Source organism: Pediculus humanus, genomic scaffold (genome assembly GCF_000006295.1).
Source record: "Pediculus humanus corporis 1103172108260 genomic scaffold, whole genome shotgun sequence".
NCBI lineage: Eukaryota > Metazoa > Arthropoda > Insecta > Psocodea > Pediculidae > Pediculus > Pediculus humanus.
This window is the reverse complement of record NW_002987829.1, coordinates 697352-769440: the sequence shown is the minus strand read 5'-3', so window position 1 is coordinate 769440 and position 72089 is coordinate 697352. Positions and strand designations below refer to the sequence as shown.

The 72089-nt window shown below is 30.0% G+C and overlaps 6 protein-coding genes across 6 annotated transcripts; 1 reads left to right on the top strand and 5 right to left on the bottom strand.

Annotated features, from left to right (window-relative positions):
* Positions 1–30833: 30833 nt before the first annotated feature.
* On the bottom strand, positions 30834–31655 carry Phum_PHUM492400 (uncharacterized protein; the record flags this gene model as incomplete). Its single annotated transcript, XM_002430604.1, has 5 exons — positions 30834–30917; positions 30996–31046; positions 31126–31313; positions 31400–31499; positions 31569–31655. The coding sequence occupies 5 exons, from the start codon at positions 31653–31655 to the stop codon at positions 30834–30836; spliced, it is 510 nt and encodes a 169-aa protein (XP_002430649.1).
* Positions 31656–32328: 673 nt separating this feature from the next.
* On the top strand, positions 32329–34786 carry Phum_PHUM492390 (uncharacterized protein; the record flags this gene model as incomplete). The annotated part of the gene is made up of 6 exons (XM_002430603.1): positions 32329–32430; positions 32882–33469; positions 33533–33968; positions 34039–34434; positions 34509–34623; positions 34705–34786. 6 exons carry the CDS (start codon positions 32329–32331, stop codon positions 34784–34786), a joined length of 1719 nt encoding a protein of 572 aa, XP_002430648.1.
* An 876-nt stretch (positions 34787–35662) lies between these two features.
* Positions 35663–44672, bottom strand: Phum_PHUM492380 (uncharacterized protein; the record flags this gene model as incomplete). The annotated part of the gene is made up of 23 exons (XM_002430602.1): positions 35663–35808; positions 36337–37394; positions 37479–37583; positions 37857–37948; positions 38350–38477; positions 39157–39877; positions 39945–40177; positions 40335–40479; positions 40578–40882; positions 40974–41248; positions 41324–41500; positions 41572–41696; positions 41777–41935; positions 42012–42231; positions 42311–42559; positions 42639–42754; positions 42846–43019; positions 43092–43285; positions 43366–43502; positions 43615–43778; positions 43874–44101; positions 44167–44381; positions 44540–44672. The coding sequence occupies 23 exons, from the start codon at positions 44670–44672 to the stop codon at positions 35663–35665; spliced, it is 5499 nt and encodes a 1832-aa protein (XP_002430647.1).
* Positions 44673–46053: 1381 nt separating this feature from the next.
* Positions 46054–48671, bottom strand: Phum_PHUM492370 (uncharacterized protein; the record flags this gene model as incomplete). Its single annotated transcript, XM_002430601.1, has 8 exons — positions 46054–46291; positions 46387–46643; positions 46733–46948; positions 47047–47233; positions 47402–47672; positions 47746–47905; positions 47988–48498; positions 48577–48671. The coding sequence occupies 8 exons, from the start codon at positions 48669–48671 to the stop codon at positions 46054–46056; spliced, it is 1935 nt and encodes a 644-aa protein (XP_002430646.1).
* Positions 48672–50055: 1384 nt separating this feature from the next.
* Phum_PHUM492360 (uncharacterized protein) lies at positions 50056–56907 on the bottom strand (the record flags this gene model as incomplete). Its single annotated transcript, XM_002430600.1, has 13 exons — positions 50056–50065; positions 51079–51321; positions 51391–51580; positions 51666–51876; positions 51956–52333; positions 52435–52527; positions 52675–52854; positions 53658–53907; positions 53996–54121; positions 54236–54648; positions 54853–54907; positions 56591–56751; positions 56866–56907. The coding sequence occupies 13 exons, from the start codon at positions 56905–56907 to the stop codon at positions 50056–50058; spliced, it is 2352 nt and encodes a 783-aa protein (XP_002430645.1).
* Positions 56908–57810: 903 nt separating this feature from the next.
* Positions 57811–60523, bottom strand: Phum_PHUM492350 (uncharacterized protein; the record flags this gene model as incomplete). Its single annotated transcript, XM_002430599.1, has 7 exons — positions 57811–57829; positions 58196–58268; positions 58368–58424; positions 58507–58665; positions 58744–59106; positions 59186–60215; positions 60299–60523. 7 exons carry the CDS (start codon positions 60521–60523, stop codon positions 57811–57813), a joined length of 1926 nt encoding a protein of 641 aa, XP_002430644.1.
* Positions 60524–72089: the final 11566 nt, after the last annotated feature.

Genomic DNA, 72089 nt, shown 5'->3' with positions numbered 1-72089 from the left:
CTGGAACATGCACCGATGCCCAAAAAAAGAGATGAAACGCATCAAGAACATTTTTCGAATAAGGTATGAAAACCGTTAATGGATTCCTTTTTTTTTTTTTTTTTTAAAAAAAAAAAAAAAAACTTCCGCCACGTTTGCACTTTCTTCACGAAAAAAAAAAAAAAAAACGATTTTTAAAAAATTTAAATAATTTTTTTTTCTTCTTCCACGATTCGCGAAAAACTTTTTTTTTTTTATTATTACAAAGGAGACAAAATTCAAATTTATTTAAAAAAAGGAAAAGAAAAACTCACGCACGACGGGTCATGCGAAACATTGTAAAAAAAAAAAAAAAAAACAAAATCATTATCATTATCATCATCTCGATTGTTCGAGTCGTTTCTCGTTATCATCATCGACAACAAACAATTGAAAAAATCTCATTTTATTGTTGTTGTTGTTGTTGTTGTGTAAAATCCGCGGATTCCAATCGGCGGTGCGTATACGTGTGAATGACATTGCGTTATACGTCGTTAACAAACGCATTTCCGCTACGAACGCTTTTGGAAAGTAAAAAACAAACAACAAACAGACAACAAACGATATCCATTCCATTCTCACATTTTCTCTCTCTCTCTCTCTCTCAAAAACTCTCGCGTTCAATTTTTCTTATTTTTTCGATCGAACGAACAAACGGATTCCACGATTAAAAACATCAATCAGTACCGTATCTCATCTTCTTCGTCAACAAACAAAACAAACAAAACTTTTGATCCTAACATCATTATTATTATGATTTCTTCCAAGAAAAAAAAAAGAAAGGTCTTTGAACATATTCTCAAATAAAATAAGTACTTATCATTATTATTAGCATTATTATCATTATTATTATTATGTCATGGTGAAATAAAATTTTCCAAACGTTGAAAAACTTTCTAACGCAAACAGACAAACAAAAAAAAAAACCGTTAAAAATAGTTATTATGTGTGTGTGTGTACTTTCTCTGTACGACGGATATTGAGGAAATCAAAAACGATGCTTGTACGTGATCGATGACGGAAGCGTACAAGACAACAAACAACAAACAACAACAACAACAACAAAAATGGACAATTATTCGTAATGAAACAAAATAATAATAATAATTATATATTGATAAAAATTTTTTTTTTTTTTTTTTTTTTTACGAGGAAACGATTTTAATGATAATAATAATAATAATAATAATAATAATAATAATAGCGTTTGATCGATTGCTTTAATAATAATAATAATAATAATGATGATGATGATGATGATTCGTCGTCATTCGTTGTTGTCATAATTGACTCGCGACGGTCGCACACGCCTCAAATTCTGATAAATTAATTAAAATGAGGACAAAAGGCTGTTGTCATCATTATCATCATCATCATCATCATCATCACCGTCGTCGTCGTGGTCGTCGACGTCATTCTCGTCCCACGTCAAAAATTTAAAGCTCAATTTTCTTATTGTTATAATTTTTAATTGGTGCAAGTTATTTATTTATTTATTTTTTCTCTCATACGAAAATTCTCGATCGAAACAAAAATTTTCGGATTCGATAGGAAATTTCTAGAATGTTTATTAACCCCTCCTCTCTCCCCCCTTACCCCCGCGCCCCCTCCCAGAAAAAAAACGTAAAATAGAACGCGAGTAATTAAATCGACGTGAGTGAGATAGATGCGGGTTAAAAATTCCAATTTTTTTTTTTTTTTTTTTTTGTTGGTTTCTTTCGTAATTTTTGGCGGGAAAAAATTTTTATCATTATTATTATTATAATTACGGTAACGGTAAACGTCGCGAAAATTGTTTGTAGCTCCCTCCCTCCCCCCCCCCAAAAAAAAAACCGCAACCGAGAATATAAAAATGAAATAGACGAGATAAAGTAAAATAACGCGAGTATATAATTTAACAATTGCGATTTTCTCGAGATAATGCAAATCACCATCATTATTATTATTATTATTATTATTTGTTTTCTATTTAAAAAAAAAAATTTTAAATACGTACGTGCGTCAAACAAACGAACAAACAAACAAACAAACTTTATACCTTATCACTGCTTAAACAAACAACTCTCACGATTCTTTTTAAAAAAAAAAAAAACGCACGCGGCGTACGAACGAAAATAATTCAACTGACGGTTTGTCATTATCATCATCATCATTATCATTATTATCATTATCATCTTTCATTCATCCCACACGTTTTAATTTTTTTATTAAACTTGCGGATGCTTGTTTCGTAAATGAGGAAAATAAGAAGAAGGCGTTCTTAAATCGTTCGGTTGTGGGCAGAGAAAACGAAAGGAAGGGGAGGAAGGGAAGGGGGAAAGAAAAGAGAAAAGACCTCTTCCTCCGCCCTCCCCCACAAAAACCGCATGCAATTAACCAATTGAATCCAATTTTCCCCCTCTCTCTCTCTCTCTCTCCCTTCGAAATGATTTCGTAACGGTTCATGTAAAACGTTGGTTTTTTCTTTTTCCGTTCTGGTAATTTCGCACAAATTTAAATTTAAAAAAAAAAAAAAAACGAGACGCGGCGAAGTGAAATCCGATATGAATTCATCGTCGATAGTTGCGAGACCGGAAACAGATGCTTGAAAAGGATGAAACGTGCGGGGCGTGACACTCGTCGTCACCCTTTTTCCGTTCGCTCTTCTCTCATCATTCACCCCGTAAATATTAAATACTCAAATAATTTCTCCCCCACTTTAAAAATTTCAATATTGACCTCCGCAACCCCATACCGGAAACGGCCATTAGTAAAAACAAAATCGTCACGTTTGAAATTAAAAAGGAAACAAAAAAAAGGTTTTCAATATCTCACACACACACACACAACGGTTTCGAGGAGTCGTGTACGCAAAAGAAAATGAGATTTTAAAAAATTTCATTGATAAAGAGGTACGAAGGGGGGGGTGGTTGGGAAGAGGGGAGTGAAAAAATCTTCGGCTCCTCCGACGCAGGAGACGATAAATAAATTTAAAAAAAAAAAAAAAAAATTCAAAATGTCTGAACAGACACCATCGTCGCAGCCGCAGCCGCCGCCGCCGCCACCCTCCGATTTCTCAATTGTAAACCACTACTACTGCCACGTCAAGTGAATGGGATTTGATTTAAGGAGGCATGCGGGTTCCAAAAAAAAAAAAAAACATGAGGGCCTAAACTAAAAAAGAAAAGAATTTTTAAAAACGAGATTTAAAAACGAAATAATAATAATAATAATAATAATAATAATAATAATAATATTAATAATAATAATAATAATAATAATAATAATAAAAGCCAACGGCCATAGCGTGCTGGTCACACCGGTTCCCGTACGATCACCGAAGTTAAGCAGCATCGGGCGTGGTGCAAACTTGGATGGGTGACCGTCTGAGAACGCCACGTGCTGTTGGCTTAAAAGAGCAAAAAAAAAAAAAAAATGAGAACAAGACAAAGTAAGAACCAAAAAACAAATCTTGTTCTACTGTCGACCTGAGGCAGCTCGACGAGAACGTGAATTTCACTGCTTCTGACCCTGGCCACTCCAAAGATGTTAGTCACCGGAGCCCAGTTCAGGAGACAAATCGTTCCCATCGAATAAGACGGACTCAGGAAGACCTTCAAGAATTGATGTGGTGCTATCTTATAATAAGTGGCACCACCGAAATTCGAGTATTTGTCCCTAAGGAATCGGGTAGAAACCTCGGATAAATACTTAAAAACTCCGACAAGTAGCCTTGTCGTGTTTAATGGTGGATAATAATAATAATAATAATAATAATAATAATAATAATAATAATAATAATAATAACGATAATGATAATAATAATAAAAACGAGGGGTGACGTGGAAGTAATTCATTCAATTCCTGGAGCCATATCAGAAAAAAAATCACAATTATTTCAATTAAACAAAAAAATAAAATAAAATATAATAATAATAATGATAATAATTATTATTATTATTATTTTTATCAGCGATATTATCAACGGTCGGTTATAGAAAGTAGATTTTCGTCAAATTATTATTTACTTATTTAATACAATTATTAATTATTTAAAAAATTCCAATCCGATTTCCCTCGCGCTTCCCTTCCTCCCCCCTCCACTCCCTACCCCCCTGGAAACTTTCTTTCTCCAGACGTATCCGAAATATTTTTTTAAAAAACGTTAAAATAAAAGGCCGTGACACGATCATCTGGAATTTTCTAGTGTGTGTGTGTGTGTAAATAAATAAATAAATAATTTCTAACCGAAAATGCCCTCGAAACACAAAAAAAAATTTAAAAATCCCTCCGGGGTATGTAAAGAATATAAAATAATCCCTGGTCCTTGTAAGAGTTTCGCAAATGCACGAACATGGAAGAGAGAGAGAGAGAGAGAGAGAGAGAAAGAGAAAAGTATACGTGTTATTAGTTTTTTAGTTTTTTTTTTTTTTTTTTAAATATAACATGTCAAACATGAAGAACAACTACGCGACTGACTGGAAGTCTGACTGTGATGAAATACTTGATGGAATGTCCCAGAATATTTAAGACCGAAACAGTGGCGTAGTCCACGATAGGAAAACAAATAAAGGATGGAGTCGTTGTTGTCGTCGTCGCAGAGCGGTTTCGCATTATTACGACTTTTCTCTCTCTCTCTCTCTTTCCTTTTCATTTCGTTTTCTCTCCTCTCTCTGTCTCTTTCCCTTTACTTTTCATTCCCTCTCCTCACTCGCTCTCTCTCTCTTTCCCTTTTCACTCTCGCTCTCTCTCTTTCTTTCTTCGTCTCTTCCACTCCTCCACGATCCGAGTATGAATTTTACACACCCTTTCTCGACTGCAAAACTGGAACGCGCCTTGCGAATTTCGACACTCGTAAGTAAAAATTTCAATTAATGTGTGCGATTTAAAAAAATTTTTCTTTTTCACTTTTTCAAATTTTGAACTTTGACCTTAAAACGACTAAAAAAAATGCCATTATTATTATTATTATCATTGTTATCTTTGTCTCATTGTATTCTGGAAAAGTAAAGTGGAACGAATAATTTTTTTTAAGAAAAAAAAAAAAAAAAAAAAAAGTGATCGTTGTAAAAAGATAATCCAAACTGGTGTTAACCTGGAATGATGATATTATCGAGATAAAAATAATAATAATAATAATAATAATAATAATAATAATAATAATAATGATGATGATGATGATGATGATGGTGTGTCGCTGTCCGTAATAATTATTTTTTATAAACTGATATTTTTCATTTTTTTTTTTTTTTCTCCGGGGAAAGTTTTTTTCTTTCATTTTGAAATTTTTCGGTTGTTCGGTTGTCTGTTTGTCTATTTGTTCGTAATTCAATACTCGTTCCGTCGTCATCATTATTATCATTTTTAAAGTTTATTTAAATCTCATCAATTTTTCGAATTTTTTTTTTTTTCTTCTTTTTTTTCTCCCTCAACTAACTTCCTTATTTTGATTTTACAAACAAACAAACAAACAAACAAACCAACAATCGGTTGTTATATTTAATTTTTATCATCGACTGCACTGATCTAGGTCGAAGATGATAACATTATTATTATTATTGTTGTTGTTGATGTTATTCGAAAAATTCAGTAAATAAAAAGTTGATTATAAATCCAAATAATGATGAGGAAGAGAATGAGTGACAACAGAGTGAGAAAGAGAGAGAAAAGGACAAACGAACCAATCAAAATCTTAAAATGGATAACAATGGATTTAATAATAATAATAATAATAATAATAATAATAATAATAATAATAACAACAATAACAATGATGATGATGATGAAAATTGAAAAAAAACGAACGCGAATCCGAATAATAAGCAAAATAATTGAAGCTGATCTCACGCAAATTCTCTCAAACCCGCGAGTGACGTAATCACCTTCTTCACCTTTCACCTCCTCTCTCACCTCCCTTCGTAAAACAAAAATTCACACTCATAAGCCTGGATGTGGGCTTGGGGGGAGGGGATGAGGAGAGAAGAAAATTCTCGATGATATGGCTAACGACTCCCGAGTTACATTTGAAAGAAGAAAAAACGAAAACGAAAAAATTCATAAATAATAATAATGACGATAATAATAATAATAATAGTAACAACACTAATAATAATTATGATAAAAACGTGGAAAAAATAAAAGTGGCATTAGATAAGGTTAAAAAACGACCTTTTTTTTCAACGTTCACGCCTAATTTAAAACTAAAAAAAAAAAATTCTTCCATTCGTTTTCCACCGCTTTTTTTTAACGATCTCATTTCTTATTTAAATAATAATAATAATAATTGTCGTGTATTTAGATTCGGGGGGAAGAGAGAGAGAGAGAGAGAGAGGGAAAATTTAAAATACGAAAGATTTCGTTTGAGTTTTTTTTTTTTTTTTCGCGACAGTACTCGAACCGTTTCTTTCAAATCCTCGTATATTACGTCACGTTAGTTATTATTATTATGATTATTATTGATTTCGAAAAGAGAGAGAGAGAGAGAGAGAGTATGACGATAATAATAATTATTATTTATTTTTGTTTTTTTTTTGTCGTGCCGTGCGGAAAACGTGCGTTTAATGTTTAAATAAATAAAAAATATTTTACTCGCGTCATTCCGTTAATTATCGTTCGTAAGTACGCGATTGCGTAATTTTGCGTGAGAGTCGATGATGACGACGACGGCCTTACAGGTGGCGAACCTTTTTTTTTTTTTTAATAATTTACCGCCGCGGGGTCAAGAGGAAAAAAAAGGTCGGATAAGGCACACACGCACACACACACGCGCGCAGCAGGGATGAAGTATATCGAAACGATCGCGTGTAAACACGCAACATTTCCCCCCGCCTCCTCAGCCACCTTACCTTTCCCTTACATTATTCCTTTCTACTGCCACTTTAAAATTAAACGTCTTATTTTTATGAACTATCCCCGAAAAGATTTCATCCGAGTGTGTATCTTTCGATAAAGGGAAATTATTAAAAAACTAGTCATTCACCGAATGATTGAATGAATCGATTCTCCATCTCTCTCTCTCTCTCTCTCTATGGGTGGCCTAATATATAATTATGCCCACTAATCGATTTTTCTAATTCTTTTGAATTCTGGTAATAAATTTAAATTCGTGATTTTCTTACCTTTTGTTACCGACTCTTTCTGTTCTTTTTCCAGGTTCTCCCGTTTGTTATTGTCGTCGTCTTATCCAGAAAAGTCTCATTCATCGATTACGTAACCTGGAAAACAGAAAGAGAGAAAGAGATAGAGAGTTAATAAAACATTAAAGATTTTTTCTCTCGTTGAATATTTCGTGATAATAATGATGATGATGATTGAAAAAATTCACGTGATTATATCAGCCGTTGTTTGTTCTTCAACAACAAACATCCAACCGATTGAATCTTTATGTGAGAAGAAAGAGAGAGAGAGAGAGAGAGAGAGACATCTGTTTGTAAATTTCTTTCTTTTTAATAAAATTCGCTAGACGGTAGCCATTTTTTTTTTTTCGAACGAATTTAAAATTCTCTCTCTCTCTCTCTCTCACTTTCGCAGAATTCAATTAAATAAATTAATAATTTATAAAAATGATTTGAATGAAAGGGAACAACAACTTTCACGATTTGCATAGTATAAATATTTTATGATTGTTGACAAACGCACAAACAAACAAACAAACAAACAGTCGATGGTTGGCGATTCGTAACCGAACCCGAAAGAATTTGCAAGTTGCGCCATTCAATACATCCATCGACCTTGAACTCGTATCACCTTCGTGTCAAATCCTTAAATGGAAAGAAGGAACAACAACAACAACCATGTGCGAGATGATTGTTATGATGATGATGATGATGATGATGATGATAAAACAAAATTATTTGTTTAAATTTGTTTTTTTTTTTTTTTTCATCTTTACTCCTCCTTCTCCTTTCCTCTCCTCTCCTCCTCCTAGTTGTTGTTTTCATTTATAGTGAAAAAACAAACGATTGGGTGACACCCATGCAAACACTCGGACAACTACCATACACCATCTTTCATGGAAGACTAATCGGAGCCGGCAATTGGAGACCACACACACTCACACACTCACACTCACACACAATCCGACGACTACTCAAAAATGATATACGAATACATGAATCAATTTTACTTGAAATGGAAGAAAAACAAAAGGAAAATAATAATAATAATAATAACATACGACTTTGTTTTTTGTTTTCGACGACGACGACGACGCATTAAAAAAAAACATTTCTTACGATCATGCGTGAGTTGGTTACCCATGGAGAGAGAGAGAGAGAGAGAAACTCATTGAGCTACCCACTCGGTTATTTTTATTATACATTTGGAATTTAACACAACCACCAACACCACCGCCGTCACCGCCACCGCCACCGCCACCGCCGATCGATTGACTCCCGTTTAGCATATTTTATCGATAAATCAATATACCGTCGAGTATCGACTTGTCACGAACAGTTTAAAATTTTTTTTTTTTCGTTTTTACTTTTTAAAATTTTTTTTCCACCCCTAGAAAATAAAATATTTGCATTTTCCACACCTCAAGCAACCCGTCACGCACAACAAACGTCACGATAATTATGACGTCAGTAAACGTTTACCCGATATCAATCGATGACACCTTTTTTCCCATTTAAAAAATATCTTCAAACGCTCGTTTTTTTTTTTTTTTTTTTTTTTTTTTTAACGACCGTCTGGTATTGTGGTGGTGGTGGCGGTGGCGGTGGTGGTGACGGCGGTTACGATTTTTTTAATCCGATTTTATTTCGTGGGAATAAATTTCGTCTCCTTTAATTATTATTAAGAATGATAACTCGTAAGACCAGAACGGAATTTAAAAAAAAAAAAAAAAATTCATTTCCAGTCGATTAATTTTTTAAGAGAGAGAGAGAGAGGCTGGAGTCTGGAAACTGGAGATTGAAGAAAGAGGTGAGAATAGAAAGAAACCATTTCGACCCCCCCCGAAAATTCCGTTCCACTTTAATAATAATAATAATAATAATAATAATTTAATAAAATTAAACATCGTGCGGTCGTTTTTTTTTTTTTTTTTTTATTTACGCACTTTATTTATGCGTGCCTACTCTACCCCCTTCCCCCTCTAACAACCCCATTGTATTTATTGATATTATCATTATTATCATCAAAACAATCCAGGAGTTTACCCAAAGTTTTCTATTTTTTCTATTTAGTTTTAGTCGCATTCACGTGATTTGTTTTTTTTTTTTTTATTAAATTTTTTATGCCCTCACGATCGTTATTATCGTTGTGTGTGTGTGTGTGTATGTATGCGTTTGTTTGTTCGTTTGTTTGTTTGTTTGTTTAATAAGAAAATTATTACTCAATCAATAAATTTGCGGTAATAAAAAATAAATAAAAAAAAGAAATTTAAAACGCAATCAAAGATGGTGTTAAACTCTTTCGTTTAAATACCCTCAGAGAAACATTTTCTCCCTTTACCACCGCAATTGTTTAAAAGCAAAACTCTTCTGCTGGATTACCTTTCTCTCTCTCTCTCTCTCTCTTCCCATCTCTCTTCCCACCTCTCTTCCTTCCTTTATTTCTTTTTTCTCTCTTTCTCTTGCATTTTTCTGTCCTCTTCCTCTCTACTTTCTCTCCCTTTTCTTCTCTCTCTTTCCCCCTCCCTCTCTCTCATTCTCGTTTTCTCGCTCTCTCACTCTCTCTCTCTCTCTCTTTTCCTCTATAATAACTACCTGAAAAAAGGTACCCAATTAATTTATTGACGGGTTAATTATGAAAAATTTTAAATGGTTCATCGCCATTAAGAAAAAAAAAAACCTTTCACGCAATTAACGTTCGTAAAGTTAATAAACGACGATGACGTCATCTCAATACATTAATCATTATTATTTAACTTTTTAATTTTTTTTTTTTTTACTAAATTTGGGTAGAAAAAAAAGAAAAAGAAAACGATTCCGACGACAGTGATGATGATGGCGATGATAATAATAATAATTATATTATTATGATGGTGATAATGATGATAATGATGGCGGAGGTGGCGATGATGGTGATAATGATGGCGAAGGTGGGGCTTTGATGATGGTAACGGTGACGGTACTAGAGTCCCATTTTTTCCCACAGAATTAAAAATTCTGAATGAAGGAAGGAAGAGAGAGGGAGTGAAGCGGGAATCAAAGTGTCACGTTCAATTTTAAGACAAACAAACAAGGAAAAAAAACAAAGCAGACGAAAACCGAACAAAATACAAACAAAAAAAATTTAAATTTTTTGCACACGCTTTAGAAAATTCCATTTTTGCTTTCTCCCAAAAAAAAAAAACCGACGAGATAAAATCAAAAAAAATGTCTGCCCCCCTCATCTCTCGCGTTTTATTATTATTATTATTATTACTTCGTGAAATAATAATAATATTAATAATAATAATAATAATAATGATATTGTCTCGGACGTAAAAGTAGGACCGAGTTTTGCGTGACGAGGGTAGCACTTAACCTAAAAAAAAATTATTATTATTATTTTCCACGACAAACAATGCATAATTTTCATTCGAACAATGAAAACAATTCAAAACAAAAAAAAACAAAACAATTTTTTTTTTAAAAAACTACTTGGAACAAACAACAACAACAACCACAACAACAAAATTCGACGTAATAATTTTTTTTTTTTTTTTTTTCGGGCTTTGACACCGCTTGAAGGCGATCATTCAGTTCAGGGAAACGCACGCACAAACGCACGCGCACGTACACACACACGCACAACAAAAATCTCACAATATATATATATATATATATATATTTACGAGACCCTCCCAATAAATAATAATAATAATAATAATAAACAATAATTTTTTTTTTTTAAACACGTGATTTTTACGATTGGATAATTTATAACTCCGAATCCTTTTTTTTTTTTTTATGTGTGTGTGTGTGTGTGTGTAGGTCCTAAAAAGTCGGCAATGTTTTTAAAATGTCACGCCGAATATAATCGTAAATCGTCGTGGCAACAACGTCATCGCCAACCAAATCGCGTAAAAAAACCCAAAAAAATTAAGTTTAATCAAAACGCGTCGTTATTTTAAATGCGCAATTTCTTTTTTTTTTTTTTCCTCATGTTATTTAAAAACTCAACAAATGACTTAATTAAAAACAAACAAACAAACAAACAAGAGGCATAAATGAGAAGAATTCATTCATTAATTTTAATTTGTTAAAAAAAAGAGAGAGAGAGAGAGAGAGAAAGAAAGAACAAAAAGACTTTAACAAGCGAACAAAAACAACCACGCAAATATTATGCAAAAATAAAAAAATAAAAAAAATTTTCGGATGTCACCCGACGGAGAAAAAAAAAATTTGTTCTGACGTCATCACCGTCACCACCATAATCATCATCATCATCATCATCGTTTAATTTTGTTTCCGCGAGGAGAGACGACGTCGACAACCGGGGTTTTGCCCTTTTTTTAAATTGATATTTAACCCAATTACGACAAAAGTCACGAGGAGAATCGGTTGGAATTTGAATTTTTGTTTTAATTATAATGGTTATTGCTCCCGACAAACAACAACAAAAACAACAACAACAACAACAACCATTTCCTTTTGTTCATTTATCGATAATGAGCTCGAAATGCGGTTAATTAAAAAAATAAAAAAAAAAAAAATTTTGTAATTTCTTATTAAAAATTAAAAAAAGCGAAAGCGCGTGCGTGGTTGTGGTAATACAATTGCTTCTTTCCGTTTGCATAACAAACAACAAACAACAAAAACCATTCAAAGCTTTTTTTTCCGCGATATTTTTGGATTTTTTTCCATTTTTTTTTTTTTTTTTCTAAATTGTCACTTTCTAATTTTTCAATTAAATGAAGCGTAATAATAATAATAATAATAATAAATCAAACAATGACGAAAACAATCGGTGATAATAATGATGATGATGATGATGATAATGATAATGATAATGATAATGATAATGATAATGACGATGATGATGATGATTAATTCTCACGTTCCGTTCCGGTGGTAGAAAAAAAAAGACGTAAACGTAAAAAAAAAAAAAACCGACGCGATAGAAATTTTTTTATACTCCAACCTACTGAACAAAATTGTTCAGATTTTTAACAAAAAAAAAAAAAAAAACCTGAACAAATTCTCATCCCACTTTTTTGTTTAAAAAAAAAAAACAAAAGATTTGTCAAAGAGGGTCACATCACATCACATTTTAAATTATTTAAAAAATATATTTGACGACCACCATTTTTCCTCTCTTTTTTTCATTATCGTCTTCTGCTTTTTTTTTAAAAAAAAATTCGATTCGATTTATTGATCGATTATTAAAAATTCACTCTCTCTCTCTCTCTTTCTCTCTCTCCCTTCGGGTATTTTCACAGCAGGAATCTTTCTTACGCATTCTTTCTATTTTCGTTTATCGATTATTATCGATCGATCGATTGATCGACAAAGAGACGTGACGATGACTCCGCGTCATTTTTTTTTTTTTTCCCGATTGATCCATCACAAACGGAAATGAAACGTAACGCGATTGTTATCGACGTAGAAGAAACGACAAGAAAAAAAATGGCGGGTCACACACAACGCACAAACGCATATTTTAAATATAAAAAAAAAAAAAAAATTATTACGCCGTTACGATCGTTAAAAAAAAAAAAAAAAAAAAAGTTTCAACAACAACAACAACGACAAGTTAATAAACAAACCTGACCTGATAGCCTATCACTGAATGACTGACTGACTGACACATTCAAACATAAAAAATTTTCTTGTTAACAGTTATTCAATCACGCACGCACGCTTGCACGCACTTACGCACCTTCCACTAGTAGTAGTAGTAGCGGTAATGGTAGTGGTAGTGGTGGAGAAACAAACAAGTAACGAAATGACCAAAACTCTCGCGCTATATAAAAATTACATGGCTCGCGACGATGGATCGTTTCGTGATGAATTAAATAATTAATAAGGTCCCGGCATTGGCTTGGCCCCCCTTTCTCCCGTACCCACTCCCCACAAACCCCCCCTTTCTCCCGTTCCTACCCCCCGAAAAAAAAAAAAAAAATTCGTTCTCGTTTTTTAATTATTAACGCCGTATCATACGTAATAATCCGAACGTGAATTCCACGTGCCCAAAGGGTGACAACAACAACAACAACAACAATCAATCCACGACATTTTTCTCTCTCCATCTCTCTCTCTCTCTCTTTCTTTATAAATTCAGCAAAAATTATTATTTATGTTAACACGAAAAAAAAACGAACGGGGGGAGGGGGGAGTCGGGAGGGGAGAAATGACTGTTATACGCCTCGAGACTTTTGTTTTTTTTTTTTGAGGAGTTAATTAACGTGAAAATTTGCGTGACAAATACGCGACGCGAGCCATTTACCGCCATTTTTTTTCCTTCTTCTTCTTCTTCTTTCTTTCGCTTCTTCATCTCCACATTTAAATATTTATTTATTTATTTCTATAAGGAAACTGGAATCGCAAAGACGATAATGATTCAGGTATTTGTGCCACGTTCTTTTTTTTTTTTTTTTTTTTTTCTGATATGCCATCGACCTTGTAATATGTATTATTATTATTATTATTATTAAGAACAAATACTTTCCGGAATTTTATTTTTTATAAATAAGATCTCACGGATATTTTCGATATATATAAGAAAAAAATTAATGACACGATTATAATTTTTTCGTTTTACAAAAATCTTTTCCAGAAAATTCTTTTGATGACAATAATGATAATAAAAAACTCGTCGAGGAATAATAATAATAACAAAATACAAAATCGACGAACAACGAACGACGATTATATTTTTATTATTTATTCACCCCTCGTATTGACCTTTGACCCGTATTTAATAAATATCTAAAGGGTGGTGGTGGTGGTGGCAGTTAAAAAATTTTTTAAATTTTTTATTGCGTCGAAAAAATTTATTCTACCTGTCTGGCAACAACGACAACAACAACCCTTTCATTCGTTTTTGTTACGATAAATTAAATTAAAGTCTGCATCCACGTTTGTTACTTTTTTTTTTTTTTTTTTTTTTTTTTTTTACGGACGAATGATTGGTTTAATCCGACATCATTCCTCGAAGTTAAATCACACGACGAACGGATACGATTACGAGGAAAAGAAAGTGATTTTGCGGTCGTCACGATGTTACGTCATCAAAAAAAAATAAACAGCAGCAAATGATCGAACGTAATCACGCGAAATAATTTTATTGAAAATATTAATAATAATGTCTTTCCGCACAAAAAAAAAAAAAATCGGCAGTTATTTTACACGGTTCGTGGTTCGTGCCACGACGATTTTTTTTTTTGCGGAAAGGAAATACGAATGATTTTAATTAATCATGATTTTTTTTTTAATGAAAAATAAAACGCGCGTTAAAAAAAACAAAGTGACAACATTGAACAAACAAACAAACGAACGAAAAAAATTTTTAAGATATCAAAATTCGACAAACGCAAACAAACAAACAAGCAAACGACAACGACAACGGAAACGACGGAAACGACGAAACATATTTTTTTTTTTTTTTTTTTACTAAAATGGCTAATGAGATATTATAGAGTAGGAAACTTGTATTTTTGACTCAAGGTTAAAGGTCACTGTCATCAGGATTTGTACGTACGGACCAAGGTTGGTGATTTCCTTCCTTCTTCTGCTTTTCCTCAAATTTTTTTTTTTTTTTTTGTAAAACGCATCACAACCGTTCAGTTTTATTACAACAGATCGAAAATTTTTTTTTATCTCTCTTTCCCCCACGCACACTCTCTCTCTCTCTCTCTCTCTCTCAACGTGAAAGATGGTAGTAGTTAAAATTGAAAACGGTGAACATAATTGGCAATCGTTTACGTTGGCTATCGTGCTACCAATTACCGTAAAATGGGTAATACGGACGGTAATAAAATAATTCTTTCGCGTTTAGCAAAAGAGAGAGAGAGAGAGAGCGATATTCTCATTTCGTAATAATTTTATTATTATTATTATTATTGTTGTTTTATATCCCGCCTAAAATGGTGAGAAGGCATATATATGAGCATTAAAAATGTATGTGGTACCTGAGACCGGTGCGAGTGTGTGTGTGTGTGTGTGTATAAACCGACTGACTTTTGGCATCGTCGACGTTATTATTTCAATATGATTTATCGTATGAGATCGTAATAATGATGATGATGATGATGATAAAATGCTGCAATAATTGCCACGATGCACGCATGCACGCACGCACGCACGCACTCACGCACACACCCAACCGCGCGAGCGAATCGAAACGTTTCCATATCAATTAGCCATGCACCTATATTTTTACCTTAAAAGAAACCTGAAGAGGAGATGAAGAGAGGAAGTTAAAACGGAGTGAACATTCGTGTACTATACACTTTCTAATTCCACGTGGATTTTTTTTTTTTTTTTTTCACTTTCGTTTTAACTTTTATTTATTTTTTTTTTTTTACTTTAGCAGCCTTGACTTTTTTCTTTTTTTTCCTTTCATTGTTACCGTTACCCTCGAGTTCCTTTTGGTTGTCCTACAGGAAAAACTTTTTACGACAATTATCGAACGCGAAAACGTTTTTTTTCTCGACGGTTTTGTTGACGACAGCAAAATCGGGTGTGTGTTTACACAAGATGCGGAAATGAAAGAAAGAAAAGGAAGAGAAAGAAAGAAGAGAGAGAGAAGAAAGAAAGAACAACATTAATTGGCAGACATATTGAAAAATTTTCATTTTCTCTCTCTCTCTCTCTTTCACTAGAAAACCAGTAATTTTCTTTGTTTTACACACTTTCTAAAATATAAAACAATAATTAATATATATATATAGCAGACGACATTTCAGGGGGGAGGAAACATAATTTTCAAACTCTAACCGACTAACTGAAAGTTTAAACAAACGACAAACGACGACAAACATTTCAAATTTCATTTATTCGTATTCCCTTTCATCATCATCATCATCATCATCATTATCGCCACTCCTTTTTTCTTATTCCACGTGATTTCACTTTTGATTTTTTTTTTTCCATGTATTAATTTTCCTTCCGTGAAACAAATAAATTTGTTAATCCCGAACGAAAAAAAAAAAAAAAAAAAAAAAAAAAAAAAAATTTTTTTCACGGTTTAATCGTTTTAAACGCGGCGTTTGTCGATTTCGAAAATGTTCAACAAAAAAAAAAAAAAAGTGCAGAATCGTGTATCTGTCAAACGCAAATCGAATTAATAATAATAATAATAATAAAATGATACGCACGTAATTCAATCGTTGTAGTAATAATAATAATAATAATAGAAAAAGAATATAAAAAAAAAAAGAAAATGTTTTTAAAACGAAAATTTGTGAAAGCGAAACGCGCGTGCGTTTTTTTTTTTTTTTAATATACGCATTTTGTTAATGATGAATTCTGTTCGATTTGTCGTGTGGTCAAAAGTTAAAACAAAAAAAAAAAAAAAAAAAAAAAAAACGTGTCTTTAGACACTTTTTATCCGCCACTGATAAAAAATTAAAATTTTAATTATTTAATCGTCGCGCCTGGGATTTATCGATGATGATGATGATGATGATGATGATGATGATGATGACGATGATGATAATAAATTCAATTTAAAAAAAGTGAAACTTGTCGTAATTCGCGTTCAGGGTGCTCCGACGGAGGGTGGCCAACCTTTGAAATTCATTTAATTTAAATTAAACCAAAACAACCCGTTCGATGATGATGATGATTATGATCGGAAATGAAACGAACGATCCGTGAAATGAGACACGTTCGTCCCTGAACGACATATTCGAATTCGCGACGATGACGTAAGAGAGAGAGAGAGAGAGAGAGAGAGGGAAAGGCGTTAAACATTTACGTAAATGTGTCGCGCAAAATCGCGCGACGATCTCGCGACAAAAAATTTAACGCTACGTACACGCATGTAGTCGTGTAAGGAGAATTAAAAACTCTAAACAAAGACACCACACGCGTGATGATGTTGCCGTGAAACTCCATCGAAATCCGATTCCTTCTGGAATTTCAAACTAAATAAATTGGATTTTCGTTCTAAAATTTTCGATTTGAAATCTCTAATTGGATTAAAATAAAAAAAAATAAATAAAAATAAATAAAAATAAATAAATAAAAAAAAAGTGTCAAAAGAAAATCAAATTAATTAACTATTATTATTATTATTATTATTTGACGGACAAAATTTGTTAGTGGTATCGATTCCAAAACCGGCAAAAAAAAAATCGACGATGATGATGATGATGATGATAAAAACCGAACGTTTTTGCGTTGTTTGTCTTTGACGGTTGCCTCAGGTCATACCAATCGTCATATTAGCCTCTTCGCTCTCATTCTTGGCATTGCCATCGCCGACACCACCACCACCACCACTACCACCTCCTCTGCCATTTCCTCCTCCGGCACCACCTCCGTAATTTCTTAAAATAACGCCATCATTTCTTTTTTTTTTTTTTTTTTGTCTAAAAAGAATTCACGATTCGAATCATCTTGCGGTTGTTGTTGTTGTTGTTGTTGTTATGCGTGCGTGTTTTTTTTATATCCGCCACTACTTGAAACCAACCGCTTTCGGATCATGTTCGTAGGAATTTCATACGTGCCAACCGGTCCTCCACTCGATCGTCTGCTCTAAGCAATATATTTAGAATTCGATATACAAAACAAAAAATGCCCAAAGAATTTTTCTTTCTTTCTTTCTTTCTCGAGTTCTAAAACCCCGAAAATCGTCGAATCGAACCTCCGGATAAACCGCTGACATTTGTTTTGACTACTACTTTAAATAAAAAAACGTGTTCGAAAAACTCTTAATAATAATAATAATAATAATAATAATAATAATAATCATCCGAAACGATTTCACACGTCACGCGTTTATTGTTGTTGTCGAACAAACTCATTCGCGTGTATCGAAAATTCCTTTGATGTGATCGATAGATCGATCGATCGATCGATCGATCGAACGATAGATCGTGACAACAAGTTTTAACATTTTTCGTTCCTTTCTTATTTATTCATAAAGATTAAAATTTTTTTTTTTTTTTTTTGGTAAACATTTTGAAAAATTATGTGTTAAAGGACGAAATCGTGACAACTAAATCGTGTCACTAGCTTAATAATTACGCTTAAACGCATTCTAGAAATTTTTTCACAAAGTTGTAGGATTAAAATTTGAATAAAAAATTTTTTTCGGCAGTTTGAGATAAAACAAAAAAAATTTTGATTCGTTTGATTCCACGATCGATCGATCGATCGATCGATGGATGAATCGATAGAATAATAAATAAAGTTTTCCGATTGTTCGAGAAAAAAAAAAAGAATTTCCGATTTGTTTATTCCACAATAAATCGATCGATCAATAATAATATATTTGCCAAATGTTTTAGACTAAAAATAAATTTTGTTTCGTCTAATTCCACGATCGATCGATCGATCAATTGGATTAATATAAATAATAATCAAACGGTTACGTCGCAACGTTTCGAAAATTAAAAAATTTTTACATTTAAACCGCAGCCGCCATTTTGTCGTACCTATAGACAATAAGACCAATAGACGTACCGTTCACGATTTTGAAAAATCAACGAAAGTAAAAAAACAAAAAACGAATAAACTATAAAAAGTGACCGGTCGTCACCATCAACACCATCACCACCACCTCCACCATCATTATCGTCATCATCATCATCGTAGTCGTGTCGTATTGCAACGTTCGTTCGCCTCATGTCCGACTATGACATAAATCAAGGTGTTACCATCTGCCAAAGTGTCTACACCCACGAAAATCCCGATCTTACGTCCAGTCGAAATAACTATAATAATAATAATAATAATAATAATAATAATAATAATAATAATAATAATAATAATAATAATAATAATAAAACAAAACCGGTCGCGCCATCATCGTCCTTGACCCTTCAATCCCGAAATTTATTTTTTTTTTTTTAATTTTCGCCATTTTAAATTATTTTCTTCCACGTCGTTTTTCACACGCCGACTGCCTCGTCAAATTCTTTCCTTCACCTTTCTCTTCCCCTCCCCCCGTCGTCGTCGTCCTCCATCCGCAGTGCTTCCGGGTGGTAGCAAAATAAATAATAATGATGATAATGATGATGATGATGATAAAAACCTGGGAATTCGAGTTTTTAATCGAACAACCGAAGAAATGTTTGGTAAACAAGTAAAAAAAAAAAAAATTTCACGATAACATCTTCACGTACGTTAACTGATTCTTATTATTATTATTATTATTATTTCCTTTTTTTCCTTTTTTCCCTTCCTTTTATTAAAAAATAATAATAATAATAAATTATTAATGTTTTTTTTTTTTTTTCGAGAGAGAGAAAGGAGACAGAAACCACCGATTAATTGCAACTTGTTTATACTTCTCGTGAAAATTTACGGCCATTTTTTTTTTTTTTGCGCCATAAATTAACCCGCCGCGCGAGATTTTTTTTTTTTTTTTTGTTAATTTATCATTACGAGATAAAAAAAAAAAATATGGCTACCGGACTCTGCAAATATTATTATTATTATTTCGTGTTTTTTTTGTATTATCGTCGCATCTCTTTTGCAATTGTTTTTCTCTCTCTCGTCGTGCTTTAAAAGGGGGTCCCTAAAATAGTAGTAGTGCCTTTGGTGTGTGTGTGTGTGACCGAATCGTCATTGTCGACACAACCCATATCGGGATACGGATAATTACTTTTTCTTTTTTCGTCGACGACGACGACGACGATGAACGCACGGACGTCGTGCCAATGCACTCATCGAACCATGCTAATTAAGTTAAATAGGTCAACGTTTAACTAACCGGTTACTAATAAACGTTTTCCCTCGATCTTTCTCCTTCCACGTTTCTTTTTCCTTTGCAATTTCTTTTTTCTACTCGTTTTTTTTAACCTTTGGCAAAAACGAAAAATATTTTCATTTTCCGTGTCAAGGTTTTTGTACGAACGAACCTGATTACAATTTAAAAAATAGAAAAAAATTTTCACGTTTTCATTTAGTAAATAATTCGGAAAGAAAATTCGTGACGTCATTTTGAAAATTTTTTTTATAATGTAAACGCACGGTTACAATAAGAAACCCCTTACGGAAGAAAGAAAGAAAGGAGGAAAGGAAGGATAGGAGGAAAAAACGCAGCGTAAAAAAATCAAAAAAAAAAAAAAAAAAAAAAATCGATAATCACTGATAAGATATATCAATGCTACGTGTAAACCCGTTAACCTCATTTCGCTACCGTTAAAAAAAAAAAAAATCCAATGATAACAACTTAAACGTGATGCTGCGTCGAATCAAAACAAACAAACAAACAAACAAACAAACTTCCCCAATAATAACAAAACCCACGATGACGACGTCACGCAAATAAATTGTAAAAAACGCGCGTTTACGTAATAAATAAAAATTCGCACGTTAACCCGGATTTAGCAAAAAGTTTATATACTTGTGTGTGTGTGTGAAGGTAAACAACAACAACAACAACAACAACAACAACCAAAACAACAACTTTTCCAATGTCCAGGACAATTTTTTTTTTTTTTTTTTTCAATCTCAAACATGCGATCCATTTAAAAATGGCGTCGCATCATTAAATGCATCATGTCGTCATTCTCTCTCTCTCTCTCTCTCTCTCTCTCTCTCTCTCTCTCTCTCTCTCTCTCTCTCTCTCTCTCTCTCACTTTTTCTCGTTAATTTAAATTTTTAATGACACGATTTTTAACGTGTAATTAATATATATATATAAATAATACCCAATTTAAATTTTTCCTCCCACTCCGGTTTTCACACTTTGAAATTTTTATTATAATAATAATAATGATGATGATAAAAAAAAAAACCTCGTTATGGTAACAATGATGATGATGATGATGATGATAACAAAAAAAAATAAAAAGAAAAAAAAAAAAAACTTCCTCCGTGATATTTTTACACAATGTTTGTTATGCCACCGTTTGTTGTTGCTTACGTGTTCGTGATACGAAAACGAACACCATACGTGATAACAAGTTTATAAACATAAAAAAACGATGTGAATTCGTTTAGAATCGTCTCATCATCATCATCATCATCATCCACCGTCGTCGTCGTCGTACCATATCCGGTTTATTATTTAAAACGATATAAAAAAAAAAAAAAAATCTTTTAATGACTGTGACAACAACGAAGACGACGACGACGAAAATAACAACAACAACAACAAACCGATATCTGTGATTTACCCTTGTTTGTTTATTTGTTACAAAATAAAATAAAAATAACGATGAGAATGATGATGATGATGAGAATGATGATGATAATAAAACGATAGTAAACGCAAACAAAACGGATTTGAATGAGAATAATGGCAAACACACACCCACACACACACAACAACAACATCAACAACAACAACAACAAAACAACAACAACAAAATTCACTCTCATTCATGTTTTTTTTTTTTTTTTTTTTTTTTAAATAACGATATCGTGTTATCAGACCTCGAAAACGGTTTCATATCAAGTTCGGGATGTTTTATCTTATCAGTGATTTTTTTTTTTTTTGTTAAACGTTCAAAACATCAAAAAATTCAAAATAAATAAATAAAATTTTTACGAAAAAAAAAAAAAAAATTAATTTTTCTACGGATCGTAAAAAAAAATAAAACGCGTTATGTGGTTTCAATCAATCAATCAATCGATCGATCGATCTATCATTATTATTATTATTATTATGATAAAAAGAAAAATCCAACAGCGAACGGTAGCAAAAAAGAAAAAACATTCGTCGGAATGCGAATAAAATTATTCTATTACTATTATTATTATTATCATTCGTTTACGACGACGGATTAAGGGTCGATTAAACCGTGAAGTTGTTAATGATAGAAACAAACACAAAACCGACAAACGACGACTCAAACAACTTTAATAACAGTAATAATAATAATAATAATAAAACTTTCGATAGGAAAATCCATTTTAAAAAAAATTATAATTAATTATTTTACGACGGAGTGAGAAAAACAAATTAACGTTCGTTTATCGAACGAATGAACAAACATTCCAATCAATCAATCAGTCAATCAATCAATCATTCTCATATCGACGGAAGGCAAACTTCAACAAACGACAAAATTGGTTTTACCTTCAAATCACTTCTTCGCTGACCGTTCCTCATTACGACGACTGTCATCGATTACGTAATAATATTTTTAGTGATAATAATGATGATAATGATAATAATAACAACAACAACAACTTAAACACATGCCGCTTACAAAAGTGAATAATAATAATAATAATAATTAATAAATAAAAAATATATATATGTGTGTGTGTGTGTGCCTATCAAAAACGCAAAGTTATCTTTCGAGGAAGGAAATCATTCTTATTATCATCATCATTATTATTATTATTTGGAGGATACGCGTACGTTTGTGCGTTTTGAACATTATCACACACACGCACACGCATTTTATTAATTTTCTCCGCGGTTTTCATCAATATTATCAAAATTATTCTTATTATTTCGATTTTATTTCTCTACCAAATGATATGCGATTTCGTCTTCTGCTAATTTAAAAAAAAAAGTAGTTCAATTAACGTTATCGGGATTCTGTCCGGTCGTTCGAATTATTCACATCCCGAAACAAAAAAACAAAACAAACAAACAAACGAACGAACGAAAGAACAAACGAGATACGAGATTTATCGAAAGTTTTACAAAAAAAAAAAAATCAAAATAAAAATGCTAAGAAACTGGAAATAGAGAGAGAGAGGGAAAGAGATGTAAAGAGAAAGAAAGAGAGAGAGAGAGAGAGAGAGAGAGAGAGAGAGAGTTTGATTAATTTCATACGGTCTTAGAATTCCAGTAAACAAACAAAAACCAAAAAAAAAAAAAAATTTGATTGTTTGATTGTTTCGTAATATGAACGACACATAAACGAAACAAGAATCTTCTCGAATAAAAAAAAAAAATAACGATTGTTTTGTAGAGAGAGAGAGAGAGAGAGAGAGGAGAAAGAGAGAGAGGGGAGAAAGAGAGAGAGAGGAGAAAGAGAGAGAGAGGAGAAAGAGAGAGAGAGAGAGAGAGGGGAGAAAAAGAGAGAGAGGAGAAAGAGAGAGAGAGAGGAGAAAGAGAGAGAGAGAGGGGGGGGAATTTTTGACGAGACATCAACAGCTGGAGAAAAAAAAATAAAAAAAAATTTTTTTTTTTTTGGAATGAATGTTTTCGTATGGAACGTAACGAGAGAGAGAGAGAGAGAGAGAGAGAAAACAACATGAAATTTTTTTTCCTCTTTTTCTTATAAACATTCGTACAACATAAACAAAAATTTATAAATAGATTGATCGATGATAATAATGATAATGATAATGACGATGATGATGCGTTTCAAATGGAAAAAACTCGAATTCCTTCCTTCCATCCTTCCTTCCTTTCATTTCTGGAAAAGAACTTTTTTTTTGGAAAAAATAAAATAATTAACGATATCATCATCATCATCATTCATTGGCACGCGCACACGTGCACGCACACACACACACACACCGCATAAAAAAACAATAGGGTCAAGTACAACACACACAAAAAAAAAAGTGAAGAAAAAGAAGAAGAAGAAGAGAGGAGGCCATGATGTCAAGGATGACATAAAAGACGACCGAGAATGGAAAATAATAATAATAATAATAATAATAATAATAATAACTACGACGACGACAACGACGACGATAATAATAACAATGCTAATAATAATAATAATAATAACTATTTATATTTTGTTTTTTTTTTTTTTTTTTTTTTGTAGTCGAATAACAATGGAAAAATCGTAGCGTGATGCATAATAACAAATAAAACAATTACGTTAACGTTAAATATTTTTTTTTTTTCTTAAAAAAAACAAATAATAATAATAATAATGATGATGATGATGAAACAAACGAAATCAGGTGCATAAAATAGAGAGAGAGAGAGAGAAAGAGAAAGAGATAGTGAGAGGGAAATAATAATAATAATAATAAATCGATAAAACTAATGATCCAAATAAAAAATTTTTTTTTAAAATAAGTTTTCCAATAAATAAATAAATATTATTATTTTTATTATAGAAACGGTTGAAAATATCAAGGCTAAACGACGCTCATATCAAAGTGCCACAACAACAACAACAACCCCGGCAACAATTTGTAAAAAAAAAAAAAAAACTCGGCAAGCAAAAAAAAAAATTAAAAAAAAAAAAAAAAAAAAAAAAAAAAAGATCGAGTTCTTCTTACGCGTAATTAATTACGTAACACCACGTGTGTGACGTAATAATAAAAATAAAATCGAAAACTGGGAGCTCCTACTATTTTAATTTTAAATTTTTAAATTTTTTTTTAATAAAAAGAAAACGTAGAGAGAGAGAAAGAGAGAGAGAGAGATTTTAAATTAAATTTACCCATTTCCGTTTCCGGAAAAATTTTTCTCGTCGATTCGCGAGAGAATCGAAAATGGAAAAAAAAATGACCCTTACGAATTATAAAAAGAAAAAGAAGAAAGTTTTTTTTTAATTAACGGCCATTAAACTCTCTCTCTCTCTCTCCGCCTCCCTCCCCGCCCCTCTCTCTCTCCCTTCCCCTCTCTCTACCTCTCTGCGATTTACTTTTTTTTTCCGGGACCGTTTTGTTATCACAGAGACACGACGACGACGATCTAAAAAATTATTATTATAAACAACGAATGGGTAGAAAAAACTCAAATTTCGAAACGAGAGAGTAATAATAATAATAATAATAATAATAATAATAATAATAATAATAATTATAATAATAATAATTGTCAAAACGATATATATTGATTTCATATAAGATGACACCGTGGTGTTATCATTTATATGATAAAAGATTAAACGTAAACAACTCGTAAATCGATCTGCATTGGATTCCATTTAACAAAAAACCTTATTCTAAACTAAGTTATATACCCGTTCGGAATTTACTTTTTTTTTTAAATTTCGAACGGGGAAAATCCGTTCGCGAACGGTTTTAAAAAAAAAAAAATCGATAATTTTCCACTTTGCGTACTACACAATTGATAATGATAATAATAATTAAAAACAAGAGGGGAAAAACGGAAAACGATAATAATAAATGATAATGACTCTTCACTCCTCGTTTTTCTTTTCCCCTCCCTCCCTCCCATTTCCCCCCCCTTAATTAATAACGTACATTATTAATAACGTACACATTAACGTTTACCTAAGGTACGCGCACGCGCACTCACCCACCCACTTACCCATCATTTAAACACCCTAGCCCTAATTGCTCCCGTAACACACAAAGTTTCCGAAAACGCAAACAATTACAACACGCGCGCACGCGCACACCCGAATAAAATCGGGGGGAGGGGGGAATTCGAAAAACTATCGAACAATTCACTAAAACGATACATCTCGATTTTCCGGATATACTCACTCCATTCTTCCTTTCTCGATCGAAAATTCCAAAAGGGAAGTTGTTAAAAAAAAACCATCTCTTCATTAAAATAATAATGATGATGATGATAATGATGATAATAATGATGATGATGATGATAATAAAACAACTCGAATTAATTACAACCGTATACATATTTATAAACGGCAATAAAAATTAAAACAATTGCAACGTTAAAATTATGATGCAACACAACAACACTCCGCATTCCGCCATATTAATACTAATAATAATAATACTAACAACATTCGTATTTTATTGCGTTCTCAAACCCGTACCAGTAGCAGAAGTAGCAATAATAATAATAATAAATTAATAAATAAATTAATTAATTATTAAATTTCAACTCGTTTAAAATTATAATTGTATCGAAACAAAGCAAAAATAAATTATTATTAATAATAATAATAAAACTCACCAAGTTATTATATCCTCGTGTGATGTGGGTAACAACCGTAATAGTAATAATAATAATACTATTGATAATGATGATATTATTATAATTAACACGTTTTAAAAAATAAAAAAAAAGTCGTCGTTAACATAAAAAACAAAAAACACTAAACTAAAAAAATAAAAATAAAATAAAATAAAACTATCATTATTATTATTATTATTTCTCTTTCATTAACTTATTTGTAATAATAAATAAAAATTAATAAAAAAATTAATAAAAATTAATAAATGATGGAAAAAATGAAAAAAAAAAAAAATGGCGAATCGTTATCAGGGGTCGTCGTCGTCGTCGTTTACATTTTTTTTTTTTTTTTCTATTAACCAGATTAGGTTATGGTATCGTATTTAACTTCATACATATAAAAAAAAAAAATTAACACTCCGCGATACGTAACACATTTAACACACACGCAAACACACGCGCCCGTGAAAGAGAGAGAGAGAGAGAGAGATACGGTAATATATAAATAATAATAATAATTAAATTAATATTAATAATAATAATAATAATAATAATGATAAAAAATTAATCGAAACGTTTACGTTAAATCAAAAAATTAAAAACGACAACGACGACGACAACGACGACCTAGACGACCAAAGCAAACGAATTCGTATACTATTCACATTAACAAACAATAATAATAATAATAATAATAATAATAATAAATAAATAAGTGCAAATTTCACGTAAAAAAAAAATAAAATAAAATAAAATAAAAAAATAAAATAAAGAAAATTAATTACGCTTACGAAATGAAAAAAAAATAAAATCGTATGAGAAAAACTAACGTAGTTTTTTTCCCCGTTTTTTTTTTTTTTATAAAAAACAATACATCATCATCATCATCGTAGTAATAATAATAATAATAATCATCAAACGTTTATTTATTTAATTTTTTTTGAAAATAACGTTTTTTTTTTTTCTTATACGTTAAAGAACTTAATTATTATTATTATTAATTTACACGAAAATTCACGCGTTATTTTAATTAAATATTACACCGCGTAGTTTTTTTTTTTTTTTGGTTTTAAAACGAAAAAAAAAAACGATTACATTTTATAATGAAAGAAATAATAATGATGATAATTATAATAAATATGTATATATGTACACGATATACGACTCGCGTGCGAAACGAGATCCTAACCGCACAAACGTTTCGCGCCTACTAAATCAAAGAGAGAGACTGAACGAACTCAATTGATGAATGTAAATGGAGGACAGCGCTCCTTGCGTAATCGAATGATAACATTTTTTTTTTCATTTATTTCAATCTTTTTTCTTTTAAACTATTTAAAGATTAAAATTTCGTTTTTTTTTCGTTTTTCTTTTTTTTTTTTTAAATAAAAACTTTTTTTTATTTATTATTATTATTATTTATTTAAAAAAAGGAAAAAAAAGAAAACGCGCGAACGTATAATAAAGAACGATTACGTCATTAATTACGTAATTAATTACGTTCAGAAATCGCGAGTACAAAAATTTGTTAAGTTTTAAGGGGTGATCGGATCGGTAGCGACGTTGCCAAATTTTTTTTTTTTTTTTTGAAATTTCAAAAAATTTTCGTTCGAGAACGAAAATGACGAACAAGTGTTCGACAAGTAGTAAATGAATAAAATATTGAATTATTAATTTTAACGAATAAAATTATTAAATCTAATGACACGACGATTTCGGAAAACGTTTTTTTTATGAAAAAGAGAGAGAGAGAGAGAGAGGGGAAGAAAGAAAGAGAGAAAAAAGAGAGAAAAAAGAGAGAAAAAGAGAAAAAATTTAATTAAATACGACGAAATCGACAAATTTTCACAACCAAATTTTTTGTTTTTTGTCTTTTTTTGATAAAACAAACGACAAACAACAAACGACAAATAAGATTGTCCAGAACAATTTTCCGTATTTCACCTACAAACGTCAAACAAACAACAAACCATTTTCTCGGTTTCATTTCGCATTTTCGTCATTTTTATTTTTTTTTTTTTTACGTTCAACGACAAACAACAAACAACAACCAACAAACAAACAAACAAAAACGAAAAATTATTTTTAAATAAAAGCTAAAAGTGCAAAGCAATAAAAATTTTTTTGTGATATAAAAAAAAAAAACGTTGATAAGCTAAGTAAACAAGGTTATTATTATTATCCACGTGAAAACGTTCGCCTATTATTATTATTATTATTATTATTATTATCATTATTATTAATTCCAGTTGATAATTCTCTTCTCTTATTGTGTATTCAAATCAGTAAAACTTCTTTTTTACATAAATTAATATCTGTTTTATTAAAAACTAGAAAAAAAAATTTTAATTAATTTTTTTTTATATATAAAATGCATAATTCTAAAACCACGACTATAATCCAAGTTCATCTCTATCTCTCTCTCTCATTCACACACAATATTCGCATTTAATTCGATAACGTTATTAATAAATAAATAATTTTAATTATTATTATTATTATTATTATTATTATTAAATCCACCGCTCCCGGGTGGTCGGCCATCTTTTTTTTCTTTTCTTTTTTTGAATTAATAAACCTATTAACGAAAATTTTTTTCTTTATCCTGTAAATAATAAATTATGTATATTTAAAATGTTGCAATCGGAAAAAAAAACAAATTCAAAATGTCTACGTCTACGTGCACGATTATAAACTTTTAATAAACTATTAGAAATATTCAAAAAAAAAAAAAAAAAAAAGAATTTAATTAATATGCAAATGACGAAAAAGCGAACGCCATGAAAGAAAGAAAGAAAAACGTGACATTAGTCGAGGGGGGTAGGGTGACGGGGAGGAGGAGGAAAACGAATGTTCTAGAAAACATTGACAAATTTATTCGATTAATGCGTTTAAACGAATTTCTTTATTTCATTATCGACTTGTTGTAAACGTCAGACGAACAAAAAAACTTTCGTTACGTTGCCTTCCACGACGAATTTCTCGCTGAAATTGTTACAATAATAATAATAATAATAATAGGGGGATGGGTAACGTGAATAATAATGAGATTGAAATTGCGATAAGATAAAAATTGGGTGAGGGGAAACGAATTGAGAGTAAGAAAAGGAGGGGAAGGGAGGAATTTGGTCAGAAAAAAGTGGAGTGAGGAAAAAAGTTGAGAGCGAGACAGGGTAAGGGGAAGTGAGTAGACAGGGAGAAAGGAGGGGAGGGGGAGGAATTTGGCCAGAAAAAAGTGGAGTGAGGAAAAAAGTTGAGAGCGAGACAGGGCGAGGGGAAGTGAGTAGACAGCGAGAAAGGAGGGGAGGGGAAATGCGATAAGAAAAAAAATGGGGTGGGTAAATTAGACAACAATGGAAAAAAGTGGAAGGGGGAAAATGTAATTTTCAAATTATCATTATCATTATTATTATTCTTATTGTTTCATCATTTTCGGTTAGCCAAAACGTGACGTCATCGCAAGCTAGCCAGACAGATAACGAACGAGTACATTCGAACGAGAAAAATTTTAAAAAAAGTTCGTTACAAATATTACACGTTCGAAACCGTTCGCCATTAATAAATCATTATCATTATCAGTACGATTAATACGCAAACTCGTTCGTCATTTTTCAAATAATAATAATAATAATAATATCGGAAAATATTAGCAAAAATAGCACCAACGAAATTCGAGCATTTATCCCTAAGGAATCGGGTAGAAACCTGGAATAAATACTTAAAAATCCCTACAAATAAGAACCTTGTCGTCACTTTGAAAGTGACAATAATAATAATAATAAAATAAACGACAACGAATTAATTCGATTCTTCTTCTTCTTTATACCTGTACAAACAAACAACAAACAACAAACAAAAAACCGACCAAACGTTTAATTAATAATAATAATTTTAAATGACGTCATCACAGAAAACTAGAAAAAAAATTAAAATTAATTAATTAACTCTATTATAATTGTTATCCTACGTATTACTGTTATTATTATTATTATCATTATTATTATCATAGTCGGGGGGGAAAAAAACGTTCGCTAAGGACCGACGAGTTTTTAAATGATAATAATGATAATAATTATTATTATAATTTTTGCATTTGATCAACGTAATGTAAAATTCTTCAAGTTTCCATCATTTCTTTTCCGCGAACGGTTATTTAAACGAACGGATTGTTAGTTTTATCATTATTATTATTTTTTAAAACAAAAATTATAATAAAATAAAATATTTTATTCCATTATTGTTATTATTAATATATATAAAAAAAAAATTATTATTATTAAAAATACAACAAAATTTATATTCACAATAAGTTAAACATTGTTTATAACATATATATATTTAAATATGTATATAAAAAAAGTTTTTTTTTTTTTTTTGGACGGAATTTGGCAGACTTTTTTCTATTTAATTTTTCGTACGTGAGCACGAATGTAACAAAAAAAAAATTAAATAAAATAAATAAGAACGTGAGAACGTGCGTTCGAAAAAAACTTTTATGAATGAAAATTTTTTTTTTTTTCCCATTGCGAACGTTGAACGAACGTTAACCGTTCGAAAATCAAATTTCGTTAACGTTGAACACGTAACGCGCTCTATGAATTATTCTCACAACTATTTCAACATTGATAAGCTTTTCATTTAAAAACATAGATGGTGTTGTTGAGTTCAACAACATCAACTATTAACATGCAAATGGCCGCCGTCGAGTAATTGTAAAAGCCAATTTTATATATCTCTCGGCGTTAAAAACACACACACACACACACACACATACATACATACACACACGTAAAATTATTTTGTTTTTCAGGCTCTGATTAATAAATCATCAGCTCCCCGTTGATAATTTAAATTAAGATATTTGTCTTAATTAAACCTACTTTGAAATTGAATAAATATTCATCGTGAAGCATTTGTCTCCTTCGTGTTAATATATATATATGTACAATTTGTTTATGTAATCACGGATAAAGCAAGTAAATGTTTGGAGTTTGTGTATCTGCTATGATTTTATACATGGAATAAACGCAAAGCCAGCAGTAAAACTAAAACGATTAAAAAAAAAAATTTTTTGTAAAATTTGATACCAAAAATTCTCGAATGATAATATATATATAACTCACATTGTAAGCTAGCCATATCCAATTGACGAAAGCTGCAAATACTGAATTCAACTGAAAAAGTTTTATTTAATAGTTATTTATGAAAACAAGAATAATAATAATAATGATGATGAATGAATTGATTTCTTACATATATGTAATATCCACCGAGGAGCCAAAGACTGAATACCATTTGAAATGCGCAAACAAGACCGAAACCAATCATCCAAGGCAACATGAGTCCTCTTGTTTTCGTATTTATACCGACAACCATTAAAATGCTAAAAATAATGAGCAACAAAAGGTAAAGTATGAAGAACCCGCCAACTGCTTGCATGGCTGCCAAAAAAAAAATAAAAAATTTCCCTCGTGAGACATTAATTAAAAATAAATAGCAGAATATTGTATTCGTTCAGCAAACTTACAATCTTTAACATCTGTTTCGAAAAGCGGTGAATATAATTGAGAAGATTCTCCACCGTTAAGCATGTAAGCTATCATAGTTATCAATACCACGCTGATCATCTGAAACGAATAACTTATTCAGTATCACATGCCTAAAAACACTTCAAATACAAAATAATCCACACTTACTGCTGTGTAAAAAGCGACAGCTTTGCTTCCAGTTTTGACATTTGTGATCCATATGCAAGGCGTCCAACATGATTTTAAAACAGGCATCTGTAAATCACATTTAATAAACGAATGAATTTCAATTGTAAACAGAGCAAATCAATTTTAGGGAAAATGCAATAATTGACCGAGATCTTATTAACAATATATATATACTGACGATTACGCAACGTTGCAATTATTAATTAATAATAATAATAATATGATAAACGTATAATGATTAAAATTTTAAAACAATCAAATATGAATGACAGTAAAGTTAAGCATTGTTTAACGAATGCGAGTCGTATATACAATAAAGAGGACACGCCTACTAGTATAAAATTTACCTTATTTTAATTAATCACGTAAAATATAAAAATTATAAATAAATTAAATTATATTCCGCCATTTTATACGTACCGTGACTCAGAAAAAAAAAAAAAAATTTAAATAAAATAAAATCCCTTCTACTACTTCTTCTTATTTTTCTTCTTCGACAAAAAAAAAATTGCAAATAAAAAAAAACACGTGTCATTAGTAAATACGATGTTTAAGTGTAGTTGACACGACCGTTATTGAATCGATTAACCGGAAACAATATGACGAAGTAAACAATGTCGTCTGTATTCAACAAACGCATTTACAATGTATATTTACAATAGATTATCATTTAAAATTATATTAATTTATAATTAATATCATTTTTATTAATTTTTTGAAAATGTAAAAAAAAAAAAAAATGGTTTCGACCAGGGGTAATAAATATAAATTTACGGATGGGGAAAGAGTTTTATGCTACGAACCTGATCCGACAAAAGCAAAAGTTTTGTACGATTCAAAGGTAAAAAAAAAATAAATCGTTTTGTTTCATGATTCGATTTTAAAATATCAAAAAATTATGTCGTCATTTACCATTATCGATTAATATTTGATTGTCTTTATATGTTTCCACTTATTTTATTATATTATTATGTTATTGCTGTCAAATATAACAGTTAATTTATATTTGTTTTATTTCAGGTTCCTTACTTACCCCTGGTTGTTAAATCCTGATTCCTTTCCATAACCCTTTCACACACAATGGAATGCTGTCATTTAATCACTGTGAAGTTTTTCCTTTCCTCGAGTAAAAAAAAAAAAAAAAATAAATATATAATCTATCACCAAAAAAAATAAACAAAAAAAACCTATGTAAATTGATAATAATAATAATAATAATAATTATCCATTTATCATCTTATTGTAGCACTTACACTGATAATAATAATAATTTTTTTATTTTTCTCGATAAGGTTCTCGAAGTTATAGTTGGAAAAGATGAAAAGGGTAGGAAAAATGTCGAATACCTCATACATTTCCAAGGTTGGAATTCATCCTGGGATAGGTGTGTGAGCGAAGATTACGTTTTAAAAGACACAGAAGAAAATAGAAAATTACAAAAGGATCTCGCTGATAAAGCACAACTTCAACTTGGAGCTTATTTATATCGAAGAGATAGAAAGAAAAGATCAAGAACGCTTTCGCAAAAAATAAACGAAGCATGGGATTCAGGTACGAATTCATGTTCTAGTAAAAAAAGTCAAGATGATAATGATGATTTGGAAACGACAACGGAAGATGACGAACTTGGAGAAGATGGCGATATCGATGATGGTAATGATGATGATGACGATGATGATGATGAGGATGATGGTGACGATAATGACGACGATGATGATGACAATGATGATGATGAAGAAGTAGAAAATGGAAACGATAAGAATAAAGGTTCATTAATGGACACGGACGATATATTAGATGAACGAATCCCGTTGGATTTGAGCAATCAAATGAAAGCTTATCTCGAAGAGGATTATAATTTAATCAATAACGAACTCAAGGTACGTGGGTATCGTTTAAATTACCTTTCGATTAGTAATTAATCGATATTATTCTCACAACAGGTTGTTATACTACCCGCGTCGCCAACGGTTTTAGAAATACTTGAAAGTTATATAAAACATTGCGGCGTTAAACAACCGAACGAATCGGAATCAAAGTCTCAAAGGCGTACGAGAAGTCATTTTCAAGATACTCGAGAGGTTGATCCAATGAAAGATTTCGAAGCCATGGTTGCAAGATTGAATTTGTGTAAGGAAATCGTAGACGGACTTAGAATATATTTCGATTTCACACTCGGTCAACTCCTTTTATACGATTACGAACGTCCACAATTCGAAGATTCTCGAACGGAATCCAAAGAATATGATAGGGATTTGAGAATACCATTTATTAAACAGGAACCTTACGACAGTCTCAGCGAAGACGACACGAGTCAAAACGTTTCACAAAGTAGTGCTGATAATAATAATACGGATATTAGAATCGAATCTGAAACTAGTGAGTAGTAGAAGTAGTAGTTAGGTTCCTCTAGGTTGATAAGGTTTAACGTTTTATCTCACTCTTTCAGTTGACAGCGAACGGAAAAGAAGTTTGAGGTCACATAGAGAACCCGTGACGTCAAACGAACCCACGTGCAGTCTCATTCAATCGAGTCAACCCGTTTCGAATAACGGAATTGGAAAACTCACGATAAGGAATTTAGGTTCGTTAGGTACCGGAAATCATTCGAACATCTTGAGCAACAATCACTGTTCGACGAAGAGCACGAGTTCGACGTCGTCCTACTACTCTCCACTCGTTCGTAAGATCACGACGAAATCAAGTTGCGTGGCCGTGAATGTGAAAATAGCCAAGCTCATGGATCACGCTTCCTCTTGGAAAATCGTACCGGAATCGTACCTGAATGAAAAACCACGAAATCCATCGACGCTTTACGGTGCCGTACATTTAGCCAGACTATTCGGTTAGTTTTATCGAATAGGTTTCCCCCCCCCCTTTCTTGCTATTGTTTTTCTCATTTAAAATTTACATTTCCAGTCAAACTTCCCACGTTATTACACGTTGCCAATCAACCGGAAAAAGAAAATCAACCCAGAGTACTTTCGGAAAGAAAATTAAAAGCTCTCATTCATCACCTTCAATTGTTTTTAACGTAAGTCGTCCATATAAGGCTACTACTACTCCTTTTTCGCCGACAAAAAAAAAAAAACCTAATTATTATTATTATTTTAAGGTATCTAGAAAGTAAACCTGAATGGTTCGGTGAAAAACATTACACGGACAACGTATACTTAAAAAGTGAAAAAATATCTTAAATATTACAATATCAAGAGTCTTGCCCTAATTGTCATGAGAGAGAGAGAGAGAGAGAGATAGATAGATAGAAAAGAAAAGAAAAAGAAAAGAGAAAAAAGATTTTTACTTAAAAAAAAAAATTGTACATAAAATGTGTATATATATACATAAAAAAAAAAAATAAATAATAATAATAATAATAATAGTAATAATAGTAATAATAATAATAATAATAAAAAAAGTAAAAAATTTGTAAGATATAATGAGTGCGAAAGCCTTTCATTTCTTTTTTTTTTTTTTTTTTTTTTTTTTTTTTTCCCTTTACCGAATTTAAAAAATGATGATGATGATGATGATGAATGATAATGATGATGGGCGTGCGTTAGAGTATATATGACCCGCGAAATACGAAAACGCACACGAGAAATAATATTTTTTACATATATATATATATATATTTATATATATATATACGCATAGTTTTCGACACGTGCACGTGTTTACGTACTTTAACACGTGTTTACATATATAAAAAATAAAGTAAAAAATATTTTTTCACGTGGGCGTTTTTTTTTTTTTTTTTTATGTATTTTCGTTCACACTGAAAAAAATATTTGTGACTTGTACGTTAAAAAAAAAAAAAAAAAAAAAAAAGAAAAGAAATTTATGGTTCGCATTTCGACATACACTCTTTAAGGTACCGACACAAAAAATATGGTTGACGAACGGCGTGATTTTATTACGGGTTATTAATAATAATAATACCACTTCCTCATTCAAAGTATGGCAAAAGAGAAAAGAAGAAAAGAAAGAGAAATGAGGGACCGAAAAAAAAAAAAAAAAAAAGAAAAAAAAAAAAAAAATTGGTCAAAATAATTAAATAATAACCTTCTTGACTAACCCCTGAGCGATTTGGCCGTCAACATGTGACCGAAATCTCCAGGCCATAGATTAAACAGTGCCAACAATCTTATTAATTTTAATGTGTATTTTAATAACGCACCGGAAACTCTTTGTTTTTTCGTACGTATTCTTTCCGAACCTAAAAAAATTTAAGGTATTTATCAAAATCATCACAAATTTTCCTTAATAATAATAATAATAATAATAATGATGATAAATTTCCACCTATGATCGATCCGCATATGGATATTTCTTGTACGGACGTACCGTAAATCGACATCTTTTCCGTCGAACTCCGCGTTCTGTAATACAAAAAAAAAAAAAAAAAATTACAATAATTCATTCCGTTTCCGTTTACATTTCCATTTCCGGTTATTTATTTATTTATTTATTTATTACCTTTCGCAAAACGTTTCGTTCAAATCGTTTGAAAAATTTATATTTTTTATATGAGACGAACACGTTCGTACGATTTCTTCTTTTTCTTTGTTATTAATATTATTATTATTATTATTATTATTTATATTACTAATAATATTATTATTATTATTATTAACATTAATATTATTGTTACTATTATTATTACTATTATTATTATTATTATTATTATTATTATTATTATTATTGTAATATTGATATGCGTCTTCGATGGATTTATTTTTCGGACTGAAATCCATGTTATCACATTCGTTATTCTGTCGCCTGGAAACAGCCGGATGATACACGGATTGCCTGTAATCAACGTCGTTCAATATCAAATCCTCTTCTCTATCTTTCCAAATGGCCGTTTGCATGGAAACTTTATCAACATCGCTTGTTTTGCTGTCTTTAATGCACGCGGAAAATCTTTCCAAACTCTCGCCGCCGTCCGTTGACATTTCCGAATCGTATTCGTTGGCATCATCATCATCATCATCTTGAAACACGCGAACGGTTTTAACATCGTCGAAATTATCCGGAGATTGTTTGAGTAATTCCGTTATGTTGATATCGTCGTCGCCGATTTCCGTTTTATCGATTTCTAATTTTAAAGATGGCGATAGCACGAGTTCTTCACCGGACACCGATAAAATGGCATCCCTCGATTTTTTCATCGCGACGTCTTTATTCGACAAACTCGTCGCGCTTTTACTCGTTATGTTTTGCAATATTGAAAACGATATTTCTTCGTCGCTTTTTAAATTTTCCGACGAGTACGTCACGAGGTAACTACTTTTACTTTGTCCCACGTTGTTGACGTTTTCCAAAGTTTTCTCGATGCACAATTGTACTTTTTCGAACGATAAACTTTTGTGATCTCCACCGGTGTGCTCTCCCGCATTTTTCAAATTCACGAGTGATAATTTTTCCTGCGAACGAATCGTTTTTTCCGTTTTGTTCAAACTCGGTTGAGACAATTGTTTGAGTATGACATTTTCCATTTCGCACAATTTCCTTTCTTGTTGTTCTTTGTGCGTCGTTGAATTTTCTTTCGCCGAACATTCCACGTTCGATATGCTCAATATTTTCGTTTTGGATTTTCTTTTCGTTGCTCCATCCAATCTCGGACTTGAATTTTGCACGCAACCTTCCACGTTCCGATGTTTGTTATTATAATTTGAATTTTTTTCATAATTTTTTATCGACGATGATGTTTGCGTTCTTTTATAACTTGTCGGCGTTGCCAACGTCGTCGTTGGTTTTTTTATCGGTGACGGAGACCTCGAAACGTTCGACTTTGTTTTTCTATAACAAAAAAATTTTTTTTTTTTTAAAAATTCCCTAACTTACAACTTACTGACGTTATTATTATTATCATCACTCGCTTACTTTTTATTTTCTTGTTCTAATGTTATCGTTTTGATTTTATTCGATTTTTCTTTCGGTGAATTTTTTTTCAACGGGGATCCCGATCTCGTGATTGGCGGTGACATTCTACCCGATAATAATAATAATAATTATAAATCCCAATAATAATAATAATAATTTAAATTAATTAAATTAATTACCCTATTATTTGATTTGATATTGGTATTAATCCACGATAATCTTTCGGCGATATAAATGATGTAAGCGATGATTTTTTTATTTTAACTCGTTCAGAATATTTAAATTCTGTTAATTTCTGTAAAGAGAGAGAGAGAGAGAGAGTGAGTGAGAAAATAATAATAATAATTAAACGAATTTGAATTTTTTCAACTCACCGACTTGTACAAATTTGTTTTTATTAAAACCGGACGTTTTTTAATTTCATCTGAAATCGGTCTATTTTTTTGTATAGGACTTTCTACTTTTTCCGTCTGCAAACAAAAACAAACAAAAACAAACAACAAACCATTAAAAAAAAGTTTTCAACTTGATAATAATATTCAATTTTTTTTACACACACACACACACTTATTATTATTATTATTATTATTAAATAAATTTAAAAAAATAAACAAACCGAAAATAATAATAATAATAATAATAATAAAAACAAATAATAAAATTAATAATAATAATAATAATAATTAATATTTTCCCGGCATGATTTTTTTTTTTTTTTTTTTTTTTTTTTTCGATTAGGTTTTATACACGGATGTAAAACAACAAATTGAAATTTCCGTTTGTTTTGTTTTTGTTTTTTTTTTTTCTTCCGTTTGTTGTTTGTCGCGGCGAAAATTTATATACAACAAGTGTTGTTTGTTATATCACTTACACAATCAAGAGTGTTGTTGTTATCGTCTTTTGTATCGAGTTCGATCGATGGTGGGCAGAGTATGGACGAAGTCGAAGTCACACTGTCACTTGTTTTTAATAAAACGGTTTTCGGTTTGTTGATATCAACTTCAGTCATTCTTTTTTTGTTTTCTCTTTTTTTTTTCTTTTTTTTTTTTTTTTCCTTTCTTTCTTTTTTTTTTTTTTTACACTTTTTTTCCCTCTCTCTCTCTCTCTTTCTCTCTATCTCTCTCTTACTAAACCCCTCACTTCCCTCACATTAAAATAAAAAAATTTTTTTCCCGTCTAATATTTAAATTATTCCCGCGATAAAACGATATAATGTGATTTGTAATAATAATAATAATAATGAATAATAATGAATAATAATAATAATGATTAATTTTGAATTCGATTTTTTTTTTTTTTTATCCGGGCCGAATCGTTTGAATATCGAAATATTAATACCTCAAATTTTTAATACATTTGTAACGTAAACACAAATAATAAACAATAAATTTTTTTTTTTTTGCTAAAAAATTTTTATCATGGCGTCAATAAAAAAAAAAAAAAAAAAAAAAAAATTTTTTTTTTTTGTTTTTTTTTTTTTTTCGAAAAAAATTCGAATTTTACGATTCGATCGAAATCTTAACTTTGTTATAAAGTTTTTTGTGTTTACGTTTTACTCATTATTATTATTATTATTATTATTATTATTATTATTATTATTATTATTATTATTATTATTATTATTATTATTATTATTTATTTATTTATTTATTTATTTATCGATAATGTAGAAACTCACCGTGGGAAAAATTCGATTGTGATTTTTCATCAATTTCCTCATCCCCTCCTCCTCCTCCGTATTTGACTGAGTAGAGTTTTTTAATTTTTTTCACGTTGAATTTCCATACGTTCAACCATTTGAACAATTCGGTTTCGTGCGAATTCGATTTCGTTTCCGCAAATTCCTTCATTTTTTTCAACCTCTTATTCATTTTACAAAACAATTCGTTTATTTCCTGTTGCATGTCGAATGAGGGTAAAAAAAATTCGTTGTCGTCGAATTGTCCGCGACAAATCGCATACGAACATTCGTCCGATTGTAATTTTTTCAATTTCAATGCGCTTTCCAATGAATTCAATTTAATGTTTCGGACGTAATCGTCGATTTCTGACGACGATTGCGATTGTTGAGGCAACAGCAAATTTTTCTGTCGTTTGACGAAATTTTTCAATATCGTCGAGTAAAGGGATAAACTCGATAGATTTATTTCGTTTAATTTCAACGCGAGATGTAATTCCGCGCACGGAGAAACGATGTTGACGGTGTAATCCTCCACGTTTTCCAAGTCGTTTTCCTCGCTGTCGTTTTTCTTCTCCGTTATTTTCATCAATGCTTCCAACAGGTTATTCCCTAAATCGTCGTTAAATATTTTATCCCTCAAATACAAATATTCGGATTTTATATTTTCGATTTCTCTTTCGTTTTTCACGTGGTGTATTTGAAAACATTTCAATTGATTCTACAAAATAATAATAATAATAATTAAATCACACGCAAATAAAATTTTTTTTCCTATCCTTTCTCACCTTATATTTAATTATGACGTCATCCCATTTAAGTCCCAAAACCGATGTTTTCTCAATGACTTCCTCTTCTAAATTAAATAATAAATCTTTGTTGTTCGGATGACCGTGAAGTGGAAGTAATTTATTTTCGAAGGATTTAAATAAATTATTATTTTTTTGAGTTTGACAATCGAGTACGTTCACGAATTCGTTTTCGAAATTATCGAGAAGAGAATTTGTTGAATTTTCATAATCTTTTAAACGTTTTTCGAAATATGAATTCGCCATGAATTTTATTTGTCCGACGAGCGGTAAAAAATCTATTTTTTTTTTTTTTTTAAAAATAAATTCAATGTCAATAAAAGATTTAAATGAAAAAATTTCCGTTGGAAAAATTAAAAAAAAACGAACCTACGATCGTTTTCATCCAAATTTTTTCGCATTGAATTTTATAATTACGAAATGTCGACAAAGTTTTTTTCGCAAAAGTTTCGTAATTCAATTCCAATAAATCTCTTCTTTTCAAATCGTTTTCTTTGTTTTTTTTATAAAAATTCTAAAATGAAAAAAAAAAAAAAAAAAATTATTATTACGTAAATTTTTCTTTGAAAAGTGGTGATGAGTATTATTATTATCATCATGTCGTTTTCTTACGCATGCTAATTTCTGAATGTAATCCAATGCGAACCAAATACAATTGTATACGATCGATATGAATGTTCCATCGTTTTCCGGCGGTTCTCTACTTTTAAACAATTTCCAATTGCAATTCGTGAAAGAAGAATCCATGACGCCGTGAGTTTCGTTCGTTCTATATGTCGACATTTGCGAAAGTGTTATTTTATTTCCCTGTTTCGAATATTCCATGCAAAAATTCGGATAATTGTATTCGTCGTCGTCGTCGTCGTCGTCGTCGTCTGCTTCGCCTTTACTCTCCACTTCAAAATTTTCACTTGCATCTGTTCGACAACAAAAACAAAACAAAAATTAATTAATTACAATTCGTTTACAATTCCGCCATTCGCGAAAATAAATAAAATCATCACCAACTGGAAGACGATGAAAATTTTATTTGATAAAATAAATTCGATATGTTTCCGTATAGTAATTCGAGTATGGAAGACCAAACGTATTGATTTTGATTTTCCAAAGGTTCGTCGTTTTCATTGTGAATTATGTATTTGAAAAAATTATTAACTTCGCATTCGAATAAATTAAAATCCGATTTAAATTCGTCTAAAATATTATTTACGTTTTCGTTGAGTTCCATAAATCCGGCTTTAATTTGGAAATGAAATAACGTTTCTTCGTATAAATCATTCAATCTAAACAAACAAGAATTTCTTAGTCTTTGTTTTCATATTGAAAAAAATTTTGGTAAAATATGCTAAAATTCTTACAAAGCAATGGTTTCCGTATAATTAGACGAATATTTTTTAATTAAATCCATTTCATATTTATCAACATCTTTTAAAAAATTTTTCAATTCCGTTGTGATATCTTTATCTAATATTTCTAATTTTCCAATTAATATTTTCGCTTCTTCCGCACTGTAATTTCCACCTTCGTAAAACATTCTAAAAAAAAATAAATAAAAGCATCATGAGAGAGAGAGAGAGAGAGAGAGAAAGAAAAATGGCGTCCTTACTTGATTCCTTTCATGTAATTAACATTTGAATTTTTAACATTTCCCGTTTTCAATTCGCAATCCGTTTTAAAATTTTCAAAAATAAATTTTAAACATTCTTCTACTTCCGTTTTCTTATTTCCCAACTGTAAAACGAGAAAACAATTTATGTTTATCTACTTCCGTTTTAAATAAATAAACAAACAGGAAGAGAAAAAATTTTAACCGTTATTATCATGGCGTTAATGGCGCCGTGACGACATTCTCTTATTGCATTCATTTCGACATATTTTAAATAATCAATATCTTCATTTAATTTATCATTTTCGTTAATGCATAAATATTCAAATTTATCTTTCATTTTTTTAAATTCGTTTTTAACGCCCTTAAAACAATAAATTTAAAATAAAATTCAAAAAAAAAATTCATTTGTTTTATCGTAAGGAGTTTTTTTTTTTTACCTCGTTATGACTTTCGAAAATCTCTTTGTGATATTTAATTTCGTTTTTCCTTTTATCAAGTATTTCAATTTTAATTCTATCGTATCTCTTATCGAGTATTTCCAATTTCAACGTCATTTTCTCCGATAGATTATCTATTTTCCTACAAATCCAATTTTCTATTCTCGGTTCTAAACAATCGTACGTTTTCAACGATAAATTTTCCATTGCCAACCACACTCTGGTGAGAAAAAAAAGAACTAATGACAAAAACAAAAATTCAAAAAAATATTAACGAACTTTTTCAAAATGATATTTACCCTTGTTTCCAAGTTTTCAAAGTTTTTATCTGTTGGCTACATTTGATGATTTCTTTAATTAAACAACGTTCTTCGAACGACACGTTCGGTTGATCACTATATCTATGAATATTTCTATTTTCCATTTCCATAGGATAAATAAAATGTATGAATTCTTGTAATTCCGCCGATAATAAATCGCATTCGATTTTCATCATTTCGTAATAATCTTCTATTATGTTAACTTGATTTACATAAACCTTTTCGTACCTGAAAAGATGTTAACATAAATAATTATGACGTAATCAATAATGATAATAACGATTGAAAAAAAAATTTGTTAAATTACTTTTCCTTTATCGAATTCAATATGGCGACGATGTTTTCATATTGTTTATCCATTTTTTCAATTACGTGTTCTTGTCGTAGAGCATCGAGTGCTATATTTAATTTTATTTCCGTTTCCTTTTATAAATAAATAAATTATTATTATTAATGTTACGTACACGTTCGTCGTGACACGTTATTATTAAAAAAAAAAAAAAAAACAAATTACGTCGAAAAAAATTCGATTGTTTTCATCGTCTTTTTCCAATGCTTTCAATATTAATTTTTTCGTTTCGTTTATTCTTTCGTCGTGTTGTTGCCATAAATTTCCGACATCTTTTAAAAATTTAACGACATCTTTTATCGTCCCTTTCATTTCGTAAAGATTTTTTTGCCAGAAAAACTATTAAAAAAAAAAAAAATCAATTTTTTCCGTTGCCAAAGGAAAAAAAAAAAAAATTTCCTTTGTTTCTACCTCCATGTATTCAATTTCTTTAGATTGTCCGTTTTGAGTTTCGAACGCGACGGGTTTTATAAAACGTTTTTTTATATCCAAAAATTCAAACGAATTTAATTTATCCATTATCCCATTCATTTCTCCATTGAAATCATCGTAAATCGAATTTAATGTTTTCTTATATAAATCCAATAAATCTTTACCGTAATTTTCTACGATAAATTATTATTATTATTATTCAATTAAACATTTAAACGATTTAAAATATATATAAAAAAAAAAAAAATGATACCTATGGCTTTGGATACTTTATTAACGTTATCCGTCCAATTATTTATATTGCAATAATTATATACGTCATCAGGTGATGGGATTAATGGTAATTCGTAACTTTTTAATTCGAATCTTATACATTTACTCGATACGGTACTGGAAATTTTCTTTTCCGTTTCTTTCCTAAAAAAAAAAATTTAAAAAAAAACGTTAAGATTTTCCATTTGTTTCGATGACGATGTAAAAGTGCATCAATCATCACATTTACTGCATTTTTAAAAGAGCTTTGTCAATCATGGTTTGAACCCATTTTTCTTGTGTGCATAAAAGTTTTTGAAAAAACGTTTTAAATGAATTTTCCGTGAGTAAAACGAGATTCAATTTAAGATCGGCATAACATCTTCTATTGTTTAACGATAATTGATTCATTTTCTAGTAAAAAAAACCGGAAACGGAAACGGAAGAAAAAAATTTTCTTTTAAACTGATCAATTTATTGTGACGTCATAGTTGTGTTAATCCCATTACCAGAATTTCATTTTCTACAAATGATTGTAATTCGTATGGTAAAAAAAAACCGTTACGACGTATTTCTTCGCATTTGACGTGTAATAATTTTTTATTTTTTTTACATCTTTCATCTTCGAATTTATTTAAATCGTTATGTAATTCTTTTATCATGTCGTGTAATAATAATTTATTATCCATTGATTTCTTTTCGATTTCTTTAAATGTTGCATTACTCGCTTTGACTATCTACAAAAAATAAGAAATTTTTATGGAAAATTCAAATCTTTAATTTTTTCTCAATTTCATCTCACCTCTGGACCATCCATTTTATTAATTATCTCATTTAATTCATCAACGTAATAATTTAAATGTCCTTTGAATTCCATCGATGATATTTTTATATTTTTCTCAACGTCTTCATTTATTTTGTTAAAATCCTTCATTAAATTTTTTATTAATTTATCGTGTCTTGCCTTTTTTTTTTCTTCTAATTTTTTTATTATTTCCGACGGTTTCGAACGCGGTTCTGAAAATACAAATCCTCTCGTTACGTAACATGATAATAATAATAATAATAATAGTAATAATAATAATAATAATAATAATAGTAATAATAATAATAATAATAATAATAATAGTAATAATAATAATAATAATAATAATAATAATTTTGTACGAACTTACCGAAATCCGAATCCAAACCGGATATTTCCCATATTTCAATATCTTTCTCTCTTGTTTTCTTATCAATGACGTTTTTTATTTTTCCTCCTGATAAATTATTATTATTATTATCATTATTATCTGTCTCATTCATTTCCGTCCTTTAATAATTACCTACAAAATAATAATAATAATTATGTTTATATATTTTATTAATTAAAATAGAAAGTGCGTGAAAATTCGTATTTTTTTTTTACCCTTAATATTTTTCCTCTTTATTTCCTCTTCGTTAAATTTATTATTATTATTATTTCCGTTATTATTATTATTATTATTATTAATAATAATAGTTTAAAATTTTTAAAAGGTTTTTTCGACAAAAAAAAAAAACTATTCGTATTACAAAAGTAAATAAAATTCTTTCGTGTCAATAATTTGGGGAGGCAGAAAACACGAATTCTTTTACAAAATGGCGTCGATCGAATTTTTCCAACAACAACGAAAATAATTATTTAAAAAAAAAAAAAACATTTCAATCCAAATAATAATAATAATAATTATTATTATTATTTAGAGGTTATATATATCGATCGTTTTTTATCCGCCAAAAAAAAAAAATTTTTTTTTTTTTTCTTGTACCACCGTCGTCGTGTAATTAATTTTTTTTTTTTTAAAAAAAATATAAACGTGTCATTAGATTTTCATTTTTAGTACGTTTTTTTCCCGCTTCATACACCGTTTGAATGAATGAATGAATTTATATAGAATAAATTTTAACGGATTTTAAATGATAATAATAATAATAATAAAATGAGCGTTAAATTTTATTAGCTCTAATATAAATAAATATATATATATAAATCTTTACGTTTTTATAAATTTTTTTTTTTCGTTTTTTTTTTTTCAAACAATTTAATAATTTGTTATTATTATTATTATTTTTATAAATAATACGAAATTTGAAATTCTAAAAAAAAAGAATCAACGAATCATTTTTTTTTTTTTTTTTTATAAATATTAAAATTCTAAAAATATTAAAATTTTTTTAAAAACCTTTTCTTTGCATTCAAGCGTATAATAATTTAAACCTTATTGCAATATATATATATAGTGCGATTATCGTTAATTATTATTATTATTATTTTTTGTTTTGGTGTCGTGAAAAGATTCGTTTGATTTTTTAGGGAAAATAAAAAATCGATCTATCGATAGATAGTGCAAAACGACTAATCGTGAAAAAATTAATTTATGTGAATCGATTCGGCGGATTCGATTAATCGAAAACGATTGCGGTGTATGCAACGATTTTTTTTATCATGGACGGTTTTTTACTATTGGGACGGTGGTACCGCAGGACATTTTCGTGGAAATTTTATATAATCTTCGAACGTAATAAATTGTGCAATCAATCAATTTAAATATGGCGGCGGTTAAGTCGTTGATAAAATGTTTCTCCAGATTGTTTTCTTTTTTTTTTTTACAAAAATAAACATCATGATGTCCTGTGGTGTGTGTCGGTGATGTTGTGTGTTAATTCAACGCAGTGACATGAATCGTATGACGGAAATTCCCAAATTCGAATTTTTCTTTTTGAATTTTTTCCAAAATCTTTTTTCCAAACGTCTTTCGTTTCTCTTATACGATGCGAGACCCTTTGGTAAAGATGTCGGTATATCGTCGTCGCTGTCTTTGTTGAAAAGATACCTGAATAAGGGTTTTGCTCCGTACGTGGCACTACCGCGATTCGTGAAATTTCCGTTAACTTTTTTACCCCTTAAGAATTTCAATCTGAAATATTAAAAAAAAAAATTTTTTTTTTATACATCTTTTGAAAAAATTTTGACGCGTCATTATATTTTCACACGTACAAACGATTGCATTTTCTTCCGCATTCGTGTCTGTTTTTCTTAAGACCTAATTTCCTAAAAATAGAAAGAGAAGGAAGTTTTTTTTCTGTTGTCTCTTCTTTGCTATATAAATCAATGTCCGAAGAATGTTCATCGCAATAATTAAATTCTTTGCTCTGATAATTTAACGAATTTTTTTCTCCGCACTGCGATGGAACCGTTAATACTTTTAATGAATTGTTTAGTTGCCGAGAAAATGGTTCACGTAAAACATTGTCCTATTTAAAATAATTACGTAATGAAATCCGCCGTACGGAAAATGAAAAATCAGCCATTGTACTAACTTATCTCGTTAGCTTCTTCCGACCTGTTCATTCGTCCCTTGAGCCTGTAACGATTTGGGGGGGCTACACGGAACCGATGATGATTCCGAATCATCTTCTTCCAAAAGCGGTTCGAGTCTTTGCCTCGGACGCATTCCATGACTTTTAACTCCTATCATGGGAAATGAAATAAATAAATCATCCATTAATTGCTCCGTGTCGTCATTAATATCGATTGATCCTCGAGGTGAATCTGAAAACTGAACTCGAAGAAAAGAAAAATTAATAAAAGTTTGATGACACACGCACACACACACACACACACACACATTTTTTAGTTTGGAACAAGAAGACTTACGGACATGTTGTAGATTTCGTTAGATGGTTCATCTTCGAAATCTCCACCACTGGTTGGAGTTCCCCAGACTTCTTCTCCCGATGTCGCACCCGAAGTTTCTCCCTCATCTTCTCCTTTACCCGATGAGGAAGTGTTTGTTCCCATATCGGGAGACTCTAAATTATTCTCTCCGGATGGTTTTAAATACCTCAAGAACAAATTTTCTTTTCTAAAACTCGAAGCCGGATGAAGGTGCCAAACAAAAACAACATTTCTTCTAATCTACTGATGATGAACTATTTTTTTTTTTTTTTTTTTTTTTTTTTTTTTTTTTTTTATTTTATTTAATGTCTTTTGATTATTTTATTCGGTTTACCTTTCGAGAAAGGTTGTCTTACGAATGTTGACTGAATTATCGGGAGTACTCATTCGTTCAAAAAACGCCATCTTTGCAGCTACGTATGAACTTGCTCTAAAAGTCCAACCTCTAATAGAATCTCCTACTTCAGGCGCGTGAGTTTTAACTACAATTTTATCATCATCATCCTCACCGTCGGCGTCGGCATCCCCGCCATCATCATCATTATTTTCTTCTTCGTTTTTCCTTTTGTCCTTTTTCAAATCAGAAGAATCCTTTTCCGAAAAATCTGTAATAAAAAAAAAAATTTTAATTGCGGATACGATGATAAATGATCAAAAAAATTTTTTTAAAAAACTCACCTTCTTGATCTAAATCTTCAGAACTGAACCTTTCTAAACTGTTTAACGTTCCGAACCTTCGAAGTCCAGTTGGCGAAGACAATGTTTTGTATGGAGGTTCATCTTCTAGTGTTTCATCATCCTCCGTGTCAACTAAATGTGCAAATTGTGCTTGGGGTTTCTAACAAAACGGTGTAAGTGTGAAAAAAAAATTTTTAAATATTTAAAATGATGAAATTTTAAGTGGATTGACGACATTTTACCTTTATACAAGTTACCAAAGAAGAAGAAAACAATGGATCGGAAGAATTCGAAGAAGAAGTGGCATTAGCGGTGGTGGTGGTGAACTTGTGGCTCCGACTACCATCACTATCATCGAGTATGTAATTGTTGTTTCCGTTACATGATTTATCATCGACTTTATGCTTTTTATCCGGTGTCGGGGGTAGAATCGATATCGATGGGGGTCCACTCGGTTCGAATGGATCATTTGAATTTTTTATGGTTGGTAATATTCCGCATATTCCAAGCATCATCAACGACCCCCACGTATCTCCACAATTTTCCGCATCAATATTTTTCCTTATATTATTACCATGTCTGGAATTTAAACACGTTTCATGACATTCCCTGCAAACAGATACCATTTTCTCAACATTGTTGATATTGCTCGAAGTTTGATATTCCTTTGACACGTTTTGAAATTGATGACTGACATCCTTGCTCGTCGATATTTCATTATCATCCATGTTTAGCCAATCAATTTCACCTGACCTGATGATATTATCATAACAATGTACATCGAAAAACTACGTGGATTTTTTTTTTTATTTATTAAATTCCATAACTTACTCTTCTTCTTCTTCCACTTCTTCTCCCTTCGTGAGCTTTTCCGTTTCTAAATTTTTATTTATCGTTTTGTAATTGGATTCGTTTTCTTTTTCCATGGAAAATATTGTTGTTTTTTTATCACAGAAGTTATCTTCTCCTCCTCCCGTTTTCTTTATCACATCCTCTTCGCAATTGACATAAATTTCTTTCCCTTCGTTATTATTATTATTATTGCTATATTTATTATATTTCGATCCGGTTGGGACATTATTATTCGTCACGAATCCATCCTCCCTGTTATTCTTTGACGTCATGACGTTTGTTTTTTGCATTACGTATGCTCCTCCTCCATTTCCTCCTCCTACTCCTCCTCCGCCATTATAACATCCAACCTTGAAAATATCAAAATATTTTATTATTTAAAAGTTTTTTACTTATCCTAACGTCTATCATAACTAAAAAAATAGTATTTTACTAAAAAAAAACTATTATTAAATACAATTTTGATTAGTAATAATGATAATAATAATAATAATAATAATAATAATAATAATAATAATAATAATAATAATAATAATAATAATAATAAAAGCCAACGGCCATAGCGTGCTGGTCACACCGGTTCCCGTACGATCACCGAAGTTAAGCAGCATCGGGCGTGGTGCAAACTTGGATGGGTGACCGTCTGAGAACGCCACGTGCTGTTGGCTTAAAAAGAGCAAAAAAAAATGAGAACAAGACAAAGTAAGAACCAAAAAACAAATCTTGTTCTACTGTCGACCTGAGGCAGCTCGACGAGAACGTGAATTTCACTGCTTCTGACCCTGGCCACTCCAAAGATGTTAGTCACCGGAGCCCAGTTCAGGAGACAAATCGTTCCCATCGAAAAAGACGGACTCAGGAAGACCTTCAAGAATTGATGTGGTGCTATCTTATAATAAGTGGCACCACCGAAATTCGAGTATTTGTCCCTAAGGAATCGGGTAGAAACCTCGGATAAATACTTAAAAACTCCGACAAGTAGCCTTGTCGTGTTTAATGGTGGATAATAATAATAATAATAATTTAATGTTATTCTTTCTATCCCTTTTTTTTTAAATTAAATTAAATTAAATTAAATTCTAGAATTTTCTCTTTTAGTTAGAACAAAATAAAATAAATAAAATTATTTTTTTTTTACTATTAACACACTAAACTAACTTTAGTAATAATAATAATAATAATAATAATAATAATAAACATTAAATTAATTTGAATTAAATTAATTTAAATTTGTTCGTGCCTATTATTTTTTTAAATTATCGTCGTTACGATTAGTCTAAAATGATTTTTCTATAAAATGCCGCTGGAGCAGCAATAGAATTTGGTTTTTTTTTTTTAGTTAACTAAAGACTAAAACTAAAACGAAATATAAAAAATAATAACGATTAGTATAAACAATTCAAACGGTTGGCCATGTTGTATACCGTAACTTACTATCTAGCACTTTGAACGTATATATTATCCAAATCTGGTATGAATAAAAAAAAATTTTATGAGAAAAAAAATCAGGTTTGTGTGAATAATAATAATAAGGTTTAAATATATGTATAGGACAATGATTTTTTTTTTTGTTAACGAGAAAAACATTTCACAATTTTTTTTTTTTTTTTACGATTAATAATAATAATAATAATATCGTTCGTTAATATGCCAAAATATTTCTTTTTCCTAATATAATATAAGCCAAAATATTGTTTGTTTTATCATCATCATCATCTCTTAATGGAGAAAAACATACCGATAATAATAATAATAATAATGCACGTGCAAAATTTATTATTATTTTAATATTTGAAATGTTTTTCTCTTTATTTAATTAGTATATATAATCATTTTTTTAATTAATTAATTAATTTATTTATTTATTCGTTTCCAAAAAAAAATAAAAGCTTTTTTTTTAATTTTACATTTATAATAATAATAATAATAATTTACGATCATATTATAAAATATAATTGAATAAATTTTTAATATAAATAAATAAATATATATATATATATATTTTTTTTTTTTCTCTCTCTTCTTTTTAAATATTAATAATAATAATAATAATAATAAATTAAATTTTTTTGTACAATTTATATATATATATACATTTAAAACAAAATCAACGTAAAAACATTCGAATAATAATAATGATAACAATAATAATAATAAAAACAATATTTTGACATCGTATTTAAATTTTATTATTTTTTGTTCGTATCCGTTTCCGGTTTGATACGCACTTTAAAAAAAAAAAAAAAAAACGACATTTAGTTTTTATCTCTTTCTAATTTATGAAATATAAAAAAATTGATTAATTAAATTAAATATCGAAAAATATTATATAGAAATATTTTGGCCTAAATTAATCGTAATTAACGACATGAAAAAAATTGTGAAAATGTCTTAATAATAATAATAATAATAGATTGTTGTCAAGTTAGTGAAAAAATATTTTTTTTTTTAAATTTTTTGATTTAATCATAAGCGTCTGACGTGGTAGCCGAATCAGGAGTTAAAAGAGGTTCATAATAAAATTTTTCGGGTGGAGGAGATGATGTTTCATCCTCATCATCTCTTGGTACGTGATTAGGAGAACATGAATATACCTGAGGTAAACGCATCTGTCGTTTAAGTGAAATCGTATCGAGTGTTGCTGCCGAAATTGTTGTCGGTGGATCTGGAGATTCTAAGGGGCTCGTAGATGGTGTGAGTCCTCTCGTCGTATTCAGATGAATGCTAAAACCGTAAATAATTTTTATTAGGTTATACGACGGGATTCTTTTTTTGACAGCAAAAAGAACTCACATTTGTCTTTGAATTAAATTTTGCCAAACGGCTTTTAATTCGGGAGTGGGTGCTCTCAATGCGATACTTTTAAATTTTGTATTTTTTTTTGGAGTTCTTGATAAAACTATATCTGGACCACATGTTGTTGAATTTGCCGGACTATCCATTCCAGGACTGTTATTGCTTAACAATAATCGAAATTCGTTAGCTGTGTGACGTAACAAATAAACAATTTTATTATTATTATTATTTTTTAAATTAACATTCGACGTTTTATCGTGTAATATTTTAACCTTTTTTCCTAATGTTGAAAAAAGCTTGAGACACAGCCAATAGTGAAAGAGGTTCTTCGGTAATAAATAAAACTCTATCTCTGCTAACTTTAGCAAATATCATCATGTCGGTGAATAGAAGGGCCCAAAATGGATGAACGGTTCTACCTTCTATTTTACTCAAATCTCCACCGAATATCCACTGCCTTCCCGGTATACTTAAAACGAACGGCTACGATTAAATAATAATGATGAATTTAACCTTTTACGATTTCGAATAAGTAAGCGAATAATAATAATAATGATTTTACTTTGCAACGAGTAAAAACGAGTCTGCTTTCCAAATCTTGTACGGATAAAAGGGGTCTGCCTTCGACTTCGGGTTCCATTAATCCACCCGTGACTTCTCTGAAACTCGATTGCATATCATTGACGACTCTCGAAAGTGCTGCGTGATCCGTATCCGGTGATTTAGTGAGATTAAATATAATTTGTAAATGTTTGAGTAATTCGCGATAATGTTCGAGAGGCTTGTGTAAAAATGTCGTTAAATCCGGTCTCTTTCTCGGCACGGGTGGCTCCGCGCAAAATCTATTAAATTCGTTATTTTTAAATTTTTCAGCTAATACGCAATCGGCTCTTTTAATTCCCGAACAATATCTTCTATAAGCCGGTTTGAGAACTTGTATCTAAAAAACATAATACATTTCTTAGGGTTGTTAACGTCGGGGGAGGGGAGGGGAGAGGGGAGAGGGGAAATGAAAAACAATTGGAATTTTTTTTCTTTTACCCTTTTAAAATATAATCTTCCTATTGAATCACCCGTAAGGTCTACTTCTTCGTTAATTGCTTGTTCTAATGTATCTTCCGTAAGGCGTAATATCTACACATAATAAACATGGTTAAATAAAAAAAATTTTTGGTTTCCCCCCCCCCCCGGATATTTCGTACGAATAAACCCCCCTAATCGTACGTAAAAAAAAAAAAAAAAAAAATTTAATGATAATAATAATAATTAATGGAAAATAACCTCTTCGATGTTTTGAAATAATATTTGATGTTGTTTTTGATTAATAAATTCCTTTCGTTCTAAAAGCGGAACGGAAAACCTGTTGATACCAAATTGTAAATTTGTTGCATAATTTTGTTCTTTGCTAAGAAGTTGATAAATGGCTTTTTTTCGTGATTCCTCCGGGTTTAATGTGGATACCTACGAATTAAAATAAGTTAAACAACTTTTGTTGACTTTATATTCCTCATTATCACGTGTAATGAGCACAACGCCCACGTTTCTGATAATTTCTATCGATTTCTACAAATTTATTATTATTATTATTATTTGCAACTATATGCGTGTAACAATGTTATTGATTTCATGAGGATGATGATGATGATGATGATGATAATGAATTTTTTATGAATGAATAAATAAAATAAAATAAAAAAAAAAAACGATATAAAATAAATAAATAAATAAATAAAAAAAAATTATATTTACAAAAAAAAAGCGAAAGAAGAAGAGAAAAAAAAAACAAAAAAAAAAAAAAACGAAAAAAAATAATAATAATAATTTTTATAGTAAAATTATATATATATATAAAAAAACAAAATTTTAAATATTTCATTTTTTTTGAAAAATTATGCCAATTATTATTATTATCATTATAAATCTGGCAATCGATATTAAACGCATTTAAAAAAAATGGAAATCAGAAATTAGAGAAATGATTTTAATCCCTAATACTGGCCACGTGACACGTGAAAATTTCAAAAAAAAATTGTTTTTAAATTGAAAATGAATTTGTGAATGTTTTGTTGAATATATATATATATGTCAGTCTTATATAAAATAATGAAATGAAAAAATAAATAATACATAAAATAAAATTAAAAAAAAAATAAAAAAAGAGGTAGAAGAATGTGAGTAATGTGAGGTGGTTTCGGTGTGATTCGTCGCCATTTAATGATAAAAAATAAAAAATAAAAATTTTAGACGATAACTCCGGCACCGACCTCATTGGTAAAAGCTACTTGAGGTAGATGAAGCCTCCTTTTGGCAAAATCAAAAGATGTAGATGTCGTCGTCGTCGTCGTGGTGTTTGTAGTTCCCGTAGGAGCGTAACATGTTCCTGACCATCTCGATGAATTGTTATATTCAACCGATGTTTGCATAGTTGAAGGTAAGGCAATTGGAGGTTCGACTAAACAACCGTTCGCGTTTGATTTTCTATATATTTCGAGCGTTAATTCGTTACCGCAAGATCTAAAAAAATAATTAATCAATCAATCAATCAATCAATCGATCGATCGATCGATTTCGTTTAAAATATTTTGATTCGTTAAATACTCACTTGATAATATCTAATATTTCTTCTTCGGACATAGTAACCACATTAAAACGATCAACAAATATAACAAAATCACCAGGACGAATTCCCGCTCTGTCTGCCGGTTGACCGGCTTCTACTCTTTCTACCCTGAATAACAAAATAATAATAATAATAATAATAATAATAATAATAATGATCGAATCATTTAAAATGAAATTTTAAAAAAAAAAAAAATAGAAAGGAAATGAAAATTATTTTCACCTCGGAGGTTGCACCCATGCTATCGAAAATCCGAAGCCACCACCTGGTTGTTTGGTCAGCTGCTTTGTTGTAGTGAAAGGAGTTCTTCCACCTTTTGCAATGGCTTCCGGTAGAGGAACTCTTCCTCCTTCTCCGTCGATAGGTTCCAATTCCAAATGTCGTAGAAAACTACTGTCATCGTTTAATTTTTTTTTTATTGAATATTTATTATTGTGTTTATCGGGGGGTGAAGAACGTGGTTCGTCGTCAAATGGAATTAATTCATCAAATTTTTGATTTCCGGATCTGTGAGCCATCATGGAAGGGGATCCGGTCGTTGAAAGTCCACAATTGGACTGAATCGGTCGTTGTTGATTTGATGATGACTTTGAACCGCCGCTTTGAGCGACGAGACGAAACCACCCTGATATTTCCTGAAATAATTAATAAATAAATAAATGAATAAAAATGTGCGACGTTGCCAAAATTATTTATTTAATAATTTTTATTACTCTCAAAACATTTAAAAAAAAAAAAAAAATCGATTCGATTTAAATGATGAGCATGATACTTTATCACGCATATTAAAAAAAAACGTTTATTATTATTATTATTATTATTATTATTTTTGTACTCACTTTCTTAATTGCATTTTTGACTGCCAAAGATACACATCCCAAAAATTCACTCTTTCTGTAAAAATAAAAATAGTAAAAACAAAAAACAAAAAGTGAAATGTTGCATTCAGTAAAATAATAATAATAATTTTTTTTCTCCTGTGACGAAATCAAGCTGGAATTGAATGGAAAAAAAATTATCATTATCATTTTGTGTGACGTAATCAAAACGTTTCGTTTCCTTATTATTATTATTATTTTCAATACAATCCCTTTGCATGTGTCTATACAATCAATAATAATAATATTCCGAATTGAAAATTGAAATCTATACGATATCTAAATTAAAATGAACCTATGAAATTGTTTTTTTTTTTTTTAATTCCATAATTATTTCATTATTCGGGGGGGTATGAACCCCCCCCAGTTTAAATCGATTATTAATCCGCTATGTTATGAAACCTTATTTACATCCATAATATTCTATTTTTTCTCATTTGACTGGAATTTTATCTGAACGCGTATACGTGTAAGAGAGAAAGAAATAGAAAATGAGAGAGAGAGAGAGAGAGAGAGAGAGAAAGAGAGAGAGAGAAACGACTTAATGCGTATATAAACCGTTTAAAATTTATATGAATTGGGAGAGAGATAAAAAAAAAGACGTGAGCGAGAATTTTTTTCCTTTTTTTTTCATTTTCGCAAACCCCCCTCCCCCCCCAAAAAAAAAAGGTTTTGAAATATTTTTTTTAATATAAACAATTTTACGTATAAATTTGTGTACAATGACGAGATAACGCATTAAATCAAAATAAATAAATAAATAATAATGATGATGATAATTTAAAATGGTACGATTTTTTTTTTTTTAAAATAATATTATGAATAAACAACAACATACCTTGAAATACCTGATTTAGATAAAGACAACAACAAAATTATACAAATAATAAAAAGAAAGAAAAGAAAAATAACGCGATAAGATAGATGGATAATGTTGAACAAACGAAATCCTGTTACGAGATGCTGTTTTTCTAGAAAAGATTCCCAGCCAAAGAGCCCCCCGGTATGTCGGTGTTGCGCGCGCCATCGATCGGAGGTTTCTCACACCTCTCTATTCATTCCCTTTTTTTTTTTTTTTCCCGCCCTTTCTCACGTGTGACGAGAAAGAACCATCTACGAAACCGCCATACTACGACGACGACGACGACCCCCACCACCACCCCCAAAACTATTATTTTTTACTTCTTTTTCTTTCTTTAATTCGGATAAAATGGGTCAAGACAAACAATTCGGGATTAGAAGAAAATAATAATAATAATAATAATAATAATAATCACGACGACGATTATAATAACGGTTAAACGAACGATTTGAAATTTTTTTCTCGACTTAAACGTAAACGTATAAAACAATTTACAAAACGATTCATTAAATAAATATATTTAACAATCGAAAAATAATTATCGAAATAAGTTAATGGTTCGATTGTAACGATTTCGATTTCGATTTCGAGAATGAGCAAACAAAAAAAGGAAAAAAAAAAAACGTTACGACGTAATATTTGCAAATCACTCACAATCGATAACTCGTCAACGTTTTCGATTGTTTCCCCTTTCCCCACCTCTTCCCCTCCTCCTCCTCCTCGTCGACCATTTTTATCCACCGCCTTATTCACGATTTAAGATTTCGTAAAATTTCGAAAAATGATAATGATAATAATAATAATGAGAATAATAATAATTTAATTTTTATTATTTACCTGTTATCGCGATCCCTATGCCAAACGGAAACCAATATGTGTTTGTTTAAATCTTCCGAATGAAAATTAAACGAAAATGTTTCATTGAAATTCGGACAGCTGGATTCACGATGTACCGGAGTTCTAAAAAATGTCCTTTCCGCGGACGGAACGAGAGCAACCTAAATAAAAATCATTTTCATAAATTTATTAATTTGAATCGTGTAAATAACGATATACACATGCATCCATCATGCTCTCGCGTTTGAAATGAACGACGGTTAATTTTTTCGAACCTTTCGAACGCTGCCTCTGGAATTTCTTTCATGTACGTGCATTTTTACATCAGCAATTTTTAAAACGTAAGTAAAATAATAATAATAATAATGGGTAATTTACATAATTTCATTTCAAGTATGCGATAAGTAAATAATAATAATAATAATTATAATTATTAGAAACGTACCAATTTTTTTACTTAACGTTTTTTTTCTTTCAAGCATTCCATTCGACAAACGTTTTTTTTGAAAATTAAACCGTTAATTCATTTCATATTGCTTTCCCTTTTTTTTTAACTTATTCACACACCTATAAACCTGATTTTTTTCCTCACTTTTTTTTTACGATTCGATAAAAAATACGTAAATCCCGAATTATTTATTAGAATATTAACAAAGTTTTTCTTTTTTTTTTCTCTCTCTCACAAAAAAACGTTCTAATTCTAATAATTTTCTGATTCTGTTTTATTCGTAAAACTGCGGAATGAAACTGTGCATAAAACAACAAAACCCGCGAACGATACGTAATCGTTTATAAAAAAAATCTTTTACTCCATGTAAATTTTAACCGCAACGTAATCTTCATACGTTACGACGAGTTTTAAAAAACGAGACTTTAAGTTGACAATTTTTCAAAGGGGAAAACGTTAGGGATCAACATTTTTCATTCACTCTAATCCTTTCGATCGATATTTTGCTGACGTCACAAAGATGGACCCGCGAGGAGGCCATGAAAAAATTAATTTTGAGCCGCTTAACTTTTTACATTAATGTAATTTTAACTGTTTTTGAACAATTTTTTTTTTTTAAACTAAGAGAAAAGCGTACGAATTTAACCCCCCCCCCAAAAAAAAAAAACTAACGATAATGATAATTTTAAACGTTAAAATCCTTTTTTGGCAATCATTTTCATTCTAAAATTATTTTTTTAAAAAAATTTTTCGATATCGAAACGATATTCGGCTAGTAAAAAACAACATTCCTGAATTATTTAAATAAAGAAAAAAAAAACTCAACGTGTTTAACGAACAACCTTTAGTCACGAATTTGTAAAACATTGCATGTACGATAAATTATTACTAAGCAGACGAAAAAATTTCCTTTTCGATTTTGTGTTGTGTAAAAACAACCGACACGAAAAATTTTTATATTAATATTCTACCCCTTACCTTAATATAAATAATAATAATAATAAACTGACCTTAACATATGGATTATATCCGGTTCCTGTTGATCTGCAAAACCCAATACCACGTCCAACTAAAAAAAAAAAAAAAACCAATACATAAATAATAAATTTTATAACAAGATAATTAAAATTTTAATGTAAGAAGACATACACATACACACAATGAAATCAAAAACCAATATGTCTGCCTGTTTATTGTTTAAATGTTGAAACATTTTACCTTTTTCGTATCCTCAAGTTAAAAATTTGAATTTTATGTATGTATGTAAGTGTGAGTTTAATAAGTTTTTTTTTTTTTTAATAGAAAATATAAAAATAAAATAACATTTACCATAAACGGTAATAACTTCTGTGGTAACATTAACCGACAGCTCCAGATCTCCAGCTCCTGAAATGACAATATTTATTATTATTATTATTATTATTATTAATATTATTATAAAAACAAATTTATTTATTTATTTTATTACCGTCTTTACTGTCTCTCAATCGAGGACACGATAGCGAAAGAGGAAATTTTGTAGATTTATGTCGCTGACAGGTATTGTTACCAGGTGATACAAATCGCAGACACCTTCTAGATCTTGATCTTTTTTCTACCAATGCCAGAGGACTTGGTAAGGCGAAATCTTTAACAACAAATTCAAACCATTACAAACAATTAATCGAAGAGTACATAAATAATAATAATAATAATAATTTTCTACCGTAATCAAAATTAGATGGTGTATCGTCTTCTTTATACCGGGGAGATTCGTGGGATAATTTTGGAGTTTTTATTTGCGGTATTATTTCTTCGCTCCAAGCATCTTTCGATTCGAATATGTCACGTTGAAATCTTTTTCTCAACGAGGAACATATCGACGATGGAGAACATTTTTCGACGATTAAAGATGTCGATAATGATTCGCATCGGAGTCCGATGTTGTTGTGATTCGAAAGAGCTTGTTCGGTTAAACGTCCCATCCCGTGATCTGCATTATGAATCGGAGATAAATTAAGGGGATGAATACCTTCCAAACCCAAACTACTTGTACCTGAGTCTTCTGAAATAACCGGACTGGGAATACCTGATGATGACAAAAAATGAAAAAATTGATTAATTTTCTAATGTTTTTAAACATCATCCAATTTGTTATTAACAAATACCTGAAGGTAATGTCAAACCCATAAGTGTTGGTTTCGTATGAGTCTTTGGCTTATTTTTATCACAGCAAGATCCATATCCCGTATCGCAAGCACCATCGCAAGCACACTTTCTCATTTTCTTTTTAACGTATTTTTCCATTTTTATCATATCCCATTCTCTTTTCCTTCTTTCGTTCGACACTTCATCACCATCATCACCATCATTCCTTTTATTCGTTTTCCTCGGATTTTCCCCAAAACAATTTATTTCCGTTTCGTTTTTTTTTATCTTATTTACATTATTCAAATTATTATTTAATCTTAACCATTCTAATCTCTGAGACAAAGATGATACCAAAGTGTTTTCCAATTTAGAATTTTCCTTTTTCAAATTATTTACAAAATCGTATTTGTTTGAAATTTGTTCCAGTATGCTTTTCTCTTCCATAGATCCCTCCAAAGTGGGGGATTGTTCGTCACACGATATCGTTATACCGTTGTTGGAACATTTCTCGGATTGGTTCAGAGTATTGTAGAGAGAATTTTCAATGAGCATGGGTGTTTTTTCTTGTTTTGCCTGAGTTAAAGTTTTTGTTAGACGTCGACGCAAAGCCACAAGACTTTGTGTGGCCGTAAAAGGTCCTGGAGAATATTCTATTTGCATTGCTAAAAGAGATTTCAATGTTGAATTTGGTTTTCTAGTGTCGACAACATCCGTTACATCCGACGGTGAACTACTATTACGATTTGAAATTTCATCATTGGTATTGACTATCAGGGGTGAGGTATTATTATACGAAGTCAAAATTTTATTATTATCGGATAAATTATAAGAATTTAAATAATCCTGAGTATTTGTGGGAGCGCTTTTAGAGTAATCATTATAAGGCCTTTTCCTTATAAAATTCAACGGATGACTCTGTCGTCTTTTTACATAATCCTGACGTTTGGGAGTCACCATATACGGATCTGGAGAATTACTAACGTCACGAAGCACCTTTGGGTTCTGCCTGAAGCTGTCCCGTATCCGTAAGGACCCATTGTCTGGAGTCTAGAAAAAAAATTTGCTTTTACTATAAGTAAATAATAATAATAATAATAATAATAATAAAATGAAAACTATTTATTTATTACGCAGCATGGTTGATTTTCTTTATCTTGCTTGGCTCTTTTTATTGATCGAACAGCTGCTTTTTTAACATGGCCGCGATTATTTCTTCTCCTTGCGACGTAAAGTCTATCCGTTGACGTTTTAAAACAAGATGATTCTTTCGTTTCTAATCTGGTGACTGAAGAATAACAGGCCGATGTTTGTTGCCCGGGAGTGGGGTGTCTTTGGCCAACAGCCCACTTCAACATAGGTCTCACCTAAAAAAATTTTTTTTTGTAACGTTAAACCATTTAATATTATTTAATTTAACCGACATGAAATCAATTTACATTCAATATTTTTTATCGCCAACGACAGGAAATGAACAATTTTTTTTTATTACAGATTTTCGTTTTGGGGTGAAAATTGCATTCTCTCTCTCCCTTATTTATTTTTAATTTGACTTTAATGCAAATGAAACATTCGCCTGACACCGATTTGTACCACAATTTACCAAACTCACAACCAAAAAAAAAATTTTTCTTTTTTTTTTAAAAAGAGTTTCCTTGAAATGAAAAAAGTGAAACGATTATCAAAATTTATTTTTTCTCTCTAGCAAAATTTTGCCAATAAAACTTTTTTTTTTGCGAAACGATATAAAAAAAAAAAATTTTTTTTTTTTTTTTACGAAGGGCAATAATTCTTTAGGGAAGTGTACAGAATGAATTATTATTATTATTATTTATCCGACCGGATCGATTTTTAACTAAGCTAAGTGAAGGAATTTAATGGAATTTAAAATTCTATACGTACCCCAAAAAAATTTAAGGGAAGAAACAACCGACGTCTAGGCGTAAATGAAAAAATCACAAACATGTCAAAAAAAAAAAAAAAAAACCCCGTAAAAGGTAAGAAAGGTTTTAAGGGGGATGTTTTTTTTTTTTTTTTCCTTTCAAAAAGGGGATGATAGTCTACATTCATTAAAATCAGTTCGAATTTTATAAGGAAAGAATTTTTTTTTTTTAAGATGATGAAATCAAATAAAAACTGTTCGTTACATGTAAAAAAAAAAAAAATTTAAAAACCTTAAACCTTAAACCTAAATTTAATTTACTACGAAAAAATTTTATGTAAAAAAAAAAAAAAAAAAAAAGGGGGTCAGATTTAATAATTTCAATTGAAAACAAAAAAAAAAAAAAAAAAAAATGTCGATTTTTGATACGAGACAAAAACAGGGAAGAAGAAGAAGAAGAATCCCTTGAATTATTCTCACACGGGGCCGTTTCTTTTTTTTTTTTTGGGGCCCTTTGTTTGTCTGCCGAAAAACAAAAAAAAAAAAAAAAAAAAAAAAAACTAGTTTTTCTGACACTTGACCCAGCTCAAAACACAAAATTTACCTGGTTTCAAACTTTAAGATAACGGACGAATTTTTTTTTTTGGGGTTCGGGAACTTGTTTCCGATTCGGGAACGTCCCGAAAAACTAAAAATCTCCCACCGTCTAACAAAATATTTAACTTATAATAATAAATTTCTTAACGTCTATATTGTTTGTGTGACCGAATAAGTGACCAGGTGGCGACAAAAAGAAATAGATCAAATAAAATACAAAAGAATAAAGTCGTTGTCGTCGTCGTCGTCGTCGTCGCCGTCGTCTTTGGTTCCTTTTTGCAAAAAACCGTTACAGGCACACGCACACACGCACTAAATTAAAATTATTTACGATTATTTACCTTCGTACCTTAATATCATACAGAAGACTTTGATGTGAAATATACTCTCTAACACAGCATCTCTTTCTAATCCACCTTCTGATTTAAATATATTTTTCTTTTTCCATCAATTTCATCGACGAATACCTGAAAATATAATAATAATAATAATAATACTTGTCTTTTTTCTTTGTCTCTCTGAAATAAAAATAATCATTAAAATCATTAAAATTTTGACAAAATAAAAATTTTTCCCTTATTTTTTTTTTTTTTCCTATGTTAAATGTTCAATGGGAAGAATAAATAAAATAATGGCGTAGGAAAAGAAGAAAAAAAAAAAAAACGTGAAAAATAATAAAATGTTTTTAAAATCACGAAAAATTTATGTCGTCACGGTTCCCGTAATCGATTAAATTATTTTTTTTTTTTTTGTTTTGTTTTCGTCGTTGAAAAAGAAAATATTATTTTTAAACGTTTTTTCAAAAAAAAAAAAAAATCCGTTAAAATTTTACACAATATGGCCGACCTTTTCCGTATAATTTCAAACACTTGAGAATTAAATTAACAATTTGTAAAAAAATTAATTACTTGCGTTTGTCGCGGCATAAATTTATCAAAAAATTTAATTAATTAATTGATTGATTTATAAAGAGACCCTTTTCTAGCGGAGAATAACGAGTACTTTTATCGCGAAAAATAATTTTCCGCGATGAAAACTTTTAGTTTTTAATTATTACGTCACTCATTTTATTTATTTATTTTTTATTTTTAAATAAAAATAATGTTTAATTTCGTGCGTGTGTGCGTGTTACACCGGAAATAACAACAGTAAACCGGAAAATAAAATAAAAATTAACGTTTTTTTTTTTTTTTTTTTTTAATGGCCGACGTTTAAATGTTTCCTTTAAAAAAAAATTATTTTTAAACGGCACATCCGACATGTTTAAAACAATAAACAATATTTTCTTGGGGTAAAAAAAAAAAAAAAAAAAAACATAAAATAATTAAATTAATTTTTTTTTAAATAATAATAATGATTTTCGATAGAAAATACATAACGGAAAAGAACGAAACGTTAGTTAAAAAAAAAAAAAAACCGTTAAATAAAAAATTGAATAAACGACTGATAAAAGAAGAAGAAAAAGGATCTTAAGGAATGAAAATGACAACAACGACCCTTAAATTTATCTAAAAAGGAAAAAAAAAAAAAAAAAAAAAGGTTTCTTTAAAAGGCATTCAGATAGGGGTTTACTTATGACATCGAACCTTTGTTTAATAAAGTTTATGTAAATTAATTAACTAAGTTAAACAATATAATTTTACATTTAGAAAAAAAAATTTTTTTTTTTAACGAACGCTTCTCATCACCATGAAAAATTCAACTTGCACGCACTTCGACGACGCCATTTTTTTTTTTTTAAATGTAAACTTGCAACAGTATAATAATATCGTTTGTAACAAGAAACATTATAATTGTTTTTAAACAACCATGTTTCTCATTATGAAAGATTATCATTCAAAATAACTATCCTATTCAAACGAACCCAAAATCCCTATCATTCTCCCTTACCACTACTACTAACCAATTATCATTATTTTTTTTTTAATTAAAACAAAACAAAACAAAAAAAATTGTCATTGTTTATAAAAATTTCCCTACAACAAATAAATAAATCAAAAATTTTCTTTTTATGCATTTTTTTTCCTAACCTTTACATATAACAAAAGGTATTATTAAAATATAAATACAAACTACGGGTTAACAAATTAATAAATTTTTTTATTTTATTTACATAATAAAGTTTCTTTAAGGGGTTGAAAAAATTTAAGACCCATTGATTTTTATTATGTTGTCCAACTGTGAGCTATGGACTATTCCAGACAACATCCCGCAGGGGTACCACAGCACTCTGTAATTTCACTAAATTAATTCACAATCGAATTTTGTTACCACACGAATGAGCCAATAAAAAACTACAAAATATCAATTTTAAACATGTGGACATAATGTTTTGTTTTAGGTACGTAAATAAGGTTATAATGCAATGGATACTCATTCACAAAAGCATGCGTTGCAAACAAAAACAAACAAATTTTTCTTATATATAAAAAAAAAAAAAATTGTTGATTTCAACAAACAAATAATGTTTGAGAAATATAACTTGCTCGCCCACTCGACTTTTTTTTTGGTAATTTTTAAGCCACACCCAAAATACAAACGACTTTTAATTATTTTTTTTTTTTTTTTTAAAGATGGGTAAAAAATCATTCGTTTTTTTTTGTCAATGAAAAAAAAAAAAAATGGATTGAAAAAGAGGAAGAAAAGGGAGAAAACTGGATCATCTTCGTGAGAAAAAAATATTCACGGGTTTTTTTTTTTTTGTATTTGGAAACCTGATATTTCGGGGTATAACATAAGCAATTAAAAAACTTTAATTCAAAACTAGACAATGGACAAATGAAGAGGAGGGTTGACCAAATTTAAGGGTGAACATCGACATGAACGATTTTACAAAAAAAAAAAAAAAATTTTTTTCGAATGTCATATCCCCCCTGTTGTTGACCTTCGCGCAACCACTGACTGCAGCAAATTTTTTTGTTTTTCATTGAATTTCTTTTTGCTTTAAACATGTTTCACACACACACACACAAAACTTTTTGTATGTTTAACTCCCTTATTTATAACCAAAAAATATAACTTGTATGTTACCTTGAACAAGTGATTTCATTTACTTTTTTTCAAATGCATCATCATCATTGCTAATAACCATTAATTCCTTCCATGCAACAACAACAACAACAACAACATTTGCAATGAAAATTTTATGAATCGTTCAACACACGAAATTCAGTTTCAACTGAAAAAAAAAACAAAACAAAAAGTTAAGTTCAAATTGTAACAAACACAAACAAAACATAATTGTGTTTGTTTATAAGAGACCACTTGAACAAAATCATAACTCACTTTAATAAATGTTAAATAATAATAATAATGTTGTTTAGGTACTTGTCCAAAATATCACACTTATATGGATGAATGGTAAAACCAGAACCAAACGTTTTTTTTTTTTTTTGTTAAGGTGTCTTCCGGTGTGATGTCCCAGCAGGTGTACCTGATCACGACCTTAAAGTTAGTTAAATACGTTAGTGTATTATCGTGTAGTTTTTTTTTTTTTTTTATTATTATACTGACACTTTGTTTATTTTTAATGAACAGAAAAATAAATTGGAAAAATATATATGTGTATGTACATGAAAAACGTTTGAAAAGCAGGTTGGTAGGTATGTAGGTAGGTTATACAGGATGTTTAATGTTTTTAGTGATGAAGTTAAACAAAACAAATTCTTTGATCTAAATTTTTTTTTAGGGTGGTGACGACATTCATTCGAATTGTTATATTCATTGAAAAAAATTTAATCCTGCGGTGGAATTTTATGAAGAAAAAACATATTTTGGGGTTATTTTATGCCTTTTTCCTAATCGATTCCTTATAACTACTACAACACTTATTAAAAATACTCACAAAATTATACTTTCCTGAATCCATTATTCCTATTTGTATCATTTAAAACGTATTTTAACCAAAAACTCGCCTAATTTCAAATAAATTTCAAGTTTCACAATCAAATAAAAACTTCCAACGGATAAATTTTAAGTAAAAAAAAATAAGAAAGTTCTAGAACATGTTGTGATCCCAACGAAATCTGGCCAACAACGAGGGCATCTGTTTTAAAATTTATATTATTTATTTATTATGGATATTTATTTATTTGTTTATTCCAAATCAAATCTATCCGGTTGAGAAGTTTTAATGAGAGTATTTGTTTATTATTTATAAGCGTGACATAATTAACGCGGACATTATTTGTTTACTCAACATTCTGGAACACGTTCTTTCCATTAAACTGGAATAGCGAACAAAGACCGTATTCATCCCTTAAGAAGGAGATGATAGATTTATTGGTCACTTCAAGTGTAACAGATGCATCGATTGTTTTAGTCTTCATATAAATAGTGGGCCTCTGCACCACGTCTTTGTCTTTCGACATCCGTCCGTCAGTCAGAGTCTGCCTGGTTGTGTCTATCGCATAGCGTTGGGGACAGTCAGTGCATCTTGGGTTGGATTTAGGAGCATCACATTCTACTTTCACTTATATTATATTTAGTGTTTTACTGATAAAGTAGTGTAACTAGTAGTATATTTGGTTAATATAATACATCACGTAGAAATTGTCTACTTATTTTTTAAATATCCGAATCACTGCGAGCATACTACAAATCAGCAAGACTTATTGTTTAATCGAAAAAAAAAGATGGCCGACAAAAAAAATAATAAATAAAAGAAAAATGAGTGCGATTGTGACTTCAATAGGCACACGAGTGCGGTTTTTTTTTTTTTATTAAACTCAAAAAAAAAAAAAAATTCGTGAAACAAAAGTTGACTGCGACTCTTCGCTCTACATGACGTCCGTAAACACAAAAAAAATGAAATGATAATTTTTTTTTACCCAACGGTTGGAAATGAGAAGAATCGTTTGAGATTTTGTCACAATTTAACGAGGATACATAATTTTTTTTTTTTATTTTTAATAACAATGAAATAATCGCGTTACGAGTATTAGTTTTGCCAAAAATAAAAAGAATAAAATATGCGGGTTATTAAAATGGCCATTTTGTGTGTGTGTGTGTGTGTGTGTGTGCGGTTTATTATTTATAAATACTGGCGCATGCCATCATCATCTGCCCTTTCAATCATTTTTAACAGTTTCAGATGGTCTTTTTTTTTTTTTTTGTCAATTTTAAGAATTATTTCATCCCGCTTCGATTACACTACAACAAAAAAAAACCGTTTTTTCCCTTAGCCTACATATAATAAAATTTTAAAAAAATAAAAAATAAAATTTTACAACCGAAAACAATCCAAGTGTGAAAAAAGTTAAGGTGGATACGTAAGATAACAAGTGAATGAAAAGGTTTGTAATAAAAATAATAATCAAAATTTCCATAATTTAATTGGATGTGAAATCCGCCCCCTCGCCCCCCCCATAATAGGAACCTTTGAAAATTCCGATCTTGTAATTAATTTATTAAAAAACGAACCGCATCGAAAAATATATATTTTGACACGTTTGCATGTTAATAATGATGAGAAAAAACTTTTCCTGCCAAACCTTTCATTTTATCGTTAAAAAAAAAAAAAAAATTCATTCGATTAAATTTACGATCGATCTATCGATCGATCGATCGATCGATAAAAGTCGAAGCATTTTCCTATACGAATTTCGCATTAATATCATCGGTTAAAAAAAAAATTAAATTACAGGTGTATAAATTATTAATGTCAGACACAAAGGTGGAATAACAAATAAAAGATGAAAGAAAAACGAATTTGCGTTTTTGACCTCTTGCAAAAAAAAAAAAAAAAACAGGAAAGACAGACACATACGTAAAAGGAAGAAGGGAAGTCGGACGAAATTATAAAAAAAAAAAAAAAAAGTTATAAAGTTAGATAATGGCGTACAAGTTATAAAGTTTGAATGTAATGATAGTTAACGATCTCCAGACCAAAAGAAAGCGATCCATCCGTTATTAGATAGAGACCGGTTGAATTTAAATAAATACGTTGAGTTGTTTTCAAGCACGCGCCCGACTCGACTGGCCACCCTCAGATTTCTTTTCTTAGCTCCTTGCTCATCGAATATCATCACAACCACCACCGCCACCACCACCACCACCACCACCATCACCATCATCATCATCATCATTTTTATCTTCCCTCTTTCGGGAACTTTTCTTATACAGTCCCCGTGCCAGGAAATTGGAAAAAAAAAAAAAAACCGCATCGTAATTTACCTTATCTTTGTTGTCAAACCGTATTTTAAGGGTCATTTAAATTTTTTTTTCTTCCTCGTTTACGAAAAACCGAGTGTACCCGAGTACCCAACGGTATTTACAATAATAATAATAATAATAATAATAATAATAAAATACCTGGAATTTTTCCGGGTGAAACAAAAACTCGACTTATCCTAAATTACATTAAACGTAACTTCCGACGATATTAAACAACACGTAAATCTTTGTCAATCGATCAATAAGTGTTAGTATCGAATATCGAATCGAACGTCGATTTATCGATAACGTATCGAATCCTCAAAACAAAAAAAAATCTATCGACCGAAAGTATAACGAATTTTTGTCTTATCACCGGATAACTCCGCGTTATTAATAATGATAACTATTCCTACTTATTTTTATGAAATTTTTCAAATTTACGCACACATATTTTACAAAAATATAGAAAAATTAACCGTTTGAAAAAATTAATTTCCTTAAAACTTCCGTTTCCGGTTTCAGAAATATCAAAAAAAAAAAAAAAACCCTTTGAAACGATATGAAAATAATAATAATAATAATAATAAACAGTAAAAACGTAATACGAATGACGTTACGAACGTTATTAATTTCCCTTATCTCTTATCTTAACATTTCAAATAATTCGAATTTCGCGCGTAAAATTATAAGAAAAAAAAAGAAGGAAAGTTTCGATTCGATAATCGATCGATTTTTAATAAACTTGAGACAAAAGAAAAAAAGAAAAAAAAAAAAAAAGGGGAAAATTCGTTAAATATCGAAAAACTTACCCCAAATACCGGACGTTGTTGTTATTATATCCTTAATATTTACACTTTTAAAAAAAAAAAAAAATTTTTAAAATTCACACAGACAGTTCTAATGATAAACGCGAATGATATTAAAAAAAAAAATTTTCGTGGAAAAAGAAAAATATGTGTGTATGTGTTTTTAGTCTCTATATCATTTTAGTTTTAAAAAAATTTTAAAATTAACGTGTCAACAGGTAAGTTGAAGCAGTAAGACTAGCTTGAGTTTCGACATATTGCATCTACCTGTGTTACCCTTTTATTATAAAATAAAAGAGGGTACTATAATCGTTTCAAAGGGAACTACCATCATTTAAGAATAAATAATATTTTATTATAACTTACCTGTGGATTCCGTAGGGGAAGTCAGGACCGTGTTACATACATCCAACGAAATAATAACATATGGTTAAATTTCCTTGATACGGTTCTATAAATTTTGTTACTATCAAAACCAATTCTGTTCGTTGCACTTTTTTTTTTCCTTTTCCTTCTGATTTTATTTATTTCTTTTATTATTATTATTATTATTATTATTATAACTTAAGCGCCGTGCCCTCCTCCTGTCTGTCCTAGTCTGTCTCCGACTATTCTCTTATGAATTTTTTATTGATATCAATTTGTAGTGAATTTTTTCACTTCATCGTTAACTATTATGACGATGGTTTTTCTTTTCGAAAATTTTTTTGACTTCGTCATAACATAAACCGAAATTTTCCCGTTGTGGTGGTAGTTGCCATTTTAAAACGACCTGAAAATAATTAAAAAAAGAAAATTCACGATTCGTTTTTCATCAACGGAAATATTCTCCCGGAAAAGTTTTTGTTGTTTTTATGCCAGGTGTGAAAAGGTTTTCATCCATGTTGGCATGCGAAATGGGGGAGGAGAGGCAGTATGTTTTTTTTATATTTTATGAAAGCTTTCACCTGCGACCAACCGTTGGTTTGTGAATTACTGATTTACATATTGACTTGTTTTGTGGGGGCGAATTTTATGTTTTTTATATAAAACAACATGTAAATACGATCTGGTTGTGTATATATATATATTGTCAACTAATAACATTTTATACAGAGTTAAATTAATAAATACATCTGCTTAAATTTGTCAAGACAAGAATTTAGTAAAAAAAAAAAAATTTTTTTTTCCCCATTTTGCCGACAGTTTTTTTTTTTATTTTAAACCTCTCAACGATTTCGTTTGTTCCATTTATGAGGCTCGTCGTTTAAATCTTACAAATTTTATTACGTCATCGTTCAAATTCTACATTTTTTCCAAAGCCTTCATTTAAATAAGAAAAAAAAAAAAAAGAGTATTTTAATGTAGAGCGACATAATTTAAAAAACGTACATAATTATAATTATTTATAATAATACGGTATAAAGCACGCCTTTTACACAATAAATTATAATTTAAATTTACATTCTTTTCATCCCCCAAAACGAAGGAAAAAACTTTAACGTCAAAAAAAAAAAAAAAGCCCACAACAAATGCCACCACACATTTCAGACCCTTTAATTGAAAATCACTTCGTTAGCAAATCTGTCACAAGTTTTTTTTTTTAAAACAAGTTCAAAATATTTATAAAAATTAAATTTATGGTAATCAACAGAAAAATCTAGACTGTATGGTGGTAAAACGGATAAGAAGAGAAGAGAAAAAAAAAACAGCAAAAAAAAAAAAAAGAACAATCGTCGCTAACAATGGGAACACAAGAAAAACTTTTTTATGAGAACAATAATTTTAAATCGAACTGTGAGATTTTTTTTTTTTTTTTTTTTGGAACAATGTAAGGTAAAGTTCTTGTTTTGTCCAAAATGTTGTTGAGGGAGAACCTAACCCCGAACTCCTAAAAAAAAAAATGCGTGTGTGTGTGCGTTTTGGAAAACGACATTAAAAAGTTACTCCGATAAAATTTTTTTCTTAAGGATAAAGAAAAAAGGTCCGGGTTACGAAAACGGGATAAAAAATCCCATTTTAAAAAAAAAAACAGAAGAAAAATAATAATAATAATAAGAAAAAGGAGGAGAATTGTAAACTAATTAGTAATAAACCAATTACTTAAACCTTTACTTAAACAAATCTTTTATAATAACGTCGTTGTTGTTGACAACAACAACAAACAATGTCCAGCAACGTTAAAAATATAATTATACGATTATATTATTATTGAATTAAATTAATTATATGGTTTTTAAAAAAAAAAAAAAAAAAAAAATACAGCACAGAGAGTGAGTGAAAGTAAAATTTTATATGAAATAATCGGTTTCTACATAATGTAAATAAAAAGAAAGGGAAAATATAAAGATGGGGGATGTAACTTCCTAGTTGGATAATCATTGAAATTTGAGAATCATTCATCCAGCGTAGGGGAAATCCTTGTGTGCTTTTCAAAAAAAAAAAAAAATCACCGGAAATAGAAAAAAAAACAACAACAACAACATAATGTCATGTGGGCAGCAGTAATAAAAATAGAAAAAAAAAAACATAACGAAAAGCTCGTAATAACAACAACAACAACAACGTGTTATTAAAAATTTATATAGTCGACCATTAATCATTTTTTTTTCCTATTAAAATAAGACTGGAATTAAAAAATTTAAATTCTGGAAAAAGAGTTCAATCAAAGAACGGTTAAAATTCATAAGAAGAAAATATCAACTGTCAGAAAAACAATAAACGTCAAAAAAAAAAAAAAAAAAAAATGTTACATAAAAGAAAATTTTAACGTATTCGCAAACATTTTATATCCTCCCCTTCTCAATCGGTTTTCAATACGCACTAATTGCATATAAAAAAAAAAAAAACTGCATCTGCCACGTCATTCTCGACTGGACCAAAAACAACGTCATTTTTTCTACAAACACGTCGTCGTGGATCACATATATAATATTTTAAAAAATGGCGTTTCGTTGGAAAAATTATTTAATAACGGTACAGAAAATGAAAATAATTGAGGGAAATGACCACTCATGGTAACACCACCCTAAAATTTGCCCACATGTTTTTAACTGGGTAACCACAAAACCGTGACACAATATCATCAACAACAACCACCACTTCAAGTCATAAAAGAACAAATTTTTTCTTAAGTGTTTAACTCTTGTTCTTCTGTCACCTTTTAAACTTCAATAATTTGTTTTGTTTTTATCAGTACCGTAATAAGCTTTTTTTTTTTTTTTATAAAACAAACTCTCATTCTATCAATATTATCGTTTCGAGATAACCGGAAATAAATAATTACGTGACTTACCGATCTTATCCATCTGGTATTTTTTTTTTTTTTTGTTTTTCGGCCATGTTTTTTTATCATTAATTAAACATATTAAATTAAAATTATTCTCCGTAATTAATAATTAGATTCTGTGGTAGGTACGTAGGTTTCGGTTGAGCGATTATAACGTTCGTTTCTTAACATCGATCGACCACAATCATACCTACGAAAAATAAAAAAAAAAAAAT